Below are 72089 nucleotides of genomic sequence, written 5' to 3' on the forward strand. Positions count from 1 at the left end.
CACACACTCACCTGTACACACACACACAACCTGTACACACACCTGTACACACACACCTGTACACTCACCTGTACACACACACTCACCTGTACACACACACACACTCACCTGTACACACACCTGTACACACACACACACCTGTACACACACAACCTGTACACACTCACCTGTACACACACACACACTCACCTGTACACACACACACACTCACCTGTACACACACGTGAGCAATAGAAAGCCGCCTTTAATAATACTAAGTGCGTGTAGAAAAGAATGACTGGTGTATTATAGTGACTGAACCACGAGTACCGTATATACAGCAATAAATTACGCACTGCTCCTCCGACTTTCGCGAACATTCGGCACGCGCGCGCCTTTTACTCGGTGAAATAGCGCATTGTTAGCAATTGATAACAACACACACACACACAATTATATTAATAATAACCACGTTAAAACTAATAATACAGTGATAATTATAGCAACGATGGTACTAAATAATAGGACAACGAATATAAGACACACGGTACGAAAACAAATGTCATTGTAATAAAAAAATAATTTATGCAATAAATACTGAAATTCTCTCTTTTGTTTGATTTAAATTGTGTTTTTTTGTTTTCTGTATAACATTCCATCTCCTGGCGCAGTCAACAGAGCTGTTGAAATTGTACACATTATGGTAATAATAATATTTGTATTCATTTAATAATAATTCATGATACAGTAAAACTCCTGTAATCCGCGATTGTGGGCTGGACGTGTCGCGGATTCAGAGATACTGGCTGGTTTGACAGGAGGAGGTGAAATCGAACAGCGGATAAGAGAAAGAGTCCTCAAAGAATAAAGTTTGCGGGGATTTAAGTGTGCGGGCGGGGGGGGGAATACATACAGTGTACGACTGTTGAGGCAGAGTGGTGATGGTGGTGGATGAGGTTTCTGTATTAGATTCTCAAGAAGTGGAGTCGAAGGCGGTATGTTCACTTCTCTGGCCCACACAATGTCCAACACAGCGCGGTCATCTCATCACGTGTGGTACATCCTTACCTGTCAAACCCTTATCAGTGCCCTTGCCTTATAGCGGACCAATTCAGACCGTATTGGGTCACCCCGTGTCCCCTTTAGAGCTCAACGTTGATTCTACAAAGTCCCATCACAAAAGGGAAACTCAAATAGACCTTATACTAATAGGGGGTTTTCCCCTTTTTATCTGGCAACAAAACTGACACCTTTTGCAAGGAATCATGTTTACATGAACCACAATACTTGCAGTCAAATGCAAACAAAAAACAATACTCTGATGTTTTTTGTTTGCATTTGACTGCAAGTATTGTGGTTAATGTAAGCATGTTTCCTTGCAAAAGGTGTCGGCTTTGTTGCCAGAAAAAAGGGGAAAACCCTATTAGTATATTGTGGTACTGGCAAAGGAGGTCCCATGATCAAATAGACCTTGTTATTTTGTACTAATTTTCCGTGTACAAGAATACGGGGTGAACCGTATGGGTTGACAGGTATGTGCATGTGTGTAGACACGTGTACGGAGATGGACACTCACACTGTGTACACACAAACGTGTGTGCGCAGGCAGACCTGTCAATCAATGCTCGACATAGCTTCTTCAGGAGAGTGCTAACTTTGTTTTGATTTGAATGTAACACGCATGGTGCAAGTGGATATGCTGTGTGCGTCTAGGCACATGCGTAATGTGTATATTTAGTGTGTGTGTGTATACATGGATGTCCTTTTTATACGTGTGTTCAAGTATATGATTCTGACTTAAAGCTTTCGTGACTGCAGGGTTCTTTGAACCTATCTACGTGACTTTACCGAAAGACCCAAAGAACATATGATTCTGTAATATGCACGCACATCGACGTGCAATCATGTAACTCTACACTCGTACACGTGTGTGTACACGTGTGTGTGTGTACACGTGTGTGTGTACACGTGTGTACACGTGTGTGTACACGTGTGTGTACACGTGTGTGTGTGTACACGTGTGTGTACACGTGTACACACACGTGTACACACACACGTGTGTGTACACGTGTGTGTGTGTACACGTGTGTGTACACGTGTGTGTACACGTGTGTGCGTCTGCGCGGTCAACGCCACGAACCCGGCCACCCGAGTTCGATCCCCGCTCACGGCCAACACTCAGTGGTGACGATTATCTGAACCGGTCCTGGGCCTCCCCTAGGTCCACTCGGCCTCAAGTAAGTACCTGTCCTTCATAGGTGCTCTCGTTAACAGCACTTGTCCAAAAACCGAATGTTAAGGCAATACCGGGTGGATCTTTGTCTTGTATTCATGCACCTGTACACATACATGTGCACGTGTGTACACACGTGTGTATAATACATGGGTACGCGTGTGCGTGTGTACAACGTCCACACCCTGGCTGCACGCGTGGTGGGTGAGTGGGGTTCGTGCTCGTCATGCTGGAGGAGGGTTTGGTGGTGGTGGTTGTGGTGGTGGTTGTGTGAGTGGTGGCTATGGTGGTTTGCAGCGGGGGTAACCTACGTTGAAGATTGGCCGACAAGAGTAAAAGCATGGTACGCAACGGAAGAGTTATTGTAAGGTACGCTTAGGTTCAGTAAGGCAAGACAGGATGAGTTGGGTAAAGTACAGGAGGTAAACAAGTTTGGGTAGGTATGTAGTGTAGGGTTGTGGTTGTGTAGTCATGGGCATGGTAAGCCATGGTTAAGGCAGGGTAGGGTAGCCTCAGTGATGGTAAGCTGGGGTTAGTCATGGTTAAGGCAGGGTAGGGTAGCCTCAGTGATGGTAAGGTGGGGTTAGTCATGGTTAAGGCAGGGTAGGGTAGCCTAGGTGATGGTAAGCTGGGGTTAGTCATGGTTAAGGCAGGGTAGGGTAGCCTAGGTGATGGTAAGGTGGGGTTAGTCATGGTTAAGGCATGGTAGGGTAGCCTAGGTGATGGTAAGGTGGGGTAAGTCATGGTTAAGGCAGGGTAGGGTAGCCTAGGTGATGGTAAGCTGGGGTTAGCCATGGTTAAGGCAGGGTAGGGTAGCCTAGGTGATGGTAAGGTGGGGTAAGTCATGGTTAAGGCAGGGTAGGGTAAAGGCTTGGCAAGCTAACGGTAGAGAGAGCGAGGGAAGACGTGGTAGTGCGAGTGGTAAGGGGTTGCGCGACAATGAGTCTAGGACACGGCTGACCCTCCGCGCCTGGCGGAGCGTGTGTCCGCGGAGAGGCCGGCAGGGAGCGAGACGGGGTCAAGGCAGCGTGGGGTCAACAAAGCCACTTGCACCACCACCACCACCACCACACGCGAGACGACGCAGCGCACGAACGCACATCTTCACAGCTCCACATCATCGCAAACTTTGGCGCGGTTTGAACGATCCTGGGGTTGCTGGGACGCGAGGAGAGCTGAGAGACGCGGGGGGGGGGGTGGGTCGAGGTGGGGTTGGTGGAACAGAGGAGGAGCTGAGAGGGAGGTTCTGGGTAGGGGAGTTCACGCGGAATTCCCGCAGCGGCACTCTCTCCACGCGGTGTCCCCTGCGGCCACCTACACAGCCACTTAGCCATGATGTTCTTGTTTTTACAAAGGTCAGAGGCCTTGGTTCAATCGACACTCTCGCCAGCCAGCAGATGGCGCTCGCCCAAGAACGACTGCTCCGTATCCGTCGCGGATTATATTTGACTTTTCTCTCTCTCCCGATTACGTGCACGCTGTGTGTGTCGGTGTGTCGGTGTGGTTCAAGTGGAGAAACACACCGGGGCGCAGGCGACACGCTCAACTCGGCCTGGCTCTCTGGATGGTGTCCTGAGGATGCTCAACGCAGTCGCGAGCGAACCGTGAAAGATAATAATGTGTATAACAAGAACTGGCGCGCAGCTAAACACTTGCTCACGTCACACTTTCATTTGCTTGGTTATGTCGCCTGGTTGAGGGTCTTACAACATTCATTTTAGGCAGGATAATTTCGTGGCCTTAACCCTCCAACAAAAATCGATCGCAAATTCTCTCAGCAGCGGAAACCCACCAGCCACGTGTCAAGACCCGCATCAGAGAGCAGTGCACCACCCTGTGTTGTTGCACCGCAATCCTCTGGTTTGGGAGGTCGCTTGGCCCGCCGCTCTTTGTCTTTTTGCGCTTGGGTGCGCACCTGGCCTGGCACGAGCGCCGTGGGGACGTCGCCGCGTGTTCTTTTTCCCCGTGCTTGCGTGGATTTTTCTCCGGGTTCTCTGGTTTCCCCCCCCCCGCCCCCCCCCCTCCTCCTCCACATTTTGAATCAACATCACGCATTCAGGGGACTTGGCTGCTATACATTTCCACATCATAAGCCACTTGGTTGAGATATAATTTGTGGCCAGGTCACATCTGCAAGACAGCTATATCGCTCAGTGGTGCCTGACCTGGCAAAATAAAATAAAAAATTTAGATTTAAAGCTTTCGTGACTGCAGGGATTCATCTTCTTGGTTCTTTCGGTAAAGTCACGTAGAAGGGAAATAATAAAATAATAAAAATACAACATTATAAAATAATTCTCATGACGTTTCGGCCACAACGCAAGCAGCCGTCCTCAGGTGAGAATTATTTTATGTTTTATTTTTATTATTTTATTATTTCCCTTCTACGTGACTTCACCGAAAGAACCAAGAAGAAAAAGAAAAAATCTTCAGTTTACTTTTAGATTAGTGGCGAATGGCAGCTGTTGTTTCAATTACCGACAATTATCGGTGTCTGGGACGAGACCAGCGCTCCGTCTAATCACCGCGATCGTAAACCCAGGATCTTGGCATTGCCAGCTTGTTAAGTGTCCCCGACACGGCCATTCTGAACTTCCTGAGCACGGTCTCGCGTCTTGGACGACCCATCAACACGTTGCAGCCTCCGTTATAGCGAGCCACTGGGGGGGGGGGGGGGGGAGAGGTGATTCAATTGAGAACCACGACCAAAGAGGAATGGCCTGCCTCCCTTGTCCATGCTATGAACTCCACGAACAATCAATGAACTTCATATTCATCCCGTAAATCCGCCGTTCAATCAACTCACTCCATAATCAATCAACAACCTCCATCATCATCCCATCACCTCCTTTCTCAATTGATTAACTCCGCAATCAACCATCTCCATAATCAATTCATGACCTCCTTGCTCTAGGAACTCCCTCTAAGCTCTGCTCTGTGAACTCCGTTTCAAAGGACTTCCCTGCCAAATATTACCATCTGAAGACTTTCACATCCTCTGTTGCCACAAACCCTCAACAGACATATCTTAAACCTTCAACCGGATACAACACCTGGGTCATCTCAAGCCAACACACGATGCAGGTGTACACTGTGTGCATACTGTGTGCATATAGTGCGTGTGTGCGTGGCCTTCATAGGTACTGCTCACTAACAGCACTTGCCCCAACAGTCCGTTAAGGCTATACGGGGGATCTTTGTCTTTGTATACAGGCCACACGACTGAAAAACCGACAAATCTGCAGCGTTGGCCTCCCTGCGGGAATTCGTGATTCTTGCTTTTGGGCAATGAAGGCGACGACGCGACTTAAACAAAACAAGAAACTAACGAGCCGAGAAACGAGGTTTAACGAATCTGCACCCACCCACCCAGCCAAACCAGCCTTCGACAAGTGCGCTCCGCTGCGAGCATCTCGCCCGACACAAACACAACACCAAGATACGTGGCACAGGGATAAGTGACACCAGGATAAGTGACACTGAGATGACACCAGGATAAGTGACACCAGGATAAGTGACACCAGAATACGTGACACTGAGATGACACCAAGATAAGTGACACCAGGATAAGTGACATCAGGATAAGTGACACTGAGATGACACCAAGATACGTGGCACAGGGATAAGTGACACCAGGATGATACCAGGATAAGTGACACCAGGATAAGTGACATCAGGATAAGTGACACTGAGATGACACCAGGATAAGTGACACCAGGATGACACCAGGATGACACCAGGATAAGTGACACCAGGATAAGTGACACCAGGATAAGTGACATCAGGATAAGTGACACTGAGATGACACCAGGATAAGTGACACCAGGATGACACCAGGATAAGTGACACCAGGTTAAGTGACACCAGGATAAGTGACATCAGGATAAGTGACATCAGGATAAGTGACACTGAGATGACACCAAGATACGTGGCACAGGGATAAGTGACACCAGGATGACACCAGGATAAGTGACACCAGGATAAGTGACATCAGGATAAGTGACACTGAGATGACACCAAGATACGTGGCACAGGGATAAGTGACACCAGGATGACACCAGGATAAGTGACACCAGGATAAGTGACATCAGGATAAGTGACACTGAGATGACACCAGGATAAGTGACACCAGGATGACACCAGGATGACACCAGGATAAGTGACACCAGGATGACACCAGGATGACACCAGGATAAGTGACACCAGGATAAGTGACACCAGGATAAGTGACATCAGGATAAGTGACATCAGGATAAGTGACACTGAGATGACACCAAGATACGTGGCACAGGGATAAGTGACATCAGGATAAGTGACACTGAGATGACACCAGGAAAAGTGACACCAGGATAAGTGACACCAGGATGACACCAGGATGACACCAGGATAAGTGACATCAAGATAAGTGACACTGAGATGACACCAAGATAAGTGACACCAGGATGACACCAGGATGACACCAGGATGACACCAGGATAAGTGACATCAAGATAAGTGACACTGAGATGACACCAAGATAAGTGACACCAGGATGACACCAGGATGACACCGGTGTGTCCACCCCACAGTTCCACCACCCCTCCTGCTCTCGACTCCTCGGTTTGTAACGGGATTTTGCGTTCATTTTTGTAGTTTTTCATTAATTTAAATAATTAAAATATTCTACTAAATCCACGCACACACACACACATATATATACGCACACACACGGACACGTACACGCACACAAAAATACAACTTTGTTTCACTATCCATGTAATAGCTATATAAAATTAACGAGATCGTCATCTATAATATATATTATATAAAAATACCCTAACTTTTCTCTTTCTGTCTGATGCATGAAAGTTGTTGGGGGTGGGGGGACGATTAAATCTTGCGACAAAGATAAAAGGGGGGGGGCACGGAGCGGGGTTGTGGAGGGGTACGTGGGAAGTGCGTTACGCAGGGGGGGGGGGGGGGAGGGGAGGGGGGTGCGATATTAAAACATCACGACACAAAATCACGGACGACGACGTAAATAAAAATAAACTTTTTCATCCATCGACCCGACAGCGTCGTCTAAGTGCTTGGCGTCAGCGACCGCCGCAATCGTTGAAATGTTTTGCATTTTTAAAGTTTTGCGCGGTTTTCGGAGCCGTTCCATCTCTTCCTTTCCTCCTTAACGGTTTTCTTGTTGTTTTTTTTGTGGGTTGTTTTTTTCTTCTTCGTCCTTTCGAACAAATTCTGACGGTGAAGGTCAGGTCAGCCGCCCCGCCCCACCCCCACCCCCCCCCCCCCCCAGGCGTCGGTGACAACCTGTCCCGCGCGGTGAGATCTGAACCGCTGCCGGACGTGTCGCCGCTCCCGTCGTCCGCCACGTGCTGTCGTGCGTTTTCTTCCCTTTCTTGCGCTACATGGGCGATTGGCCGAGTCGGGGCAGTGCGGTGGGAGAGAGAGGGGCGGTGGCAGGGGGGCGAGAGGTGGCAGAGAGAGGAGGATGGGGAGGGGGGGGTCGAGTCCAGAGTGGAGATCCCGTAAACACCAGCACGCACGCTGCCTGGGTTTGCGCATGGAAGCGAGTTTCTTCCCCTTTCCGAGCCACTCTTCAGCTGCCGCTGCTGCGCTAAAGTGCTGCAAATTTCACCGCATTTGTTTTGCAATCGCGGAAACAGAATGCATCTCCTTCCGGAAACACCGCTCATCGTTTTGAAATTCGGGTTCAATTTGCTGGCCGGTGACCGCTACTCGATTGGTTGCCGCCTGCAGACACGTCATTGGATTCGGCACACGCCTCGAGTTTTACTTAACAGGATTTGATTAATGAGCGAGAGGAAACTGTGGCGTCGCGAGGCCGTGAAGGCTTGAGGCCTTCATCCAGCAATGGACAGACCATGGGTGGTGATGATTAACGGACCGCATCTTAATTAGCGCTACGGGACGGTAGAGTACAAGGGATACTCGCTACCAGACGCATCGTGCCTAGCGGTGTTCACCAGCTCCTCACTCACTTTTCCCTTACCACCCCTCACCACCGCCTCTCATCACCGGTAGAGACGCTGACACGCCCGGGCCGGGCAAAATCCGCTCGACTTGGCCTTACGAGTACGAATAAATAAACGCGTATAAAAACTAAAACTTACAAAAACAATAATTAAATAATATAATGAACACACACACACACTCGTATAAAAACCCTTTAAAATACCGCGGAGGTATCGGTCACGTGTACAAGTGCTGGACTGTTTGCTGATGCGTTTTCAGTTTTTGTCATGTTGTCGCTAAATCGAGACAATTTTAGCAGAATTTGTTTTTTAAATTTCCGCGATCGCACACGGCTAAAGCGACTCTGCCGCTCGCCGCGAACCGGCGAATTCGGCGGTCAAGGTGTGGTGACGCAAAATAAAAAAAAACGCGGGCGAAACAAAGAAGGGCGATAAATAATAATAAAAATACGAATCAAGATTTTTTGTTTTGTTTAAATATCGACATCTCCCACCGGCGGCTCCAAGTTCCGCTTCTGCACCCCGGCCATGGGGGGGGGGGGGGGGGGCCTGCGTCGTGAGGGCAGTTGTGGAATGTTCACACCGATGACCATCAAGGAGCACTTGTATCTCCGTTCCTGGGCCCCCTTGAGGAACCCTTGGTACCTCATTCCACCCAGAGCTCCCCCCACACCCACCCATCCCCGCCGCCGCCAGGGCCCACAGCCTTTAGTTCCTCCTCTCAGGCCCACCACCCTTTTGCATTCCTTTACGGCGTCATCAGTTACCCCTCCGCGGCTCCATCGCGCAGGAACCCCCCCCCCCACGCACCGCCCCCACCCACACCCCCTTCTGCTTGTGCCCCAGTCTGGGACCCAATTCAGACCTTCTCTGTGGCTCCTTCGAGAACTCGTTGAGATCCATCGCAGACCCTCTCAGGGCCAGCTCAACGACCTCCCCGTGCAGACCACTTCTCGAACCCTCGTCACCCATCTGTTTCAGCCCCTCTTCTCATCATCGTCGTCGTCGTCGTCACCATCACACAAAACCAGTAGCAACAGCAGCAGCAGCAGCAGCCGCCGCCGTTCACCACGATGCGGGAGCAACACGCCACCCGCACCAGGCTAGGTGCACCTTGAGGCCACGTGAGAGCGGCGAAGGCTCGCCAGCCAGCAGGAGGTCACGGGACAGACCCGGGTGTCACAGGGTCAACCGAGAAGCTCATCATCACCACCATCATCATCACCACCTCCATCATCACCACCACCACCACCCTGCTCTCCACGCCAGCGTCTTTCAGTCTCCTCCACCCCTCCGTCCCCAGCGCTCACGCCGCCACAGCCGGTCCCCGCCGCTCCCCGCCGGGGCCTAGAAGCGAGGCCCGTGTCCGCCCGGCCCCGTGGGGTGGGCCGCGTGCAGCTGGCTCGCCGTGGCGGCGGTGGCGGCCGCGTGCGCCGGCGGCATCACCACGCCGACCGACGACCCCCCGCCTCCTCCTCCTCCGCCTCCTCCGCCGCCTCCGCCGCCGCCACCTCCCGCCAACACCCCTAACGCCGCCGCCACCACCGCGTTGTTGTTGTTGTTGTTGCCGCCGCCGCCGCCGATTCCCATGCCGCTGTTGCTGATGACGCCGATGACGCTGTTGCTGTTGTTGCCGCCGCCGCCGCTGTTCTCCGACTTGACGATGGTGATGACGCTGGTGGCCGCCACCTTGGCGGGCGCAATGGGCTCGCGGGCGACGGTGCGCGCGAACGCCTGCAGCGCCTCGTACTTGGCGCGCAGCGCTCCGAGCTCGAGACGCATGCTCTCATTCTCGCGCGCCAGTTTCTCCACCTCCAGCTGCAGGTCGCCCTTCTGCCGCTCGAGCTCCTCCTTCTGGGTGACGCGCTTGACGCGGCAGCTGGCGGCGTAGCCGCGGTTCTTGAGCGTGCGCCGGCGCTGCTTGAGCCGCGCTATGTCGTCCTTGGAGAGGCCTCGCAGGTGCTGGTTCAGCTCGCGCACCGACATGGACACCAGCTCATTGTCGCTCAGCGGGCCGCTGCTGCCACCGCCGCCGCCGCCACCGCAGCTGGTGTCCGTGTCGCCGCCGCCGCCGCCCCCGCAGCCCCCCCCCCCGGTGAGTGCGGCGCCGTCAGGTGACGCCACGCTGCCGGCGTTCGGCAAAATCTCGTTCGGCTCGCGCTTCACCTGCGGGGGAGGAGGGGGGGAAGGAGACGGTTGTGAGAGGGGGATGCGATGAGGACGTGGGGTGGACACGGCGGGGGGGAGCAGTCCTAAAGAAATTAGTTTTCAGTTTAGATGATTTAAAATTGCGTAGCTCCCAGTAATATCGGAAGGAAGAGCGCGCCAGACGGCCACGGCACGATGAGACGGAACACGAGAGGATGTGGCGAGGACAAACGGAACGCGGACGCACACGAGGGGAAGTGAGGGGACGGCAGACACACCATGAGGGCAGGATGGAGCACAAGAGGACACAACCAGAAGCCAGCGATGGTACACAACGTATAGACACGGAGAACACGAGCCGGGACCGGGGTCATCCTGGGGCCCCGGGCGAAGCAGAATGCTCTCCGGTTTGTTCACATGACCAGATGTGGAAATGCGCGGCGGCCGTTCGGCCGAAACCATGGCGAGGAACAACGCTAAGCCACATTTGTTCTTCCCTTCAAACTCTGAACTCAAAACACGAAGAGGGCAGCAAGCCCACCAAATATCAGCACGGCGAACATTTCCGGACGCGGCTTAAGAAGTGACCTCGGGCAAAGCTTAAAGGTCAGACCTGGCTCATCATCAACACCGCTGGTCCCCCAGTGCTTTCCGGTCTGAATGAGCCATCACCGAACTCTGTTTGGGTGTAAATTACTCAAGTTAGCGCGAGTGACCAACGGACTGACCAACGGATGACGTCACCGCAATTAGGACCGAACTCAGGGCAACAGGACGCAGAGAGACGCAGAGAGACAGGGTGGGGGACACAATGGCTTACTCCTGGGAACAACGCGACATGGAAAGGTCTCCGACAGCCCGAAAATCGAGAACTAGACGGAGCGCTTCGACAGCTCGCGGCGACGGCGATTCAAGTCAGGATTGGCGGATCACTCGGTGAGCCTCTCCCCGCCCCCCCTGACCTGTCCGGGGTGTGGGTGGGTGGCAGTGTAGCAAGTAGGCTCCCGCCGCGTGGGTATTCCCTGGGCATTAATTCTAGATTTGAAGCTTTCTTGACTGCAAGGATTCATATTTTTAGGTTTTTTCTGTAAAGTCACGTAGGTAAAAAATTAATTAAAATTAATAAAAGTAAAATAAAATAAAAATAAAATAAAAATCACGACGTTTCGGAGGCAACACAAGCTTCCGTCTTCAGGTGGAACCGTCACAGCACGCTTGCTGTATCAAGTAAAAAATAAAAATAAATAAAAATAAAATAAAAATCACGACGTTTCGGAGGCAACACAAGCTTCCGTCTTCAGGTGGAACCGTCACAGCACGATTGCTGTGTCATTTACTTGATACAGCAAGCGCTTCTATCTACCCATTTACTTGATACAGCAAGCGTGCTGTGACGGTTCCACCTGAAGACGGAAGCTTGTGTTGCCTCCGAAACGTCGTAATTTTTTATTTTATTTTTATTAATTTTAATTTTTTTACCTACGTGACTTTACCGAAAAAACCTAAGAATATTCCCTGGGCACTTCCGCTCTCCTCCTCCTCCTCCTCCCACACACACGAACTTATCGAGATAAACAACGCCTCTCTCCCTGCCACTGGACAAAGTGGAACTTCCACCAGCGGCTCGGACCGCACGGCGGGTGAAGAGAAATCTGAGCGCGGTCCGGACCTCAAGCGAGAGTTGGCCACGCGCTGAGCTGACAGCAGCAGCGCACGGGTCCGACGCTCACTCCTGCTTGCGGCCCCCAGAGCCGGCTGTGGAAATTCCACTTTCCAAATGCGCGGGGGGTGGGGGGGTGGGGGGGTGGGGGGGTGGGGGGGTGGGGGGGTGGGGGGGTGGGGCCAGTACGTCCACAGCACAAAATGTGATTGCTCACTTATGGACTCGAGAGGGATGATGATGATGATGAATTAAAAGTACTTTTATTTTTATTTTTGCAGGTAAGGATTACTAAGCTAATTAAGCTCTTGTTCAGAAACGACCTGGCTATCACAAATGAAAGCTCAACTCAATTGCTAATCGTGTAGAAATGTATTGCAGCCAAATGCTCTAAACGCAGCTGATCACGATGTAGGCTGATGAAGACTGCCATATGATAGTGACGATGTGTTGACAATGATGATGATGTTGATGATGATGCTGGCCGCAATGACAATGATGGAGACAACAACGATGCTAATGATGGGGCCAAGAACGACCCATGACTGCGACGTGGAGTGGTGGTGCCGTGGTTAGCACACGGTCCTCTCAACTGGGCCAAGTGCTATCTCAACAACAGGTCCTGGACCACATCTCCTGACCAGCTCGGTGAAGTATAGTCAAACCGCCTGTACGAGCGACACTCCACGGGGGGGTAGAGGCCTTCATCCAGCAAGCAGCGGATTGACACGGCGCCCTAAATCCTAAACTACCGTTATTGAACAGGACTGACCACTGCTACTTCGGGAACAGCAATGGCTCTGTGAGCACGACAGGAAGCAGGGGAGGGGGTGTGGGGGGCGGCTGTAGCGGCGGGAATCAAACCGTAGCCCCGGGGCTCTTCCGTCACTAGCGAGGGCGTTGTGCGCCAGCCACTAGCGGCCTCGGTGAGGGCGAGGTCCAAGCTCAACATTGACGGTTGGGGGGGGGGATGTGAGAGTGTTTGGCGGTGAATCCTGGGAGGGGTGGGACGTGGTGGAGGGGGGGGGTCTGCGTGCCGATGACGACACTCGGAAGGTATTTGTGTACGAGTGCAGCGGAACTGGGCAGCGTGCACGTGCTTGTGCAGCGCCGCAAGCACGCGAGCGTGCTCGCCCCTCGCGAGCGTGCTCGCCCTCGCAAGCGTGCTCGCCCCTCGCGAGCGTGCTCGCCCTCGCGAGCGTGCTCGCCCTCGCGAGCGTGCTCGCCCCTCGCGAGCGTGCTCGCCCCTCGCGAGCGTGCTCGCCCTCGCGAGCGTGCTCGCCCCTCGCGAGCGTGCTCGCCCTCGCGAGCGTGCTCGCCCCTCGCGAGCGTGCTCGCCCCTCGCGAGCGTGCTCGCCCCTCGCGAGCGTGCTCGCCCCTCGCGAGCGTGCTCGCCCCTCGCAAGCGTGCTCGCCCCTCGCAAGCGAGCGTGCTCGCCCCTCGCAAGCAAGCGAGCTCGCCCCTCGCAAGCGTGCTCGCCCCTCGCAAGCAAGCGAGCTCGCCCCTCGCAAGCGTGCTCGCCCCTCGCAAGCAAGCGAGCTCGCCCCTCGCAAGCAAGCGAGCTCGCCCCTCGCAAGCGTGCTCGCCCCTCGCAAGCAAGCGAGCTCGCCCCTCGCAAGCGTGCTCGCCCCTCGCAAGCGTGCTCGCCCCTCGCAAGCAAGCGTGCTCGCCCCTCGCAAGCGTGCTCGCCCCTCGCAAGCAAGCGTGCTCGCCCCTCGCAAGCAAGCGTGCTCGCCCCTCGCAAGCAAGCGTGCTCGCCCCTCGCAAGCAAGCGTGCTCGCCCCTCGCAAGCAAGCGTGCTCGCCCCTCGCAAGCGAGCGTGCTCGCCCCTCGCAAGCGAGCTCGCCCCTCGCAAGCAAGCGAGCTCGCCCCTCGCAAGCAAGCGAGCTCGCCCCTCGCAAGCGTGCTCGCCCCTCGCAAGCGAGCTCGCCCCTCGCAAGCGTGCTCGCCCCTCGCAAGCGTGCTCGCCCCTCGCAAGCAAGCGAGCTCGCCCCTCGCAAGCAAGCGTGCTCGCCCCTCGCAAGCAAGCGTGCTCGCCCCTCGCAAGCGTGCTCGCCCCTCGCAAGCAAGCGAGCTCGCCCCTCGCAAGCAAGCGTGCTCGCCCCTCGCAAGCAAGCGTGCTCGCCCCTCGCAAGCAAGCGTGCTCGCCCCTCGCAAGCAAGCGTGCTCGCCCCTCGCAAGCAAGCGTGCTCGCCCCTCGCAAGCAAGCGTGCTCGCCCCTCGCAAGCAAGCGTGCTCGCCCCTCGCAAGCGTGCTCGCCCCTCGCAAGCAAGCGTGCTCGCCCCTCGCAAGCGTGCTCGCCCCTCGCAAGCAAGCGTGCTCGCCCCTCGCAAGCAAGCGTGCTCGCCCCTCGCAAGCAAGCGTGCTCGCCCCTCGCGAGCGTGCTCGCCCCTCGCAAGCAAGCGTGCTCGCCCCTCGCAAGCAAGCGTGCTCGCCCCTCGCAAGCAAGCGTGCTCGCCCCTCGCAAGCAAGCGTGCTCGCCCCTCGCAAGCAAGCGTGCTCGCCCCTCGCAAGCAAGCGTGCTCGCCCCTCGCAAGCAAGCGTGCTCGCCCCTCGCAAGCGTGCTCGCCCCTCGCGAGCAAGCGTGCTCGCCCCTCGCAAGCAAGCGTGCTCGCCCCTCGCAAGCAAGCGTGCTCGCCCCTCGCAAGCGTGCTCGCCCCTCGCGAGCAAGCGTGCTCGCCCCTCGCAAGCAAGCGTGCTCGCCCCTCGCAAGCGTGCTCGCCCCTCGCAAGCAAGCGTGCTCGCCCCTCGCAAGCAAGCGTGCTCGCCCCTCGCGAGCGTGCTCGCCCCTCGCAAGCAAGCGTGCTCGCCCCTCGCAAGCAAGCGTGCTCGCCCCTCGCAAGCGTGCTCGCCCCTCGCAAGCAAGCGTGCTCGCCCCTCGCAAGCAAGCGTGCTCGCCCCTCGCAAGCGTGCTCGCCCCTCGCAAGCGTGCTCGCCCCTCGCAAGCGTGCTCGCCCCTCGCAAGCGTGCTCGCCCCTAGCAAGCGTGCTCGCCCCTCGAAATCGTGCTCGCCAAGTAACGCGCGGAGTCGCACGTTCGCTCGCTCGCTCACTTGCTCACATTTAGTTTCACGCATTCGCTCGCTCACTCACGTGCTCAACGAGTCACGCACGCGTTCACACATCGCTCGCTCGCTCATTCACTCACATGCTCAACCAGTCACACACGACGTTCACACACTCGCTCACTCACTCGCTCACACACTCGCTCACTCACTCGCTCACACACTCGCTCACTCGCTCACACACTCGCTCACTCGCTCACACACTCGCTCACTCCCTCACACACTCGCTCGCTCACTCCCTCACACACTCGCTCGCTCACACACTCACTCACTCTATCGCTCACACACTCGCTCACTCTATCGCTCACACACTCGCTCACTCTATCGCTCACACACTCACTCACTCTATCGCTCACACACTCGCTCACTCTATCGCTCACACACTCGCTCACTCTATCGCTCACACACTCACTCACTCTATCGCTCACACACTCGCTCACTCTATCGCTCACACACTCACTCACTCTATCGCTCACACACTCGCTCACTCTATCGCTCACACACTCGCTCACTCTATCGCTCACACACTCACTCACTCACTCTATCGCTCACACACTCACTCACTCTATCGCTCACACACTCACTCACTCTATCGCTCACACACTCACTCACTCTATCGCTCACACACTCACTCACTCTATCGCTCACACACTCACTCACTCTATCGCTCACACACTCGCTCACTATCGCTCACACACTCACTCACTCTATCGCTCACACACTCGCTCACTCTATCGCTCACACACTCACTCTATCGCTCACACACTCACTCGCTCGCTCACACTTGTACTCACTCGGATACTCGCCCAGTCACACATCTTCATGCAAACTCCCGCGCTCATTCGCTCACACGGACACTTGCTCATTAATGCGCTCGCTATTACATGCCTTACTCGTGTGTTAACACACACGTCCGCCCTTATATGCTCACCCCAACACACACCGTGAAACACTCTCACATACTCAAAACCATAACATTCCTAAGTACACACACGTAGAGACATTTTTCACATAGTCCCGCAAACGTACCCAAACATGCTCTGGCACACTCGCTTGCACATTCCCTCGCACCATAACACACACACACAGCACTCACAAAATATACACTTATACACGTACACACACTCTTACACGTGACTCACAATCACAACACAATACAAAACCCCCAATAAAAACACCTCTTACAAACACACACCAACATCACACACACACACAATCATAATAGCACACCACCGACTTACGGCTCACACAAACCCTCACGATAATAATTATACGACTCGGTGACTCACGAAACGCACGTACACACACGCGTGTGCGCGATCACAAGAATAACATTCACTGACTCACGCGTGTACACGAACCAACTCCCACCACATCAACACAGTCATTACACTCGCACACACGAGCACACACACCTTGGCCTGTGAATGGAATTTTCCAAACGCCAAGCCACCTCAGCCCAAATTCTCCCCTCCTCGCTAGCTCTCACCCCTCCCCTCTCCACAATCCCTCTCGCCAATCCCTCTCCCTCTCACGCAGCCTGTGATCTCAGGCTGCAGCATGCAGGCTAAATGTGGTGCGGTCGTCCCACGCACGCACGCGCAGACAGACAGACAAACGCACGGCGCACGCACGGGCGCACGTGCACACGCGCACACAGCCACGGGCGCGCAGAGCCACGCACGCGCGCAAACGCACGCGCAGCCACACGGCCACGCACGCGCGCACGCACGTGCACACGCGCGCACACACACGCGCGCACACCCGGCACAATCCGCAAACTCATAACGAGAGGCCGCAACATTGGAGGCGGCCTTGACCGCTTAAAACACAGACCACACACACGCGCGCGCGCGTAGACACGGTCTCGCACGCACGGACACGTTCACACACCCTCACCGGCTTCCTTCACGTCGGTATGCGGAATCACGCGCGCGCACACACAGGCAGTTCCACAAATTAGGCAACCAGCACAAAGTTTCACAATCACCCGAATATACACCCACGGGGGGGTGGGGGGGGTGTTACTGTTAAGGTAATAATTATGTATAGTCTTGGAATATATGGCTTACTTTGTGAAATTAGCCGATGCGTTTACACACACACACCTGCGCGCATAACTGAACGCCCCATCCGTGTCCGTGGTATTTCACGAGATGGCTTCTTCCCCGATCGAAAAAATTCGGACAAATTATTTCCGTCCGAATTATACTCGTAATCAGTCGACGTGCTATGCCCAATTAATAAAGAAAAAGCCACTTCACGATTCTCCTGAGGATGAACCCCGGCGTTTCCAAAGTGTCTGAAAAGCACGTTGTTTAAACCGGGATTGTTTGATTATTATTTGATTTTGATTTAAAGCTTTCGTGACTGCTGGGATTCATATTCTTGGTTCTTTCGGTAAAGCCACGTAGAAGGGAAATAACAAAATAATAAAATCTATATAATAAAATAATAGCATATGCTTTTTTTTCTACGTGACTTTACCGAAAGAACCAAGAATATTATTTGATTGTTATTATCATCGCCGCGATTACTCTACGACGCCGTGTCGCATTACGAGATACTTTTCCTTTCAAGCGCCGTGGCGTTATTGACACCCAACGTGTTCAGTTTCCCCGCCCCCCCAACCAGTGGTGGGTGGGCAACCTACGACCCGCGTGCCGCATGCATCCCTTGGCGTCTCGATGTTGCGCGTACGCACGTTTAACTCCTTTCGCGCACCGCACGTAGCCAACCATGCTAACCGGAGGTGCGGGGCTGTAGGTGAGGCCGTAGCTCAGTGGTGGGCAACCTGCATCCCCCCCCACGGGCCTCACGTGTCCCGTGGAGGCCCCTCGCGATGTCCCGGTCGAAAAGGGCGTCTCTAGGGCGGCACGTGGGGTCACGATTAGCGCACGAGCACGGTGTCAAGCCTGCGGCCCATCGAGGTGAAAGAGGGCCGCTCATGTGGTCCACCGATTAAAGTCTGGGGTTGCCCATCACTCTTTGGTTCTTTCGGTAAAGTGACGTATAAAGATAAAATAATAAATTAAATACTAGCATACGACGTTTCGATTGCAACACAAGCAATCATCATCAGGTATAAATGAAATAGAAACACAAATCTAGTATACTTAGAATGTAATGTAATACAACAGAGAGTCGGATAACATAACAGTCAACACAGAGACATGTCTGTCTATACGTCTCTGGTTCTGTGTTTTCTCTCTCTCTCAAATTTAGCATTCTCAGGAAGAACGTAATCAACCAGGTAGGGTGTTGACTGTTATGTTATCCAACTCTCTGTTGTATTACGTAACATTTCTAAGTATACTAGATTTGTGTTTCTATTTCATTTATAGCTGATGATGATTGCTTGTGTTGCAATCGAAACGTCGTATGCTAGTATTTCATTTATTATTTTCTCTTTATACGTGACTTTACCGAAAGAACCAAAGAGTAATTCCTGCAGTCACAAAAGCTACAAATTAAGTTTGCCCATCACTGCCGGTTTAGACCATGGAACTAGTTAGACCATGGAACTAGTTAGACCATGGAACTAGTACCATCACGCAGCTGCGGCTTTTGGTTGGCCATCAAACGAAGACGGTCACCGCGTCACCCGGCGCTTTCAGATGCGCTTCTGCGGCCGTCTGGAACGCTCTTCCTTCTGAGGTTAGGAAGCCACCGGAGCCATGCACTTTTGAATCATCTAGTTTGAAAAACTATTTATTTTGATTTCGATTTAAAGCTTTCGTGACTGCAGCGATTCATCTTCTTGGTTCTTTCGGTAAAGTCACGTAGAATGGAAATAATAAAATAATAAAATAAAACATAATAAAATAAACGTCGTGAGAATGATTTTATTATGTTTTATTATTTTATCATTTTATTATTTCTATTTATTTTGACCCGATGTTTGTGTTTAGTTTGTTGTCCTTCCTCCGCACCTCCGATTAACACGGTTAGCTATGTACGGTGGTGTGAAAGAAGTTCAACATACATACATACATGCATGCAGGCTTCTCGCCTATAATTCTGAACGAAGAGGCGCACGGAAATCAATTAATCTACAGCCACGCGCGCACGCACGCATGCGCGCACGCACGTACATTTACGTGCCGGAGAAAATTCACACGGACAAATTCACAACACAAACTCGGTGCCACTCAACTAGGTGGCAACAAATAATGATGAGGACTATTATTATTATTATTCGTAAATTTACGTATAAAACACTTTGACAAACAGCTACGTCTACAGTAGAATTCACAGCCGTTGAAATTTAACACAGCTACAACATTTATTGACAATTCTTGAATTTACCTCAGAGTAAATCAATTAAATCAATTCAGAACTGGTATGCAGGATGGCCCAAAAAAGCCAGGACAGATAGGGTTGCATAATGACAACCCTATGTGTTTCGATTTAAAGCTTTCGTGACTGCAGGGATTCATCTTCTTGGTTCTTTCGGTAAAGTCACGTAGAAGGAAAATAATGGAGAACAGGTCTGTCGAGAAGGCAGAGTCTTCTCGACAGACCTGTTCTCCACCTGAAGACGGCTGCTTGCGTTGTGGCCAAAACGTCGTGAGAATTATTTTATTATGTTTTATTTTTATTATTTTATTATTTTCCTTCTACGTGACTTTACCAAAAGAACCAAGAAGATGAACCCTATGTGTGCTGATCTGTGGGCCAATTTGTACAATAATAACCCTGTGTCCTGACTTTGGCCACCCTCTATGTGTCCTTACTTTTGGCCATCCTGCACAATAATACTAATTACCCAATGCATCCTGACTTTTCAGCCACCCTCTATGTATTTGCTAGACCACCGATTAGCATCTCCGATCAGCACGGTTGACTACGTATTGTGCGAAAGAAGGCCCAAAACATCAAGTGGCCAGCAACAGACTACAGTAGAACCTTGGGTTGCGAGTAACTTGGTCTGCGAGTGTTTTGCAAGACGAGCACATTTTTCAAGTAAATATTAATTTGATAAACGAGCGAGGTCTTGCAATACGAGTAGTACGTGTATACGCTTCGTCTGCCGAGCGTCACGTGATCACAACTGATGTACGAGTGCTTTGATATACGAGTGCTCTGGATTACAAACACGTGTTCCGGAACGAATTATGCTCGCAATCCAAGGTTTTACTGTATTATCAAAAATAGGGATAGGGTTTTTACCCTTCCAAGCAATAAGAAGGGAGGTGTTAGGATGATCAAACACCACATAGATACATTTTGCAAGGCATCAAGTCTGCATTGACCACAAATACTCGTGGCAAAAAACATGCAAAAAACATGCAAAAACATGCAAAAAAGCATGCAAAAAACATGCAAAAAACATGCAAAAAACATGCAAAAACATGCAAAAAACATGCAAAAAAACATGCAAAAAAACATGCAAAAAACATGCAAAAAAACATGCAAAAAACATGCAAAAAACATGCAAAAAACATGCAAAAAACATGCTCCGATAACACACGCATTGCCTTTGGAACAGATTGTCCTACACCAGAGACAGTCTTCTTCATGGCCGCCTTGTCTCACCAGTGTGAGACCAGAGAGAGAACGCCAAAAGGCGAACAGCACAAAGGCAATGGTTCATGCAGACTTGATGCCTTGCAAACGGTGTCTCTCTGGTGTTGGGACATCTTGACACCCGATTTATTGTCAGCAAGGGTAAAAACACATTCTCATTTCCCCCCCCCCCCATCATTTTTGATGATGGCAAAAAGGTCCCGCACACTAGCACGATTGCGTCGAAGGCGGTAAGCAAAAGTGACGTCGGGAGGAGGGAATTATCGAATTAGTAGAGCAGTGCGAGGGAAGAAAAAGCGTGAGGAGTGGTGACCTGCAGTGTGGTGGATGAACAAAGACAAAGATCCCCCGTGTAGCCTTAACAAACTTTTGGGGCAAGTGCTGCGAGTGAGTAGCGCCTATGAAGGCCGGCACGGTGCACGAGGAGGTTGTGTGGATAACACCACGGCCAAACGGCATTTGCCTCTCCAGTGACGATGTTGACACACACCGCATCAGGTACTCATTTGAGGCTAAGTAGACCTAGGGGAGCCCCAGGACCTGTTCCGATAATTGTCACTGCTGTTGTTGGCCGCGAGCTGGAATCAAACTCGGGTCGCCGTGTTTGTAGCGCAGCCTCGCAGACACACACACACACACACGTACGTACACTCAAATCCATACGCGGCAATTGCATCAGGCACACATTCTAACTCGCACACAAGGGCACGTACAAATTCCCAAACATTGATATTTGCGCACACAAAGTCATTGACGGAAGGCACGTTTAGTTCCAAATTCACACACGCACGCACAGCAACAACCATAACAACAGCCGCCGTTCGTCCACTCGGTGACGCTTGGCCTACTTGGAATACCCAGGTGCTATAGGCTCTGGCTGCGCGGTGGCCAGGAGATGTTGTACTCGAGCAAAGGATCATTGCGTCCACCTGTGCCGAGCTTTAGTTGTTACGCTCCCGTACGAGAGTGGCGGGGTTGTTACTCAATTGGGGATGATTGAACACCCCCAATTGAGTAGCAGGACCCTCTTTAAAACAAGCCTGGAGACTCAGCGTGCCTTTTCCTGGGTGATTACATCCACCCATGCGCCGGCATGCATGGTAATCTCCGCCCTAGTAACGGTCTCCGTCGGCAACCGTCGTCCCAGCGACGGTTGCTATGGTAACCCGCATCACAGCAACGGCTGCCACGGGTAGCGCCAAAGACTGGCCCACCCGGTTACCGGCGCCGCCGACAGGAATGCGACAGTTGCTACAGCAACCGACGCCAAGGGTTAACGGCGATGGCAAACAGGTTGCCACGGCGCGGCTGGCATTTGCCGCGGGTATCGGTCGCCGTGGGCGACGGTCGTCAGGGGAGACAGCCGACATTGCAAATTTCGCTGCATCAGCTGTTGCCTGGCGACAGATGCAAGCCCAGAGGTCAGGGCCTAAATATAGAGAAATAGCATCACAGGCTGCGGCATCACAGACCAGCCCACACACACCGCACGGTGCAGCTTGCCTATTGAAACAGAAATTATATGGATGTACTGCCCCTGACCATGGTAATGTGGAATTGCAAACCGTTGGCTCAGGGTCACCAACATACGTGCACTTGATCACAACACACGAACGCACAACCGTGGTCAGAAACAAAGACAAAGATCCCCACGTGTAGCCTTTACAGACTGTTGGGGCAAGTGCTGTTTGGCGAGCACCTCTGACAGCCAGCAATGGCACACGAGGGGGTAGGAAGCCAGCACCGCACCCGGCTGCCTTTGTCTCCCTCGTGGCGATGTTTACAGACAGCACTAGGTACTAGTTTAAGGCTGAGTCGACCTAGACACACACGCGTACAAGCGCACGCGTACAAGCGCACGTACACACAGCTCTCATCTGATGCGGACCATGCATGTGTACACACACATTATTCATAAACGTATTCACACACGCGCACAAACACACGCATAAACACCGACAGCGATATGCATGTACGGGCACCCATCACCACAGGCATTGGTGGTGATGATGGTGAGAGCTGTGATGGTCGTGATGGTGATGGTAGTAATTAGTTGTGGCGGTGAAGATGGCAGTGAAGGCTGTGATGGTGGTGATGGCGATGATGGTTGCGATAGCTGTAATGATGATCCTGGTGGTGATGGCTGCTGTGATGATGGTGGTGGTGATGTTAGTGATGGTGATGATGGTAGGGTTACGGTGATGGTGGTAATGATGGTGATAGTGGTGATGGCAGTGATGGTAGTGATGGTAGTGGTGATGGCAGTGTAGGAAACAGTTGCGATGGTGATGATGGTGATGATGGTGATGATGGTGATGATGGTGGTGGCGTTGACGGTAACAGCTGCGATGGTATTGGTGATGGCGGTGATGGTAACAACTGAGATGGTCGTGGTGACGGCTGTGATGGTATTGGTGATGGCGGTAACGGTAACAATTGAGATGGTCGTGGTGATGGTAGTGGTGACGGTAGTGGTGATGGCGGTGGTGATGGCGGTGACGGCAATAGCTGCAATGGTCACGGTGATGGCTGTAATGGTAGTGGTGATGGCAGTGACGGTAACAATTGAGATGGTCGTGGTGATGGTAGTGGTGGTGGTAGTTGGTGATGGTAGTGGTGATGGTAGTGGTGACGGTAGTGGTGACGACGGTGGTGATGGCGGTGACGGCAATAGCTGCAATGGTCACGGTGATGGCTGTAATGGTAGTGGTGATGGCAGTGACGGTAACAGCTGCGATAGTAGCGGTGATGTTCGTTGTGATGTTGAGAGGAGAATTGTGCTGATGGGGCGAGTGCTGTGGGATCTTGCTGGCTCAGCATGGCCGGGAGTGCTGACTCCAGCAGACTCACGCGAGAGGGAGAGATCTGAACACACACTCACACACGTGCACACACACAAAGTTAAATATCCCCCGCATAGCCTTAGCAGACTGTTTGAGCAAGTGCTGTTAGCGAGCACCTATGAAGGCCGGCACGGCACACAGGGGGGGTGGGTGGCCAACTCCAAGCACGACCACCTTTGTCTCCCCATGGACAATATTTACACACCGAAGTAGGTACTCATTTGAGGCTGAGTCGACCTAGGGGAGGCCCAGGACCAGTTCAGATAATCGTCACTGGTGTTGGCCGCGAGCTGGTTACATGCTCATAACTCGGACAGATGCATATACACACAACAACAACAACCGCCATTCGCCACTAAGTGGCGGTGACGTCACCACGACGCTTGTGCCAGGCCAAGTGCACCTTGAGGCCACGTGAAGTGTCGAACGCCCGCTGGCAGGAGGTCACGGGGCAGACCCAGCAGGTGCCACGGGTCGACTGACCGAGATGACCGAGATGACTGGCTGATGCTCCACCTGTGCCCCCTACTGTACCAACTTGCTGTGCTTTAGCCACCCGGCGCTCCACTCGTTGTTGTGAGCGTCACATACACACAAGCACACACAATTACAAGGTGCACATGTACCACATCCACACAGACACACACACATGCACACATGCAGGCACACGTGTACCACATCCACACACACACACATGCAGGCGCACGTGTACCACATCCACACAGACACACACACACACACATGCAGGCACACGTGTACCACATACACACACATGCAGGTGCACGTCTACCACATACACATACACACACATGCAGGCACACGTGTACCACATCCACACAGACACACACACATAGTACACATGCAGGCACACGTGTACCACATCCACACAGACACACACACACACATAGTACACATGCAGGCACACGTGTACCACATCCACACAGACACACACACATAGTACACATGCAGGCAGGGCATGAGGAACGGACAGCATCCATCGCAGCCCTACTGACATCTGTAGTTGTGCTTCACAAGCAATATTTACGGCTCTCTTGCCCACCCTCTCCCTCAGCTCCCTCGCTCGCTCTCACTTGCTCGCTCACTCTCTCTCTCGTGTTGACAAAGCAAATGCTGATGCAGCACCTCTCGCACGATTATAAATACTGTATGAGAACACACAGACACGCAGATTTACACGTGCGCACACAGACACAAACATCCCCTGTGTAGCCTTTACCAGACTGTTGGGGCAAGTGCTGTTAGCGAGCACCTACGAACGCCGGCACGGTGCACGTGTGGGGTGGTGTGGCCGGTACCACGCCCCACCGCCAGTGCTGATGTACTTCATTCAAGGCTGAGTCGACCGAGGGGTAAGACTGCCCAGCACCGGTTCAGATATTCGCCACTGGTGTTGGCCACGAGCAGGAATTGAACTCAGGTTGCCGTGTTCCTGGCGCAGCGCGCTAACCGCCGCTCTGCCACTCCACAACACGTACAAAGACAAAGACCCCCCCCCTCCATAGCCTTAACAGGCTGTTAGGGCAAGTGCTGTTAGCGAGCACCTATGAAGGCCGGCATTGCACACACACCTACATACACAACACATACACGCGCGTACACACACACACACATCCCAACGTACGTTTGATTGCCACCATGAGTGCCGGCCATAGATGAACCAACATTCGTGGTCAATACGAGCGTCAGGGTTAATGGATCACACAACGATGGAACCGTCTGTGTACCCCCCCCACCCCGTCCACCCACTGGTAAATTAGATAACTCCTCCATAACGCAGCGCGGCAAGTAGGTGACACACAGGTGCAACGCAGTTGGCTGATTACAGACTCCCAAAGTGGTTTCGTCAAACCCGTTTTGTGCGGATATTCGTGTATTGCGAACCTCTTGTACTCAAAGTTGGTTTTCTCCGGGTTCTCCAGTTTCCTACCACACTCAGCCCAACTTTCATTTTACAAGCAGTGGGCCAACGGATGTAATAAAATGCGATTTGCTTTTCTTTCGCACCGGACGTAGCCAACCATGATACAATCGGAGGTGCGGGGGAAGGACAACCAAACACAAAAAGCGGTTCCAAAGAAATGACCTTTCAATCGAGATGACGACGATTTAACAGCGCTTAGCTCCAGTGGCTCCCTAACATCGGAAGGAAGAGCGCGTTCCAGACGATGGCCAGACAAAAAGCCATCGCCGCTGCGAGGATGACCGGAGTCCGCTCGATGGTTTATATCAAACATCGACAATGCAACAGGACCACTCCCGTGGATTCAGCAAGCCTTTCTCTAGGTTAATAACACTGGTCAACACACTTTTTCTGGCATAAGGTATTCCAACGGTGTTAAGGTAATTTTGGGGTGCCGATTCCAAATCTAGCATCAGTTTTTGTCTATCTATACATCAGGTTTTTGAGATATCAAATATTGCATTTTCAATAAAAACTGCAGAAGAAAAATATTAAATAAATATGGATATCTACATAAAATGATATTATAAACACACTATCCTAAAAATACAGCACCATATTTTAACACTAAAGCAGTCACTGACTCGCAACAACTTGTAATCATAAGTGACAGAGTCAATTTCGGGTAAAATCAATGAAAATGGGGTATGCCGATAGCATAAAATGAGATGTGATAGAGCAAATATGAGATCAGGTTTGGAATCGGCACCCTGAAATTAGTCTAAAACAGCTGCAAAAGTCCAGGCAGAAAAAAAGTTTTTTTTTTGTTGACCAGTGTAATGCACTTCGTTACGTTGGCAGAGTCTGAATGCCCGTCACCCCCGCGTCGCACGGGTTTTCCTCCAGGCACTTCATTTTCCTCTCGGTACGCAACACAGCGGCGAGACGTTAACTACCTCGCCTGGTATTCAGGTCGTGGGTTCGGTCCCGATCCTGACGTCTGTATAATTGGAGCAAGCGTCTCTCTCCCCGTGGTCGCGTGGATTTTTCTCTCTGGGTCCCCCGGTTTTCTCTCCACATTTAGAAACATGTGCTTACGAGTATCTGGCTGCTATACATTTACACTTGATAAGCCACTTCGTTGAGCGATCAATTGTGGCCAGTTCGCTTCTGAAAAAGAGCTACTACATAGCTCAGTGGGCATTACCTGGTAAAGCCAAAAATAGTTTATAGTTTTAGTAAACAAGCATTAGTAGGCGTATTGGCCAGACATTCGAAACCAGGACCCTTCTGAATAAGGGTCACGAGACTCGGTCTGGCTCAGGGGTTGGCAACCTGTGGCTCTTTAAGGAACCGCTTCGTGATGTCATTTATCAAGGACCCACTGTCTCGTATTCACCACCTGGCATTGCGGCTCTTGAAATACAGGTAGTCCCCGAGTTACGATGGTCCGACTGACGATATTTCGATCTTACGATGGCGATACGACAAAATGGCCATCAACAACCCAACATCGTTCACGTGTGCAGACGACGGACAGAATCTTGGCGAGTACAGTACAATATGATACGTTACGATACGTTCAGTGCATGTGTGATACGTAGCTTTAGCGATTTCATTTTAAGGTTACCACGATAAGATACGTTCAATGCATGTTAAACGTTTTTGTAGCAGATAGGATTGTTTCCTGAAAAAACTTTCTATTAAATTGCAGTTCATATAGGTAGGCTAAGAATTTACCTTGTTTTTTTACTTTACATTTTACTGTGCAATACAGTAGTCATTAATACATACATACAGTATATAGTTTATACAGTACGGTACTGTAAATTGCTCTGTTTTGCTAAATTATCACCATTCTTTAAGACTCCTGGGTAGGCGAGGCCATCTTCGACTTGCGATATTTTCGACTTACGATGGGGTCGTCTTAACGCATCTCCATCGTAAGTTGAGGACTGCCTGTATAGAGGTTTTTTTTCTTCCGAATTAAAAAAAAATGTCTCTTCTTGTTGTTGTGGTTGCCGACCCCCTGGTTTCGCTTTCCCAGGCAAAGTCATTTAATCGTGATTGTGAACAACAAATAAACAAAACAAACAATCACATTTTCGAAGCAAGACTGAATTCTTTTGTTGTTGTTGTTTGAGCCTTTTGCTTTGGTGCCATTTCTTTGTTTCGTTTAATTCATTCGCTCGGTAGCTGCGAATATATTTCGCACCTCTAACTAGCACAGTTGGCTACGTACGGTGAGAAAGAAATTCAACGTACATACACTCACACAGCAGAGGCCAATAAACTCACTACACAGAGACCCATAGACTCACGAAGAGACCCATAGTGTATTGTCCTTCCTCTGCAACTCCGATTAGCATGGTTGGCTATGTAAACATATAGTCATCGTACAGCGCCGTGGGATGCAATTAGCATGAACGATGCTCTACAAAATGGAATTATCGCGCTCTGTTAAGCGTGACCGTCGGTGAAGAATACGGAAACAACGACCGAAGAAGAGTGCGCCAAGAAGCGTGGGGAGCGGCAAGCTTGCGATTGCACCGAGAGATGTAAAGAGGAACACAGGTCCGTGACCTCATCAAACTGAAAGTGGGCTTGGACAGCGGGTGAGGTCCAACGGTCAAAAAAGAGTAAAAGAGTGGCAGCCGAGGAACGGACCGCGCACCGAGGAGGAGATGGAGCGACAGAATGAGTTCGCGTGCAGCAAGTGCCAGGTGGATTACACTGGTCAACACACTTTTTCTGGCATAAGGTATTCCAACGGTTTTAAGGTATCCTTCGATTTAAAGCTTTCGTGACTGCAGGGATTCATCTTCTTGGTTCTTTCGGTAAAGTCACGTAGAATGGAAATAATAAAATAATAATAAAACATAATAAAATAATTCTCACGACGTTTCGGCCACAACGCAAGCAGCCGTCCTCAGGTGGAGAACAGGTCTGTCGAGGAGACAGAGTCATTCAGGCCGAAACGTCGTGAGAATTATTTTATTATGTTTTATTTTTATTATTTTATTATTTCCATTCTACGTGACTTTACCGAAAGAACCAAGAAGAGGGGTTTTAAGGTAATTTTGGGGTGCTGATTCCAAATCTGGCATCAGATTTGGAATCTATCACATCAGGTTTTTGAGATATCAAATATTGCATTTTCAATAAAAACTGCAGAAGAAAAATATTAAATAAATGTGGATATCTACATAAAATTATATAATAAACACACTATCCTAAAAATACAGCACCATATTTTAACACTAAAACAGTCACTGACTCGCAACAACTTGCAATCATAAGTTAATTTTGGGTAAAATCAATGGAAATGGGGTATGCCGATAGCATAAAAATGAGATGTGATAGAGCAAATCTGAGATCAGATTTGGAATCAGCACCCTGAAATTAGTCTAAAACAGCTGCAAAAGTTCGGGCCAGAATTGTTTTTTTTTGTTGACCAGTGTAATCACAAGCGGTGATGGCGGTGGTGACGGCCTGGGGGAGGCCTTCATCCAAGAAGTAGATTGCCCACGGCCAATGATGATTTACGACGAATGTCACGTGAATTGTCTGAGCAAATGCGATGGCTTGCTGACATTGTGCTTCAGCCCTGGTCGCTCTCGTGCGAGCGTCGCCGCGCTTGTACGGAGCTGCACAAAGCGCGAGGGAACAAACGGAAAACAACGCAAACGAGACAAAGCTAAGTCGAACGCCGAATCAAAGTGTGACCCCAAAATCGTGGAAATTTTCCAATTGGTGGAGGAATTGACCATTCCAGAAAGACACACGTTTATCAAAATAAACACATGGACCCATAGAGACTGTTGGCGGAAGTGCTGTTAGCGAGGACCAATTGGTGGCCGGCACGTTGCACAAGAGCACGCGACGTAGCCACCACACCCAACCACCCAGTCGCCTGTCTCCCCAATACTGACGTCTACACACCTCACCAGGTACTCATTTGAGGCCAAGTCAGCCTAGGGGAGACCCGGGACAGCTTCCGAAACTCGTCACCAATGTTGGCCGTGAGTTGGAATCGAACGAGGGTGGCCGGGCTCGCAGAGCAGTGCAATAACTACCTCGGTACCACCCGCTCATCCACCGTAACGTACACACACACACACGCACACACAAAAAAGACAAAGAGCCCCCATATCGCCCTAACAGACTGTTGGGGCAAGTGCTGTGCTCTTGCCCAGGACCGGCTCAGATATCTGTCACCGAAGTTGGCCACGAGCGAGAATCCAACTCAGGTCACCGGGTTTGTAGCGCAGCGTGCCAACTCCTGCCCCTACCGCTTCCCCACTATTTGAATAACAATCGCACACACACACACAGATGTCTATAAACACACGCGCGTATATATACACACAAACACGTGACATCACTTTATTGGGGAAAAAGCAGCGTGCTCTTCTTTGGCATTGCGGGTCGATATGTCACATCCAGAAATAGCATCACAGCCACAGTTTCCTGGGCAGAGGTCTCCCTCCCCTCCTCTCACTCCCTCCTCCCTCCATCCCTCCAGCACGCACACAACGACAAAGATCCCCCGTATAACCATAAAAGACCGTTGGGGCAAGTGTTGTTAGCGAACAGCACCTATGAAGGCTGACACGGCACACGATGGGGTGGGGTGGCCAGCACCACGCCCGGCCGCCTTTGTCTCCCCGGTGGCGATGTTGACACACCGCACCAGGTACTCATTTGAGGCCGAGTCGATCTAGGGGAGGGCCCAGGACCGGTTCAGATAATCGTCACTGGTGTTTGACTACGAGCGTGAATCGAACTCGGGTCACCGGGTTTTGTAGCAAGGCGCACTAACCATCACGCACGCAGACACGCACACACACGTGTTTGGCAGGAGCACGAGCAAAACACTCGCACGAGGGGGGGGGGTGGCGGCAAAGCACGTGCGGCGGAGACGTAAACACGGGCGCACACGCGCGCGGCGCACGGGAGAAGAGCGCGTGGCACGCCGTAGGGGAGCAACCGCAAGCAACAACCGCGAGCAACCTCAAGGAAATAAGAATAGTGAGCGACGCGTTGAGAAGCTGCCGGGCAATCGCGTGCGTCCGTCAATGGCCAAGGAGGGGAAACTACGAGCGACCTCAAAAGGACGGTGGGGGGGGGGGACAATCGCGACGGACGTTTTTAAGGGAGCGGTCACGATTACGAAGCGACCGCGAGAGGTCATCGACAACGCGCTCGTGGGAAGCCCAGAAGTGACCTAGCCCCGACCGCGAGCAACTTCACGCAACCCATCGCTCGCGGCAACAGCTACGGGCGACCTCGTGCGAAATAAAACCCCGCACGCGAGCCAGCGGCGGAGGACAACCGTCGTGCGGGCAGCCACGAGCAACAAGTCCCGCGCCGCAGGAGCGAAGCAACTCCCGAGAACATTTGCCCAGGGTTAGTCTTGACGGCCGAACGCACAACCCCGGGCCAAACCTCGACGCAACCGGCCTCGTACGTGGAGACGTGAGGGAGCAGACGCCCGCACTCCCACACTTCTCTCGCACTCTTTCCCTCGCACTCCCACTGTCGCTCACACTCCCACACACTTCTCTCGCACTCTTTCCCTCGCACTCCCACTGTCTCTCACACTCCCACACACTTCTCTCGCACTCTTTCTCTCGCACTCCCACTGTCTCTCACACTCCCCCACACTTCTCTCGCACTCTTTCCCTCGCACTCCCACTGTCGCTCACACTCCCACACACTTCTCTCGCACTCTTTCCCTCGCACTCCCACTGTCTCTCACACTCCCACACACTTCTCTCGCACTCTTTCTCTCGCACTCCCACTGTCTCTCACACTCCCCCACACTTCTCTCGCACTCTTTCCCTCGCACTCCCACTGTTTCTCACACTCCCACACACTTCTCTCACACTCTTTCCCTCGCACTCCCACACACTTCTCTCGCACTCTTTCCCTCACACTCCCAGTCACTCGCACTCCCACTGTCGCTCGCACTCCCACACACTTCTCTCGCACTCTTTCCCTCGCACTACCACTGTCGCTCACACTCCCCCACACTTCTCTCGCACTCTTTCCCTCGCACTCCCACTGTCGCTCACACTCCCCCACACTTCTCTCGCACTCTTTCCCTCGCACTCCCACTGTCGCTCGCACTCCCACACACTTCTCTTGCACTCTTTCCCTCGCACTCCCACTGTCGCTCACACTCCCACACACTTCTCTTGCACTCTTTCCCTCGCACTCCCACTGTCGCTCACACTCCCACACACTTCTCTTGCACTCTTTCCCTCGCACTCCCACTGTCGCTCACACTCCCACACACTTCTCTCGCACTCTTTCCCTCGCACTCCCTCTGTCGCTCGCACTCCCACACACTTCTCTCGCACTCTTTCACTCGCACTCCCACTGTCGCTCGCACTCCCACACACTTCCCTCGCACTCCCACTCGCACTCCCACACACTTCTCTCGCACTCTTTCCCTCGCACTCCCTCTGTCGCTCACACTCCCACACACTTCTCTCGCACTCTTTCACTCGCACTCCCACACACTTCTCTCGCACTCTTTCCCTCGCACTCCCACTCCCTCTCTCACTCGCACACATACACAGCCTTGCACACCCTTCACGCACACTCGCCCCGCACACTCGCCCCGCACACTCGAACCCGCTGGCTGGCTCACCTTGAGAGCCTTGTTCACCTTGCTGCTACTGCTGTTTGTCGTCATGCCACGCAGAATGGCAGTGCAGAGAAGGCCTCACTGCGGGTCGAGGAGAGACAGAAGGGTTGGGGTGGGGCGGGAGGACAAGGGGAGAGGGACCGGCGGTCAAACGCGTTTTCTCTTTCCAATGCTGCATGCTGCAAATGATCCGCTCGTGCAGCATCAGCGCAAATGAGTCTCCGTTTGTGTTCCACACGAAAGATGACGGACGGTCAACACGATGTGCACACATTTGTTAATGCCGCATGCTGCAATTGATTCCCGTGTGTTGCACGCTGGAAATTGATACTCGATTTCTGTTCGATACAAGCAGGGAGAACCAATTGGTAAATACTGCTATGCACACATCCATTGCTGCTGCATTGATTTCCCAATGCCAAATGCTGGAAATTATTCTCGACTTCTGGTCGACACAAGCGGAGAGGGACAAACGGTGAACACAGATGCACTCATTTGCCGCCGCCGCCGCCGCTGCTGCATGCTGCAAGCAATTCCCCAGCGCTGTGCGCTGCAAGTGATTCTCCTGCGTGGAAAGCTTCCCCATTACACAGCAGCAGCAGCAACATCAGGAAGGCACGCTTCCTGCCGCAAACGCTTGTCGCTGGGTCTCGGCGGAAATGCCCGAGGCTCAGAGAAGCAGACCAAGGCCTTCGGACGGGAGAAGACGACACAACAACACGTGTCACACACGCGCAGATGCACACGTACAAACAAAAGCAAAGATCCCCCGTGCAGCCTGCACAGGCGGCAGGGACAAGTTCCATAAGCGAGCGCCGATTAAGGCCGGCACGGCACACGAGGGAGTGGGTGGCCAGCACCACGCCCCGGCTGCATTTGTCTCGTCAGTGCCGATGTTTAAACATGGCACCAGGTACCCATTTATGGCCGAGTCCACCCAAGGGTGGCCCATTACCGATTCCGACATTAGTTACCGATATGGGGCAGTGGGAGAGAGTCGAACTCGGGTCGCTTGGTTTGTAACGCAGCGTGCTAACCACCACACTAGTGCTCCCCACTGCACACACACGCACGCACAGGTGCACACACGTGCGCACGCACAGGTGCACACACGTGCGCACGCACAGGTGTGCACGCACCTCAATGGCCGGAGCTGAAGCTGATGGGGAATTTTCTGAGCGACGTTCGCAAAGGCGAAATCAAAACTGCAAAACCACTTCCGTGAGGTTTTTGCTGGAAAGCTGGAGAGAGCAGCAGCAGCACTGCTTTTACCAAGCTCCACACGCGAGAACGAGTTCCAAAAACCGTAGCAATTCGCGAGCTAACACCAACTCAAGCCCAAACATTAAGGCTTGATTTAGCCCTCACCTTAACAGCTGACCCCATGGCTCTCGTACTAATTCGAGCCATAACCCTAACACTAGTCCTCACACTCCAAGCTCTTCGCACGAACTCTAGCCCTAACCCCCACACTTGCTCAGACCCTCACACTAGCCAGAACCACCAACAACATTAATAATAATATTCTTAGGTTTTTTCGGTAAAGTCACGTAGGTAAAAAATTTTAATTAATAAAAGTAAAATAAAAATAAAAAATCACGACGTTTCGGAGGCAACGTCGTGATTTTTTTTATTTTCATTTTACTTTTATTAATTTTTATTTTTTACCTACGTGACTTCATCTAAAAAACCTAAGAATATGAATCCTTGCAGTCACGAAAGCTTCAAATCTAGAATTAATAATAATAATACCGACAGAGCGACGCGCACGTACACACGTGTGTATGTTGAAATTCTTTCGCATTGTACGTAACCAACCGTGCTAATCGGAGGTGCGGGGGGGGGGAAGGACAACAAACTAAACATGTTAGCGACATGACTGACAGCGCGGCCACTTCTTCACGTGAAACTGTGGAATATTGACGCACGGAACCCCAGCAACCCATCACTGCTGTGGTACACACACAAAAAAACAAAGATCCCCCAGAAAGACTTAACAGACTGTAGGGGCAAGTGCTGTTAGCGAGCACCTATGAAGGGGGTGGGTGGCCAGCACCACGCCCCACCGCCTTTGTCTCCCCAGTGCCGATGTTTACACACCGCACCAGGTACTCATTTAAGGCTGAGTCGACCTAGGGGAGGCCCAGGACCGGTTCAGATAATCGTCACTGGTGTTGGCCGTGAGAGGGAATCGAAGTCAGGTGGCCAGGTTCATAGCGCAGCACGCTAACCGCTACACTACCGCTCCCCACAAATGTGGTACACGCACACACAGACACACACGACCCAGCACAAAGATCCCCCGTGTAGCCATAACAGACTGTTGAGGCAAGTGCTGTTAGCGAGCACCTACGATGTACCGTAATCCTCTAGCACATACACACACACATGACCCAGAACCTTTGTGAGGGAAACTAACCTCTAACCCTCTAGCACACAGACACACACGACCCAGTGAGAACCACGATGACACGTGGGATAGACGCTGTTGTGATGAATGAATAAACAGCCCCTTCCTACCTCCCTTCCCTCCACACGCAGCAATGGGACGGCGGGGGTTGAAGGTCAAGTGCTGGACATTGGGGCCAGAGCAACGGCCACAACAGGGAAAATAAATACACAACGATTTGCCTCTGTGCTGATAAGAGGAACTCCCACCGAACTCCCCGTTCAGTTTGCCTGCCGCCCACCTACCCGCCCGCCTGCCCATCTGCCTACGAACCCACCTACCCACCGACCCACCCACCCACCCACCTACCCACCCACCCACCTACCCACCCACCCACCCACCTACCCACTCACCTACCCACCCACCCACCTACCCACCCACCCACCCACCTACCCACTCACCTACCCACTCACCCACCCACCTACCCACTCGTCCGCCCGCCCGCCCGCCTTTGAGGAACTACATCCACAATGGCCAACCGACCTAGTACACCAGACCGCCACCGCCAGCCCACCACGTACTCGCAACACTCGCACCCAGAGACAAAGATCCCCCCATGGAGCCCAAGCGGATTGTTGGGGCCAGCGCTCTTACCGAGAACCCACGAAACCCACGAAGGCCACCGGCACGGCACACCTATGAGAGGGCGGTGTGACCAGCACCACGCCCGGGCCGGCCGCTTCCCGACTCCCCTGCGGTCAGATTTAACACACCGCACCGGGTACTCATTTAAGGCTGAGTCGAACTAGGGGAGGCCCGAGACCGGTTTAGATAATCGCCACTGGTGTTGGCCGTGAGTGGGAATCGAACTCAGGTGGCCAGGTTTCACAGCGTAGCGCGCTAACCGCTAGACTACTGCTTCCCACCATTCCGTGTACACACACACACGCTCGCACGCTCGCCAAAAGCACATGGCACTGGCAGACGAGACACAGACTGGCTAATGTTTTGGCGGTGGCGTTGGGAGCGAGTGGAGATTCTTATGGCTGTCAAGGGGTTTCCACTTTGGGAGGTTTTTTTTTTCTCGACTAAGTACCTAGCAAGTATCCCCGTGAAAAACGTGGCTCGGGAATTCGAAAAGACCGGCGACAAAATTTATACCGCAGCTTCTTTGAAGAGGTCATCCGATTTAAGTGCAAAACAGCTGGATGTGGAGTTTACACATCCCAATTTAATTCATTTTGGTTTCAATATTTAAGGCAGCAGCGAATGAGAAAGAGTTATGAAACGGCGCTCCGAAACCGACGAACCGAGTTCGACTCCCCGGCCCTCCGAGATTGACGCCGAGTGCCGAGTGGTGACTTGAACCGGTCCAAGGGCCGGCTGCCTTCACTCAAATCTTCGCACTGACCAACGCCGTGAAGTACGGCCGCACAACCTCCGTGACCGACACAACGGCGTGTTGTGCAGGGTCCTTTCATCCAGCAGTGGATTGACAACCTACTGTAAGATCTGTGCAAGAATGGTGACGCGGAGGAATATGTGTTTTGAATGCAAAGAAGTGGAGCAATTTCTCCTGCGGTACTTCCAATTGGAAAGTGAGCGAGGCAGCTGTAGCTGTGGTTAACACGGGGGGGGTGGCAAGGAGTGGTGTGATCAATGATGTTGAAATGACGATGTTGCTTCATCACACGGGAAGTGGAGATGGGAGGGATTGAGATGATGCTCAACTTCACAGTACTCAGTGTCACACCATCAGACGCTCGCTCGAAAACACCAACGCATCACAGCGGTGTGACTGAGTGTCGTGGTGTGAGAGTGAGTAGTATTGTCACTTTTTCTGTACTGCACTATCACATACTCACCCATGAACACCATAGCATAACATACGCAAAAACACACACACATTACTGTATATAGCTGTACAAGTGTACAACATTCCAGTATACGTGAACAAGACAAAGATCCCCGTATAGCCTACACAGACTGTAGGGGCAAGTGCTGTTAGTGAGCACCTATGAAGGCAGGCACAGCACACGAGAGGGTGGGTGGGTAGCAACACCACGCCCAGCCGCCTTTGTCTCCCAAGTGGCGATGTTGTACACACCGCACCAGGTACTCATTGAGGCTGAGCCGACCTAGGGGAGGCCCAGGACCGGTTCAGATAATCGTCACTGATGTTGGACGTGAGCGGGAATCAAACTCGGGTCGCCGGGTTCGTAGTCCAGCGCGCTAACCACTGCGCCACCACTCCTCATCTGTCCAACATTCATGCATACATGAACACACACACGTACCTATGCATGTGTGCATACGAAACGTTGAGTACGCTATGCATGCACGTGCATCATGTGACTGTGCATGTATGCTCAGCGCACGCAGTTTCACACACACACAGACAACATTGCGTCAGTGAAAAATGTGCGATCGTTTAAGGGCCAGAACAGAGAAACCAGGAGCACATGGGGTGTCACGTGACTCACAGCAACACTGCACCAAACTCACTAGCACGTGTACGTACTCGCCCACTCCGTCACATCGCCTTTGTGCCACAGGTAGAACTGCTTTTTGTGTGTTCATATCTTGTCCTTCCACCGCACTTCCGATCGGCAAAGGGTGGCTACGTACGACGGGAAAAGAATTTCAACGCACATACAGCAAGGATGTGACACCTGTGGTAAAAATACGATGTTACATAGCACGCACAGGTAGTCTCACAGCGCGGCAACTGAAACAATTTTTACTTTACTTTTATTAATTTTGATGTTTTACCTACGTGACTTTACCGAAAAAAACCTAAGAACATGAATCCTTGCAGTCACGAAAGCTTCAAATCTAGAATGAAACAAAATGGAGCTTTCTGAAATTCCAATCCTCCTCTTCCCACCACCATCATCACCTCTAACCAGGTCGGGTGTGGTAATGTATGTACCTTGACATCATTTCGCACCGTACGTAGCCAAGCGTGCTAATCGGAGGTGCCGGGGTAAGGACGATCAACTACAGACGAAAAGCAGTTGTTAAGAAATTAGTTTTCAATCTAAAGTGTGGGTAAGGCCCCCCCCCCTCCTCCAATACGCTTTGCTCAACGTGGAAGAGTAGGCCAAATACTCTCCAGAGCTCACTCTAGTGCAGGCCCCTTCCACCAGCAGTGGCATGAGCAGGCACGACAGCAGTACACAACAGCACTTTATATAGACAACTGGAAGAAAAAAATTACGATTATCGCGGATAAATCATAAATATCGTGACGATATCGTAGGATATCGTGACGATTTCGTACGATATCGTAGGATATCGTACAATATTGTGACAATATCGTACAATATCGTGTCTATATTGCAATATCGCACGATATCGTGACAATATCGCAATATCGTACGATATTGTACGATATCGTAACGATATCGTGACTATATCGCGATATCGCGGCGACCCCCCCCCGCCGCCCCTCACCTCGTGACGCCAAGCGATGAAGGTTTCACTCTCCACCACCACCGCCATCATCAATAACAACAAACCAAAACCGCTACAACAAAACACCTAAATACGGTGCCATTCCAATGTCTACAACAATAACAAACCCGCCCCACGTAAGATATGTTGTGTTTGTGAAGAGAAAAAAAATATTTAATAAAAACACCGAAATTCCCCTCAGCGACGTCGAGACGGCGGCGGCGGCAAAAAAAAGGCGGGAAACGAGAGGCCGCAACGCGTCGCCTGTAACTCGAAAACTAAAACAAATAAACAACAACGGATACAAACACACGAGCGGACATCAATAACAAACAAATAAAGACGTGGGGGGGGGGGTGTAGAGACAGTGACCGCACTGCGGTGGTGGTGGTTGTTGAGGCCGAGATGAGGGAGGAGGCGGCTGTTGCCCCTGATGACTCAGCAATGAACCACGCACTCATCACTATACTACTTATACACACTACACACTCATCACTATACTACTACTACACACTCTTACACACTACTACACACTACACACTAAACTACATACTACACACTCATCACTACATACTACTACTTATACACTATTACACTCTCACATACTACACACTAAACTACATACTACACTACACACTCATCACTACTACTACTCACACACTACTACACTCTTACACACTACATACTACACACTCAACACACTACCACATTCTCTTACTACACTACATACTCATCACAACTACTCCACTCTTATACACTACACACTCATCATAACTACTACACTACATACTACACACTCATCACACTACTACACACTTATACACTACACTACATACTACACACACTCTTACACACTACATACTACACACACTCTTACACACTACACACTCTTACTACACTCCCACACACTACACCCACACTCCGAGCTCACAGTTACTCATAACAACCCACGGTGTTTCACGATTACCAACAAACTCACCATTATTTATAAAAGCACCTCCGCCCAGTGCACTTAAGTTATGGTCTCGACACGACCTTCAAGGTTGTGAACAAGGCACTCATCCAGCAGTGGATTGAGCGGGCCGTGGTTGTAATGCCGTACATCACACACACACACACAAGACACACACGTGTTGTTACACACGTGTTGTTACACACGTGTTGTTACACACGTGTTGTTACACACCTTGCACACCTGTAACTCTCTTCAAGTAGCTCGTCTAACACACGAGCGCACGTAGTGGTGTTAAATCCCTTACGTATACAGGTAGTCTCCGACTTACGCTATTTCGATATTACGATATCGATACAGCAAAATTGTTAAATATTTTACATACGTAAATACATACAGTATATAGTTTATACAATACGGTATTGTAAATTGCTGTTTTGCTAAATTATCACCATTCTTAAAGACTCCTGGCTAGGCCATCTTCGACTTACGGCATTTTCGACTTACGATGAAGTAACGCATCTCCGTCGTAAGTCGGGGACTGCCTGTATTGTAACGCCTTTATTGCCGCATGTTTACACACCTCATTCATTATAACACTTTTACACACTTTATAAAGGAGCCCCCTCTAACGTACGATACCGTTCAACAACATCTTTGCACTCACAGACATCGTCACAAGATCGTAACACACCTTAACCACACACACCTTTACACAATGAACACTAATACACAACACACACCCCCCTAACACGCCTTCACTGCTGTAACACATTTACACACGTGTAACATCATGAGCATTGGTGAACACACACATTTTCAAAGCTACAACACACACCTGTAATGGTATTTACACCCCTTAACACAACATAGTTACACGCTTATAACACACTCAGAACAACACCCCTTACACGTGAACACACCTAACACTACAACCACACACTTAACACTACATATGAACACCCCTACACGTGAACACACCCTAACATTACACGTGAACACACCTAACACTACGCCACACACTTAACACTACACATGAACACCCCATACACGTGAACACACCCTAACATTACACGTGAACACCCCATACACGTGAACACTACACCACACACTTAACACTACACATGAACACCCCTACACGTTAACACACCCTAACACTACACTACACATGAACACCCCTACACGTTAACACACCCCTACACGTTAACACACCCTAACACTACACTACACATGAACACCCCTACACGTTAACACACCCTAACACTACACTACACATGAACACCCCTACACGTTAACACACCCTAACACTACACTACACATGAACACCCTTACACACGTGTTGCCCACCATCACCACTTGCCCCAACAGCCTCATTACAGGCCACACGGGGGTCTTCGTCTGTCGGCACAATCGTCGAGAAATCGCCAACAGTCGGAATCACACCCAAGACAAACAACGCTTGGCAAACAACAACAACAACAATCCCCACGCCGGTGTAGACTCATGTAATACAGTCTTACAGGCAAACACACTCAACACACACACACGTGTACACTAATACTAACACTCACCACCACACACACACACGTGTACACTAACACTCACCACCACAACACACACACACGTGTACACTAACAATCACCACAACACCACACACACGTGTACACTAACACTCACCACCACAACACACACACACGTGTACACTAACAATCACCACACACACACGTGTACACTAACAATCACCACCACAACACACACACGTGTACACTAACACTCACCACACACACACGTGTACAATAACACTCACCCCCACAACAAAGATAAAGATCCCCCGTATAGCCTTAACAGACTGTAGGGGCAAGTGCTATTAGCGAGCACCTATGAAGGCCGGAACGGTACACGAGGGGGTGGGTGGCCAGCACCACGCCCGACCGCCTTTGTCTCCCTAGTGGCAATGTTTACACACCGCACCAGGTACTCATTTGAGGCTGAGTCGACCTAGGGGAGGCCCGGGACCGGTTCAGATAATCGTCACTGGTGTTGGCCGTGGGCGGGAATCGAACTCGTGTCGCCGGGTTCATAGCGCAGCGCGCTAACCACTGCACTATCGCTCCCCACACACACACGTGTACACTAACACTCACCACACACACACGTGTACATTAACACTCACCACCACAACACCACACATACCACACACACACACGTGTACAATAACACTCACCACACACACACACGTGTACATTAACACTCACCACCACAACACCACACATACCACACACACACACACGTGTACACTAACAATCATCACCACAACACCACACACACACACGTGTACAATCACCACCACACACACAGAGTTAACAACAAGCTGCCTGACACGCTCACAAATGTACACACTCAGCAGAAACACCCGCACACACTCAGCAGAAATAAACCTCCTACACACACTCCACACACGTGTCTACGGCGTTGGTGAGGCTAATTTACTTTTAACCAAACCTGAGGTTTACACACCTGTTCACCTGTAAGGTTTACCACACATTTTCCTTATTTACATTCGGTGTTTGGGGCACACTCGGGCTAATAACCACCCAACACACACACATTTGTTTACACACACACAGACACACTTGTTTACAGACACACTTGTTAACACACACACTTGTTTACACACACAGACACACTTGTTTACACACAAAGACACACTTGTTTACAGACACACTTGTTAACACACACACTTGTTAACACACACACTTGTTTACACACACAGACACACTTGTTTACACACACAGACACACACTTTCTTACACACACAGCCACACTTGTTTACACACGCACAGAATACACCGGAAACCCACACAATACTATTATTACACATGTGTTTAAAGACGAACACGTGAACTCAATACTCACACTTGTTTACACACACACACAGATACACTTGTTTACACACTCACAACACAATTGTTTACACAAAGTATATATCCTGGAAACTCGCATAATACTGTTACACGTGTGTTTACACGCGAACACGTGGACTCACACACTTGTTTACACACACACACAATACTTGTTTACATACACATATAATACTTGTTTACACACACATAACACACCGAAAACTCACGCAATTATATTACACACGAACACGTGGGCTCAATACTCATACACGCACACACACGTGTTTACACACTAACACACGTGTTTACACACTAACACACGTGGTTACACACTCACACTAACACGTGTTTACACACTCACACACTGGCAATAAACTCAATAAATGTATTTGGAAACTCGCAGAATACACAGAGAATAACAACGCTATTACACACCAACACCTGTTGACTAACGCTTACACTACAACACACCAACACACTCACACGTATACACACATTTGTTTACACACACTAGTTTGTATATATATACACACACACTACTGTATACACGGCACATTGTACACTTAACACTTGTTGACTTACGTGCTGTTTTTGCCACACTTGTTGACACACACACACACGCGTACATTTGTGTACACACCAACACGCACAAGTCAAACACATTCAACACACCAATGTACTCACACTCCCGTCTCTTTATGTAACACACATTTGTAGAGTGGTGTTTACACACTCACCGCTAACAACACACGTGTGTATATTTAACATATATTTAACAGGTCCAGTACAAACACACACTTTCATTTACACACTGCACACACGACACACGGGTACTGTAGCAATGGATTTAGTATTTACACACGAATACACAGAGACTTGTACACACACACACACTGGTTTACACACACACCGCATTGCACTCACACCGTAGTATGTGTTTACACACTTGTTTAACACTCACATCCACACACTTGTTTACACACACACATCCACACACATCCACACACTTGTTTACACACAAGCCATATCACACACACATCCACACACTTGTTTACACACACACATCACACACTTGTTTACACACAAGCCACATCACACACACACATCCACACACTTGTTAACACTCACACACATCCACACACTTGTTTACACACACACACATCACACACTTGTTTACACACAAGCCACATCACACACACATCCACACACTTGTTAACACTCACACACATCCACACACTTGTTTACACACACACACATCACACACTTGTTTACACACACACACATCACACACTTGTTTACACACACACACACTTGTTAACACTCACACACATCCACACACTTGTTAACACACACACACACTTGTTTACACACAAGCCCAATCACACACACATCCACACACTTGGTTACACACACATACACACACACATCCACACACATCCACACACTTGTTTACACACACACATCCACACACTTGTTTACACACAAGCCACATCACACACACATCCACACACTTGTTAAAACTCACACACACGCGTACACTGCCGTCATGTATTTACACGCACTCACATGGTTACACACACACTTGTTTACAATCACTCCATAGTAATGTGTTTATACACACTTGTTAACACGCACACACACACACACACTCGTGTTTTACACACACGTACGTGGTTACACACAAGCCACATCACACACTTGTTTACACACATCACACACTTGTTTACACACATCACACACTTGTTTACACACACATCACACACACACTTGTTTACACACAAGCCACATCACACACTTGTTTACACACTCACACACTTGTTTACACTCACACATCCACACACACACTTGTTTACACACTCACACATCCACACACATCACACTCACACACTCAGTAACTCGCTCAAGAGAAACACTCCAAACTCACCCTTGTCCCCTCCCGTCTCCTCGTCTCCCCGTGTCTCTCTCCACGTGTCTCTCTCCGTGTCTCTCTCCACGTGTCTCTCTCCCTGGTCTTCCTGTTGTCTCTCTCCACGTCTCCCCCTCCTCTCTCTTGTCTCTCCCCACGTCTCTCCCCCCCCCCGTCTCTCCCCACGTGTCTCTCCTCTTGTCTCTCTCCACGTGTCTCCCTCTCGTGTCTCTCCACGTGTCTCCCTCTCGTGTCTCTCCACGTCTCCCCACGTCTTCCTCGTGTGTCTCTCTCTCCCCGATAATCGTGTCCCGTCTCTCTCCCCGTGTCTCCTCTCCTCCTCCCTTTCTCTCCTCCTCCTCCTCCCCCAAACTCCCTCCTCTTCCGTCAGCGAATTCGGGCAGGGGCGCCCGTGATGTTGATGATGTTGCTGTTGATGGTGGCGATGATGACGATGATGATGATGGCGATGATCCGATACAATAACGGCAGCAGCGGAATGACAACGACGACTGTTGATGGTGGTGATGATGATGATGTCAATGGTAGCTGGTGATGTTCGTGGTGATAATGTTGATGATGATGATGGTGGTTAGCAGTGGTGGTGATGTCAGTGATGTCCGGCGATGTCAATGGAAATGCTAATGATGGTGGTGGCGATGATGGTGGTGGTGATAATGATGGTGATGATGGTGGTGATGATGATGGTGATGATGATGGTGATGCCGACGATACGACACAAGCAGTCATCAAATGTCTGAAATGCTTTTTGATGACGAGGATCTTAAATTATGCTGATAACGATGCTGATTGTGATGCTGATGATTGTGATGCTGATGACAGTGACGACGACGATGATGATGATGTGACGCTGCCCCCCCCCCTCAGCAGACGAGGGGGCTGGCGATGAAGCAGCTGATGCTGTTGCCGACCCTGCTGCTGGTGTGGTCTCCTGTTGCTGCTGCTGCTACAGCCACTGCTGCTGCTCTTCCTGTTGCTGCTACAGCTGCTGCTCTTGCTGCTGCTACTGCTGCTACAACCACGGTCTCTCCTCCTCCTGCTGCTGCTACAGCCACGGTCTCTCCTCTTCCTACTGCTGCTACAGCCACGGTCTCTCCTGCTGCTACTGCTGCTACAGCCACGGTCTCTCCTGCTGCTACTGCCACGGTCTCTCCTCTTCCTGCTGCTGCTACAGCCACGGTCTCTCCTGCTGTTTCTCCTGCTGCTGCTACAGCCACTGTTGCTCTTTCTGCTGCTGCTTGCTGCTCGTATGCCCTTGCTAGTTGTGCTCTTGGTTTCGCTGCCGCCGATATCCCTGCTGCTGCTGCTGTGCAGCTGCTGCTGATATCCCTGTTGCTGCTGCTGCTGCTGTTGATGTGCAGCTGCTGCTGATATCCCTGTTGCTGCTGTTGATGTGCAGCTGCTGCTGATATCCCTGTTGCTGCTGTTGATGTGCAGCTGCTGCTGATATCCCTGTTGCTGCTGTTGATGTTTCCTCGACTGTAGACGCAGGTTCCCCTTCCCCCCCCCCCCCCGTGTGTTGCAGGTATTCCTCCTCCTGCTGCTGCTGTTCTTGTTGCTGCTGTTCCTCCTGCTGCTGTTTCTCCTGCTGCTGCTCCTCCTGTTGCTGCTCCTCCTGTTGCTGCTCCTCCTGTTGCTGTTTCTCCTGCTGCTGTTTCTCCTGCTGCTGCTCCTCCTGCTGCTGCTGTTCCTGCTGCTGTTCCTCCTGTTCCTCCTACTCTTGTTCCTGCTGTTGCTGCTCCTCCTCCTGCTGCTGCTGCTGCTGCTCCTCTTGTTCCTGCTGCTGTTGCTGCTGCTGTGTTAAGTCACGCGTCATGTGATGTTTGGTCACGAGGTTTCATTCATGAAATACAGTGACGTCACGGGCAACAGAGCCATGGCGGGAAGAGACCCGGTATGCGGGGGGCGGGGCTGGAGGAAGAGTGGGGGGGGGGGTGCAGGGGGGGGTGATGGTGGAGGGTGTGTGTGTAGGGTGTGTGTGTAGGGTGTGTGTGTAGGGTGTGTGTGTAGGGTGTGTAGGGTGTGTGTGTAGGGTGTGTGTGTAGGGTGTGTGTGTAGGGTGTGTGTGTAGGGTGTGTGTAGGGTGTGTGTGTAGGGTGTGTGTGTAGGGTGTGTGTGTAGTGTGTGTAGGGTGTGTGTGTAGGGTGTGTGTGTAGGGTGTGTGTGTAGGGTGTGTGTGTAGTGTGTGTAGGGTGTGTGTGTAGGGTGTGTGTGTAGGGTGTGTGTGTAGGGTGTGTGTAGGGTGTGTGTGTAGGGTGTGTAGGGTGTGTGTGTAGTGTGTGTGTAGGGTGTGTGTGCAGGGTGTGTGTGTAGGGTGTGTGTAGGGTGTGTGTGTAGGCTGTGTGGAGGGTGTGTGGAGGGTGTGTGTGTAGGGTGATGGTGGAGAGTGTGTGTAGGGTGTGTGTGTAGGGTGTGTAGGGTGTGTAGGGTGTGTGATGGTGGAGGGTGTGTGTAGGGTGATGGTGGAGGGTGTGTGTGTAGGGTGTGTGTATAGGGTGTGTGTGTAGGGTGTGTGTGTAGGGTGTGTGTGTAGGGTGGGTGATGGTGGTGGAGGGTGTGTGTAGGGTGTGTGATGGTGGAGTGTGATGGTGGAGGGTGATGGTGGAGGGAGGGTGATGGTGGAGTGTGATGATGCAGGGAGCGTGTGTAGGGTGTGTGTAGGGTGTGTACAGGGTGTGTGCAGGGAGGGTGATGGTGGAGGGAGGGTGTGTGCAGGGAGGGTGATGGTGGAGGGAGGGTGTGTGCAGGGAGGGTGATGGTGGAGGGAGGGTGTGTAGGGTGATGGAGTGTGTGTGCAGGGAGGGTGATGGTGTAGGGTGATACTGGAGGGAGTGTGCAGGGAGTGTGATAATGGAGGGTGTAGGGGAGGGTGTGTGTTATGATTTAGGGGTGTGTTCTACTGGATGTGTTGGGGGGGAAGGCTAGGGCAGTGTTATGATGATTGGGGATGTGTGGAGGGGATGTTACGGAGGGAGAGTGGGAGGCATCACGACGGAGTGTTATGATGGAGGGTTGCGAGGCGGTGTTTCTGTAGGCGTATTACGACACCACACAGGGTGTGTGTGTGGTGTGTGTGTGCATGGTACGGGAAGAGTTTAGGATGTGGGGAGGGGAGGGTGATGTTATGATGAAGGGGATGGACTTGGATACGGGGAGGGGTGTGGGAAGAGATGGTGGTGTATGGGGAAAAATAAGTGTGGGGGATGTTATGTGTGGAAGCATGCGAGAGGTGTGATGGGTGTTACAATCGAGGATGGTGGGTGGGTGTAGGTTCATGCTGTGGTGTGATGTGAGTTCTGGTGTGACTTGGGAGAGCTGTGTTATGATGGGGGGAGTGGTACGTGTTGATGATGTGTGGGTCATGGTATTGGGGGCGTTATGCGGGTAGGTATGTGGTGCTCAGACCCTTGGCCACACCTACGGAGTTGTGTGCCATTGCGGTAATGGGAAGAGGTGAATAGCAGAAGATTTGTAACTTTGATCCTTACCTTTCTATCGATAGTTCAATGTCAATGTTTTATTAAAGGACGAGACTGTGTCGTGTTATTTTGGTGTGGTCTGGGACTGGTTTTTTTTCCGCCTTGCCCAACCTTGATAAATCGGACTTATGTAATAATCGTACTTATTTAGATTTAGTGGCTTGATTACTTTTTTCTCTCTATTTTTGCACTATAAATTTTTTTTGGTATCGTTTGTTATTGTAACTTGGTGACCCGCCCCATACTTGGACATCTGTGAACAAAGAGATTCTTAGCTCATCGGATTCCTCCTCCAGACTAAATAAAGATTCCGATAAGAATGATTGCAGGTAGGGGGCGGGGTACAGGGACGAGGGATGGAGGTGTCATAGTGTGGTCCAGATGTCTTGGGACCCCCCATTTAATTCTCTAAAACGAATTTTTTTTTTAAGTAAAGTTGATTTAATACAGAAATTAAAAGGCAAAGGGGATACAATGTTATTGGTCAATTAATTGGTGGGGCGGGGGGGGGGCACAATACATCTGGACCACTCCGTATTGTGAGACAGGTATTGGGTGTCATTTAGATAATCAATGGCGTTGCTGTGAGCAAGGGTTGGGGGCGGGAGGTCATTAAGAGAAGGGGGGGGGATGGAGGCTGAACTAACATCTCTGGACTTTACCTACAAAACAAAGTTTAGTTCCACTTGTGTATATTTTCAAACGTGGTTTCTTTACCTTCCCAATATTTTGAACTCCTATCGTGTTTTTTTGTTAATTGTTTGCTGTTTTCACGTTCTGACCCTGTGCCCCCCCCCTTTACTGGACATGGCTCATCGGATTCCTCCAGTACTGTCGGATTCTGATGAGATCGTGGTGTGTAAGATTACACCGTGTGATGTGTAGGGTGTGATGTTGCTGTAAGATTACACCGTGTGATGTGTAAGATTACACCGTTTGTTGTGTAGGGTGTGATGTTGCTGTGTGTAAGATTACACCACGTGTGATGTGTAAGATTACACTGGGTGTGTTGTTGCTGTGTGTACATGACACCACCAACACATGTTGTTGTTGGTGTACATGACACCATCAACACATGTTGTTGTTGGTGTACATGACACCACTACCACCAACACGTGTTGTTGTTGCTGTGTATACATGACACCACCACTTGTTGTTGCTGTGTGTATATGACACCACCACCACGCGTGTTGTTGTTGTTGCTGTGTGTACATGACACCACCACCACCACCACGTGTTGTTGTTGTTGCTGTGTGTACATGACACCACCACCACATGTTGTTGCTGTGTGTACATGACACCACCACCACGTGTTGTTGTTGTTGCTGTGTGTACATGACACCACCACCACCACCACGTGTTGTTGTTGTTGCTGTGTGTACATGACACCACCACCACCACATGTTGTTGCTGTGTGTACATGACACCACCACCACGTGTTGTTGTTGTTGCTGTGTGTACATGACACCACCACCACCACCACGTGTTGTTGTTGTTGCTGTGTGTACATGACACCACCACCACCACTTGTTGTTGCTGTGTGTACATGACACTACCACTTGTTGTTGCTGTGTGTACATGACACCACCACCACCACTTGTTGTTGCTGTGTGTACATGACACCACCACCACCACTTGTTGTTGCTGTGTGTACATGACACCACCACTTGTTGTTGCTGTGTGTACATGACACCACCACCACCACTTGTTGTTGCTGTGTGTACATGACACCACCACCACCACTTGTTGTTGCTGTGTGTACATGACACCACCACTTGTTGTTGCTGTGTGTACATGACACCACCACCACCACTTGTTGTTGCTGTGTGTACATGACACCACCACCACCACTTGTTGTTGCTGTGTGTACATGACACTACCACTTGTTGTTGCTGTGTGTACATGACACCACCACCACCACTTGTTGTTGCTGTGTGTACATGACAACAACACGCGTGTTGTTGTTGTTTTCCCGTTAGGGAGGAGACGGTGGGAGGGGCTTAGATGTGGAAGCGGAAGTGACGTTCGCGACACTGGGGTCACGTACCGGAAATGCCCTCACTGGGTTGTTTTCGAGGCCACGTGACCGGATGTCCGTTGCGATGTTTTTTTTAAATCCACGATGGCATCGTGTACAGTGCGCGCACGTGCGTTTGTACAGTACCAAAAAACCGTACACCGGCCGTTCTATATACACACACAGTCGTGTATGTTTATGTAGACACATACATATACATGCCCCCGTTATAGCTTTACATAGAGTTAGTGGAGGCGAGTGGCTACTGTTGGCGATAATCTGTTGAGGTAGGCACGACGCACCGGGCTGTTTAGTGCGGTGAAGCGGCCATGCCCGGCCGCCTTTGTCTCTACTACAAAGTGCTTGATGTTTACACAAGCCGCGTGCGGGCACTCGTTTCACGCTGAGCCGTCCTAGGGGAGAGCCGCGGCCGCAGTCGATTGACAAACAGGGCTGTGACGTGCACACCAAGTGACGTTCACTCGCTACGAAATCGCCCGCACTTGACACCCTACAAACTCGGCCTGCGTGGGCTGTCGCGGCGAGTGTTGACCTTAACAGGGTCCATACGTATTCTTGGTTCTTTCGGTAAAGTCACGTAGAAGGGAAATAAAATAATATAAAACAATTTTTCACGACGTTTCGACTGCAACATAAGCAATCATCCTCAGGTGTGAAATCCACAGCAAGAAAATTCGAAACAATATTCTTGCTGTGGATTTCACACCTGATGATGATTGCTTGTGTTGCGCCCGAAACGTCGTGCTTTATTTTATTTTCTACCTACGTGACTTTACCGAAAGAACCAAAGAGTCTGGATTCCTGCAGTCACGAAAGCTTCAAATCGAGACTAAACAGGGGTAGCTATTTAGGTCAGCCCCCCCCCCTCCCCCCAACAACGAGAGTGGTGTGCCCGGCCGCCTTTGTCTCCCCAGGGCTGATGTTTTCTCCAGCGAACTCGGCACCCGCGTTCCCCCGTAAAATCTCAAACCCTGAATCGCGTGCGCAGCGAGCGCCTCACCGTGGAGACTCGTTTCAGAATTGCAATGGCAGCAAAAGCTAAACTCGTTATAATTGTCACAACCGTAGTTAAAGGTTTTTTTGGTTTTGTTAGCTCGCGTAAATATGAATGTGTCGTCGTCGTGAAACCCGCCACCCGACAGCCAATTGATCAAGTTTGTCGCTTGCCAATTCGTCATTACTACTTCAACACAACCGGTTGTGTGTTGGAGAGTAACCTCCACATTCACATTCTTAGGTGTTTTCGGTAAAGTCACGTAGGTAAAACATTAAAATTAATAAAAGTAAAATAAAAATCACGACGTTTCGGAGGCAACACAAGCTTCCGTCTTCAGGTGGAACCGTCACAGCCACGACAGCTTTATCAAGTGAATGAGAGATTGCAAGAGCTACCACTCCGTATATATAATGGTTGGAGAGGGGGGAAGGGCCAAGTACGGCACACTTTTTATTAATATGGTAAGGTGAGGCTTAAGAGGCTGAGCCTTTGTTATTTAAATGTTTTACCTACGTGACTTTACCGAAAAAACCTAATAATGTGAATCCTTGCAGTCACGAAAGCTTCAAATCTAGAATCCACATTCACATTTCGAGTAACTGTGGCGTTTCGTGGGGTGATTACAACAAGTAGCTTCATCAGGAGATTAGCCGGAATTGTGAGTAAGTCTTCCTGTTTCGGGCGGCGGCGGCGGGTTTAACGACACATTTATATTTACGCGATCCAACCCAAAAACAACCACATTTATGATGGGTAAAATTGGTCGAGAAAGCCGACTCACGTGTCAAACTGTGTTGATAACCGCCAGCCCCACTGACACTGATCTGAAACATGATCATCATCATCATCACCACCTTCACTGCTTCTGTTGTCTTTCATTCTTTGTTTTAAGACGTGTCCGTAAGATTATAGGATAACATAGGGTACAACAATATTGAATTATATTCTTGGTTCTTTCGGTAAAGTCACGTAGAAGGGAAATAATCAAATAATAAAAATCAAACAATAAAATTCTCACGACGTTTCGATTGCAACACAAGCAATCATCATCAGGTGTGAAACCCACAGCAAGAATTTTGGAAAACAATTTTTTATTTCAAATTTTCTTGCTGTGGTTTTCACACCTGATGATGATTGCTTGTGTTTCAATCGAAACGTCATGAGAACTTTATTGTTTTATTTTTATTATTTTATTATTTCCCTTCTACGTGACTTTACCGAAAGAACCAATAATATGAATCCCCGCAGTCACGAAAGCTTTAAATCGAAAAATATAGAATTACATTGAATTATTCTATCCTCTAATCGTGGTTACACACCGCTGGTTTAAGTATTCTTCATTGTGTATTCATGTGTTTGGGTGCGATATTCATCGCATAAACGCATCCTGTTCAAATGATTGATTTAAACAAACAAAAGTTTGTATACGTGTGCATAACGTGTTTTCTAGAGTATGCGTGATTGAGTGTGGGGAGCGGTGGCGTAGTGGTTAGCGCGCTTCACTTCGTACCCGGCGACCCGGGTTCGATTCCCGCTCACGGCCAACACCGGTGACGATTATCTGAACCGGTCCTGGGCCTCCTCCCCTAGGTCGACTCAGCCTCAAATGAGTACTTGATGCGATGGTGTCAACATCGCCACTAGGAAGACAAAGGCGGCCGGGTGTGGTGTTGGCCACCCACCCCCTCGTGTGCCGTGCCCGCACCTGAACAGGTGCTCGCTAACAGCAGCACTTGCCCCAACAGTCTGCTAAGGCTACACGGGGGAACTTTGTTTGGGTGCGGATGAGCGACGCAGTGGAGATCCCAGATTGTGCATCTGCCAGTCATCTGTCAGTCAACCCATGACACTTGGGTCTGTTCTGTGACCTCCTGTTAACGAGCCTTCGACACTTCACGTGGCCTCCTCCCAAGGGGGTGGCACAGTCGGGTTTTTTTTACAATCGGGTTTAATTGTCTTTTTATATTAAACCCGATCATCTGAGATTGGGAGAAATCCGGTTTAATCGGTTCTAATTGCAGAACCGCACTTCACCAACTTCTCAACGATGAGCTTCATCCATTCCAAGCGAAGGAACTCACTGGCGGTGCCCACGATTGTGGAGGAGAAGCTCCTCGTGTTCATCACGACCAACCTGCCCGCCGCATTCTACGACTACCCCGTGCCCGACGACCCCCCCGAGTACGATAGCAGCACCGACGAGGAAGCAGCCTAAGCCTTGGATCAGAGTTTCGTATTCATTGAACCAGGTTTTAATTCCACGAAATCGGGTTTAATTGTATTAAAGAAAAAACCTGATGCTTGCCGCTGGAAAAATCGGTTTTTTTTTCCACCCATGCTTCCTCCAATTAGCACGGTTTGCTACGCGAAAGACGTTCAGTGCACCTAGCCTGGCACTTCGTGGGCGAACGGCGGCTTAACGTTGGTCGAGCGTGTGTGGATTTGAGTGGAGGGATGTGGATGCGAGTGGATCTCTCTTTGTACACGTCTCGTTACGCGTTTGCTACGGGTCGATCCTGAGTCGTTCCACCTCAACGGATTTTCCAGGTGAAATATTTCTACGGATAAAATGGAGGAGGGAAAAAACGCCGATAATCTCTAATCCCAAGTCAGCCTAAGCTCTGATGTATGTACATATGTTGAACTTTTTTATTCTTGGTTCTTTCGGTAAAGTCACGTAGATGGGAGATAATAAAACAATAAAAATAAAACATAATAAAATAATATAATTCTCACGACGTTTCGGCCACAACGCAAGCAGCCGTCCTCAGGTGAAGAACAGGGCTGTCGGAAAGACAGCGACAGACCTGTTCTTCACCTGAGGACGGCTGCTTGCGTTGTGGCCGAAACGTCGTGAGAATTGTATTATTTTATGTTTTTTTATTTTATCTTCCTTCCACGTGACTTTACCGAAAGAACCAAGAAGATGAATCCCTGCAGTCACGAAAGCTTTCAATCGAAATTTAAATAATATTTTATTATGTTTCATTTTTATTATTTTATTATTTCCCTTCTACGTGACTTTACCGAAAGAACCAAGAAGATGAATCCCTGCAGTCACGAAAGCTTTCAATCGAAATGTAATGTTGAACTTTCTTACGTGCGACAGGTGGTACAATCTTTGGACGGTGGTGCCTCGAATTTGGCATAAATGTACGCACCCTCTGATGCCAGAGGTGGGACAAAGTCATTGTTATGCAAGTCCAAGTCGAGTCGCAAGTCATCAAATTCATGACTCGAGTCTGACTCGAGTCCAAGTCACATGACTCGAGTCCACATCTCATAGGTGGGACAAAGTCATTGTTATGCAAGTCCAAGTCGAGTCGCAAGTCATCAAATTCATGACTCGAGTCTGACTCGAGTCCAAGTCACATGACTCGAGTCCACACCTCTGTCTGATGCACAACGGATGTCAAACATCATTCGAAACGGGGTATAGGGCCAAAGTGTGGCCGTTTTACAAATTCTAGAAATTACCCGCAATCACTCAGCAACATCCCCGCACTATCAAAGTAGGTGCAAACCTCGATTTAAAGCTTTCGTGACTGCAGGGATTCATCTTCTTGGTTCTTTCGGTATAGTCACGTAGAAGGGAAATAATAAAATAATAAAAATACAACATTATAAAATAATTCTCACGACGTTTCGGCCACAACGCAAGCAGCCGTCCTCAGACGCTGTCTTTCCGACAGACCTGTTCTTCACCTGAGGACGGCTGCTTGCGTTGTGGCCGAAACGTCGTGACAATTATCTTATTGTTTTATTTTTATTATTTTACTATTTCCCTTCTACGTGACTTTACCGAAAGAACCAAGAAGATAGGTGCAAACCCTTACACGGAGTCGGTGCTTGCTCCTCGTAACGGACTCGGAAAGACCTGAATTACACGGGTGCCTTTTAATAACCTGGTTCCTTTAATAATAAACGCGGTCAAACACTAGCGCGATATTTACAGCAGCTGTAAAACGTCTCCCCCACGTCATCCGCCAACGGCGCGCGCGTACCGTGTGTGCGTTCATGCGCACTCATGGGCCCCCCCATTGGCGACATCCACAGGACCCACGAGAGAATGTCCACAGAACGTTTCACAACCTACATGCAACCCTCCACGGGACCCGGCGTCACCACCACCACCAACAACCGCCATTCGCCACTAAGTGGCGGTGGCGTCACCACGACGCTTGTGCCAGGCCAAGTGCACCTTGAGGCTACCACGTGAAGTGTCGAACGCTCGCTGGCAGGTCACGGGGCAGACCCAGCAGGTGCCACGGGTCGACTGACCGAGATGACTGGCTGATGCACCACCTGTGCCCCCTACTGTGCCAACTTGCTGCGCTTTAGCCACCCGGCGCTCCGCTCGTTGTTGAGCGTCACTCCTCCGCCCTCCGTTGTTGCTGGAGGGCGACTGCCTCCAACTGCCAAGTAGCGTCCTTCACGAGCCTCCTCCACAGAGGGCGATCTTGACACCGGGGTCACCACCACAGGACACACAAGCATGTCCATGGAACCCAGTAGAATGTTTGAAGCCTCGGGACGGATGCAAAACGAGGGCTTTGGGACCTCTGGAACAAAGCGATTGGTGCTGGACACACACACACACGGTGTAGCGATGTTAATACGCACACCACACACATACGTGCACCGTGCCTGCGTGCCGCACGTGCACCTGGTTTACTGCGTAGACTTTGAACGCATCGACCTTGTGTTTGTACGCGCAGAAAACATCCATAAGCCAGTGGAGGAAATTCCACGTTCATGCGACGGGGAGGCCAATCTCTGCACAGGGCAGCCACAAAATGGTTCTTGGTTTATCGACCCCTTTTTTTTTAATGATGAAGATGATGGGACAAGTGAAACCCTGAAGGGATTTGGAGAAAAAAAGAGAAAAGACCAATCGGTGTAGAGGTCACACACACACACACTCACGCGCATAAATTGCGTGCTATACAATGTTACCATGGTGACGCTTTCACCAACCTGCACTGACCAGCATGAAGTATGGTCACTTAACTCCCGTGATCCACATGGTGTGGGCAGGATGCCATCCAGCAGTGGACCGACGGGGTTGTTGGACACACATATCGTACACAAAGTAGCGCAGTGTGATTGGTCTCACACGTACACGTGGTCGCAATACTGGAGAGTTACATGTATGCTTCGTGTCATACATATATTAAACCTATTACATGTGCGAAGTGCATACATTGAACAATGCACATTCATGAATTCCATTGTGTTAAAATGTATAATTACGTTATGTAAATGGGCCGCTGTACAGAAACAGTCGTTCCTTGTTTCTCAGTCTGCTCGTCCTGGTGAGGGTCGCGGCGGCAGCGTTGTGAGTCGTGGTGGTCCAGACCTCCCTTTCCCTGGCGACAAGACTCTAGCTCTTCCCGAGGAATTCCCAGGCGTTCCCAGGCCAGCTGAGCGACATGGTCCCACCAGCGTGTCCTGGGCCGGCTCCTTCACCCAGTGGGACGTGCCCAGTTAAGTTCCAGGAGGAGTCTACCGGGGGACATCCTTACCAGGTGCCCAAACCACCTCAACTGGCTCCTCTTGATCCGGAGGAGCAGAGGGGCTCTACCGAAACTCTCCCAGATTACCGAGCTCCTCACCCGATCATGGAGATTGAGCCCGGCAACCCTGCGGAGAAACCTCATTTCGGGGCCCCTCGTACCCGCGATCTCATCCTTTCAGTCATCACCCAAAGCTCATGACCATAGGCGAGGGTGGGAATGCAGATCGACCTGTAAACCGAGAGCTTTGTTCGGAAAAAACTCCGCTCCCGCTGTACTACCACGGAACGGTGCAGTGCACGCAACACCGCGGACGCCGCAGCGATCCGTTGGCCGATCTCCCGCTGCCACTCGCGAGAGAGACCCCGAGGTACTTGAACTCCTCCACTCAGGGCAGCTGTCCTCACCTCACCTGGAGAGAACAATCCACCGTCTCCTAGGAGTGAACTGTGACCTCAGATTTGCAGGTGCTGATCCTGATCCCAGCCGCTTCACACTCGGCATCACACCGTTCAAGTGCCCGCTGGAGATCACAGATCGAGACAAAGAGGACAACGCCGTCTGAAAAAAGCAGCGATGCCACCTCCATGCCCCCGTACTGGATACTCTCCATACCTCGGCTGCGCCTTGATATCCTGTCCATGACAATCACAAACAGGAGTGGAGACGAAACGCACCCATGGCGTTGTCCAACACCCACGGTGAACGACTTTGATTTAACACCAAGCATACGGACACAGCTCTCACTCCGGGAATAGAGACACCGGATAATGCACAAAAGCGGCACCGGTACATCATACTGCCGCAGCACCTCCCACAAGACATTGCGGGGAACCCGGTCAATATGCTTTCTCAAAGTCTACAAATCGGAGGTAGACTGGAAAAGCGTACTTCCACGACTCCTCAAATATCTGTGAGAGGGAAAGAGCTGGTCCATTGTTCCACGACCACCGGGCAAGCCTCCTTCTCCAGCACTCTGGCATCAGCTTTAGCGGAGACGCTGAGGAGTGCGATTCCTCTGTAGTTGGAACACACCCTCTGGTCCACGTTTAAAAAAATGGGAACCATACCCCAGTTGGTCAATCCAGCGATACTGTAACCGCCTTCCATGCACCATTGAGGCGGCGTGTTAACCATGATAACTCTTACACTGTATTCCTTGTCTGTGCAAGATTTTCTGATTTTGGCATTTTTTTAACTATTCAGGAGTGGCTTTGTTTTGGACCGTTATTTGTCTGGAACTTCCCCCCAGACCTGTTCGCCAAGCGAGACCCTACCAGTAGTACCCTACCAGTAGTACAAGACTACAGGCGACGTAGCTCTGAGGGTTACTGGAACACGTAAACCCCACCACCGCGATAAGGTTACGATATATCGTTGTTCCAGTAGCAGAAACAACGTGAATATGTATGTTTTAGAGAGAAAGGGGAGCAGTGGTAGGTCTCTATGCGAGTCTATGGGTCTCTGGGTATGGGAGAAAGCGACAGGCAGTCAGTAGAAGAGGAAGGTCCCATGCCTGGATTTAAAGAGCTACAGGCAGTCGATAGCACATGTCTGAGAGAAAGGAGATTTTCGCCACCATAAAAATCCAATAGTATTGTAACATCCATGCCTATATTATGGACAGGGCATAGCTTGTACACACAAAAAGATGATGACAAAATACGGCAAGATGGACGTAGCTGGGTGCCAAAATAATTCCTGTAACAGCTTTCCAGATTGTTCCTGCTGAAACGACCCATGTGGTCGCGGTGATGGAAATGCTGGCAAATGATTGCAATGATGTTGATGAAGTTTGAGATCAATGTTGGCGGTGCTGGTGTTTGCGGTCATGTCTGCGTGCGAGTGTGTTGATTGCCTTTGTCTTTGTGTAGATAGTTGGCACAGCAGGGGCCACAGGTGATGCATCTGCCAGTCATCTCTAGTCAGTCAATCCATGGCCCACGGGTCTGTCCTGTGACCTCCTGCCAGCAGTGAGCGTTCGACACACTTCACGTGGCCTGAGAATGCACCTGGTCTGGCACAAGCGCCGTGGTGACTTCACCGCCACTTAGTAGCGAATGCTGTTGTTGTGTAGATTGTTATTCCAGTAGCTGCCATCCACTGTAGAGAAACCAACCTCTACCTTAGGAATGTGGAGTTATCACCATTGGCTCAGCAGAAAAAGAGCCGTGTCCCATTGCTTGTTTGAGCAGAGGGACGCACGCACCCCACTAAAATAACGCGGAGATAAATTATAGCAAAACATTGAGATTATTTTGACGCGCTAAGAGGAAGGACCCATTTGCTCGAAACGTCACCTACTCTATATTTCTTCCTTTTAAGGCAAAGGTATCGATGAACGTGTCGCCTGGTTTTTGTCGTGTTCATTTTGTGCTCCTTCCAATGCAGAAGCAGCAGCACCAAATAATCTGTTTCACTTTAATTCAAAGCCTCCACGCGTCTCCCACCAACCTCAATGTACTTGTTAAATATTTTAACGTCCTCCTCCTCCTCTGCAACGAATGTAATCAGCCGTTGAGAAGTGGGTCACTACAAATCGGTGGGGCATCTAGAATTGGATCGCCATGTATACACTGCATAATACGTACACTATATATACACATACTGTGTGTACACACACACACCATTGTGTATACGTGTGCGGACGTGCGCAAGGCACAGACGCTGCGTGTAACAACGGTTCACCCTGTGGGCGTACACACATCTGTATGTGAGCCGCACGCCAAATGCCAACGCAGCAGTTCGTACAGGAGCGTACACAGTCGTGTAACGTGGAAACACTATACAAGGACAAACATCCCCCCATTTAGTCTTATAGACCACGAAGGGCAAGTGCTGTTAGCGAGCACTTATTAAGGCCGGAAACAAAAATACAACACGTGATGATGTGGCCAGCACCACTTCTGCCCGGGCAATATCTCCCGAGCGCTGATGTTTGTATACACACCGTACAAGGTACTCGTTTAAGGCCGAGTCCACCTAGAGGGGGGAGGGAGGCCGGGTGGGGTTCCAGGACTGGTTCAGGTACCACTCGCCGCTCTATGTTCCAACATCATGGCTGGGAGTCGAACCCAGGTCCCCACGCACGCGTGCGCGCACACACGCTAACAGTATGCGTATACTGTATATGGGTCGTCTTGGCCAACACTGCGCCTACCGTATACAATAATGCTGTACACACAAGGCTCAATAATAATACAAACATCATGACAATACAAATATGATGATGATGATGATAATAATAATAATACGTAAGGTAATTCTGCTGGGCGATAGGAAATAACTTTAGCCCGCACAATAAATCAACACCGATATTTAAAATATTTACAATGGGGGTCACTTTGCCGAGCGTGTTGTTGTGACCCCCCCAAACCGGTGGGGCTGGGGGGGGGGTCAGGATCAGGGTCAGAGGGATCGAGGTCACGGTCCCGGAGGACGGACGAACGGCCACAGGGGGGGGTGTCACCCCGTACCCCTTCGTTGTGGGGGGGGGTCGAGGCAGGAACGGAGGAAGAGAGAGTGTTGCATTCGTGAACTTTAAAAGCGGTTAAAAATTTAACTGGAACGGGGCAAAAAACCACAGTTGTTTCGGCCTCGTGACCTCGCGGATTCGCCTGCAATGAGATCAGTACCCCAATCTGGGTACTGTCACCACCAGACCCCTCCTACGTCACTCTCGCCCTCTGGGTCACCGTGCCCTTCTTTCCATGCCTCTGCCCCAGTCAGGGTTAGCGATACCCTGGATTGGTGTATGCCTCACCCAAGACCTCCTTTAGATCACATCAGCATCTCTCTCTCCGCCGGGTCAGTTTACGGGCGTGTCTCCGTGTCTCTTACGAAAAGGTCAAGTGTAATCTCCGGGTGAGTCCCGTGGCATGGGATGGCATCATCTGACCGACCGCTCTCCCAACCCAAGTAACAGTCTGACCTCTGCCATTGGCCGGTTGCGTAAAATACGATAAGTGTTAAGTTGTTTTACACCTAGAAATAAGACATGGGTAATGATGATGCTAATTTACCCGACAAAAGTCTGAATGAGTCTCAAGATCATTTTCCTGGAGGGTCCTAAATTCCAATGCCTGGCCAATACCTTAAGGGGTGTCTTGTTACGCGCGCGTTCAGGAAACCGATATTCTCAGACAAACCCCCCCCCCCGCCACGCGTAGCAGGGGACATCGTTCAAAAGTCCGCACAGACAGGTTCACGAACTCGCTTAACGCGTGCGTGCTACTGGCGGCCCATCGCGCTCCAGTGGGTTTGATAGTTTCGCTAATTTAGCGATGCACCAACACCTCGTCCTCCAGAGTACCGGACCTCGCTCGGGCACGTGCGACGTCGCAAACTGTTCCTGCCGCTCTTAAAAACACCGCTGCTGCCAATCAGAAATTGTTTTTGAGATTCGTGGTGAGGGGGTGGGGGGGGTAGCCGTGAGCGGTGATGGAAGAGTCGGTAAGAAACCCGTGCCGTTCGTCCTGCAGTAAGTAGCCTACGATCAACTACTGCCATTTTCCCTCTTTGGGGAAGAAAATATAAAAATAACATTGTGGTCTAGGACTAGGAACCGTTATGAAAAGTGCTCGGGTGTGCACGATTGGTGTTCCGAGAAGCTCCGGCACGGTGTACCATTCTATACTTGTAGGAGAAGGGCACATTGATGACCGCAGCATAACCATATGAGTGGTGGGAGCGAGATGGCATGTTAAGCGTAGGTGCTTAACAACGCGTTGATGAACCCAACGCGTAGGTGGTTTTCGCGACCGATGCCATGATCCACTATTGATTCTTGGGTTAGGCGACGTGTAATGGATCCCATCCGGCCAAATGTTTCGTTTCAGAAGTCATTTCTGATTTTGGCTGGTTCCGAGACACCTGGAGATGCTCGACGCAAATTGAAGTGAAATGTCGTTTTTATAAAACCGCTAAATTCTGCCGCGGGAAAAACTTATCTTCAAACTACCGGCGAGTGCGCTCAAACGTAATCCATAATTGGCCCAACCCAAACGTCAATTGCAAATCATCTTATTGACATCTATTCTTACGCTCACTCCACACGGATTAAATCGTGCGCGCAACCATGGACTCTCCCTCCCAATATCGTGTCGTATTGTACGCAGGCGATTCACGCAGCCGCCACTATACGTTCGGCACGGCGTAGAAATAGGAATGACTGTCGAATTGGATGGCGATGCGGAATCGCGACGATCCATCGTACTGCACTACCATTGTGGGGGGGGGGGGGGGGGGGACGAATGGGGGGGTGGGGGTTTGCCGATTGGCTGCGGCGCTGTTGTTCGAGGCGCCGGTCTTTCGCGACGAAACCCCATGACGCCCAGCGGCGAACGAGTTCGGTCCCCGATTGTTTTGACGCAACCGACCACGGCTCGGCCCCCCAGCGTGACCTCGGCGTGACCTCGGCGTGACCTCCACGGCGTGACCCTCAGCGTGACCCCCACCTCCCCCCCCCCCCCGCTGTACGGTTCAGTCATAGCACCGCGCCCCCCACCACCACACCCCACACCCCCTTGCGGTTTGGCCACCAAGACTCCTCCTCACGCATATCGGTCGGCCCCCCCCCGCTCCTCCCTCCCACCCCCCCCCCCAAAAACCGAACGTTCAGTCACAGCGCTGCCCCCCGTGGGCCTGCGAAGAAGCCGACGCTGGAGCTGCTCTCCTTGACGGTGACCGTGAGCAGGTTCGCCGTCACGTCCGTCACCATGACGTGCTGCGCCAGGAAGGCCTTGGGCTTCCACTCGGGCGCCAGCGTCGCGGCGCTCCCCAGCCGCAGCGGGGGGCCCGCGCGGCCGCACAGCGCTCCGCCACCCCCTGCCGCCCCCCCCCGCCGCCGCCTGCTGCTGCTGCTGCTGCGTCGTCATGGCGCCCCCCGGCCGGGGCCCCGCCTCGTCCACCTCGCCCGCCTCCCTCCCGTCGGCGCAGCTGCTGTCCGCCTCGTCGTCCTCCTCCTCCTCGCAGTCGTCGTCGTCGCAGTCGTCCTCGTCGTCGTCGTCCTCCTCCTCAGACGAGGAGGAGGACGACGACGATTGCGAGGACGACGACGAGGACGAGGAGGACGACGAGGAGGAGGACGACGACGTCGAGCTGGACGAGGACGACGAGGTGGACGACGACGACGAGGTCGGGGGGGGACGGCGCCGCGGGCGCCACCGCCGCCGCCGCCGCCGCGGCCGGCGCCACCGCAGCCGGCGCCGGTGCGGCCGCCGCGACCGCCGCGCGGGCCGGAGCCTTCACCTCCTCGAGACGAGGGGAGCGGCGCTGCGAGGCCGGGCTGTAGAGGTCCTCCTCGTCGTCGTCGTCGTCGTCGTCCTCCCCGCGGCGCAGGACCATCCCCACGTCGGCGCCGACTCGCCGGCGCCTCCTGCTCCGCGCGCCGGGCACCGGCGCCGGCGCCAGCGGTTGCCGGCCGGGCCGAGCCCGGGGACGCTCGCGCCGCGCAAAGTACCCGGCGCCAGCCCCGCCGCCGACTCCGCCGCCTCCGCCGCCACCAGCAGCGGCAGCGGCGGCTCCGACTCCAACGGACGGCACTGCCGTAGTCCGGCCGCTGTGCATCCTGGGACCGGCGTCGCCCCGACCGCCCAACCCCATGGCCGGCAGCGACGACTGCGTCGCCGCCGCCGCCGGCGCCGGCCGTGGGTCCGGCTCCGCCGAGCTCGCCGTGACGGCGACTCCGCCCAGCGGCCGCAGCGCCGGAGAGCGGTGGTGGAGCTGCTGCTGCTGCTGCTGCAGACAGTGCGGCTGGTGCCTCTGTTGCTGCTGCTGCTGCCTGTGCTGATGCTGCTGCTGCAGGCGCTTGAGCTTGCGCCCCATCTTGCGTGTGGCGCCGTTGGCGATGGAGAACAGCTGCAGGGCGCGCACCTCGTTGCGCTGATGCTGCCGCTGCAGCTGCAGCTCGAGGTGCGAGCGCGACGCGGCGCTACCGCCGCCACCCCGCGGTGGCACCAGACGACGAACCTTTGTGGGGGGGGGGGGGGGGGGGGCGGCAGTGGCGATGAACGATGAAGGGTCGGGTCGTGACAAAGCCCAGCGCCGGCACGTCGCTTGTCGAGGAGGTTCCACGATTCTAATCCAGCAGGCCGCCCTGGCGAATGTACCGCGGGCCCATTAACGTTTCGTTCACTGCTGAACCTCGGAACGCGCGAGCGGTTCAGCGTTTACATTTATTCACAGAGGGCATAGTAGCACCGTTGTTTTTAGAACTGTTCAGAGAACCACAGCAACACGACCGCCGCTCTCTACGATAGCTGGCGCCAAACTGTGCCAAACGCCCTCCCGCATTCGCCTTTCACTTCCGATTCCGTTGCGGTGTATGTACGTGTACACGTCATTAGAACGGAATCAGAAGTTAACCAAACAAAATTTACACCCGCTAAAATAATCCCACGAGGGTCATTCAAAAAGTAACTAGGCCTCCGCTTCACGGTCCAGATTTTACCAAATGGACGTATTCGCAACACACTGGTACAGCATAACACACCGGTCCGAATTTTTTTTATCAGCAAATCTGTTTATCGCTCTTTAATTGACTCTCTCGCCAAGTCTGATGCGATTTGAAGGTTTATTCAGTCTACCGAGACTGCCAGAGAAGGTCAATATTGACCGTTGATTTGGGTCTGTCTAATCGAGGAACCGTCCAACCTTGTCTAGGTCGGGCACGAGTCAAATCTGCGTCTGGAACATGGAGCCAGGCCAATCGTTTTATACTTTTAGGTTTTTACGGTAAAGTCACGTAGATAAAAATATATATATATAATAAAATAAAATAATTAAAAATAAATAAATGAAATCACGACGTTTTGGAGGCAACACAAGTCTTCAGGTGGGACCGTCACAGCCAAATTTACTGTATCGTCGTGATTTAATTGAGTTATTTTTCATTTATTATCATTATTTTATTTTATCATTATTTTTACCTCCGTGACTTTACCGAAAAAACCTAAGAGTATGAATCCTTGCAGCCACGAAAGCTTCACATCTAGAATCGTCACCACGGCTGGCTGCTGCTTTTCGACAGCAGACTGCGAAGCTTTGCGTTCAGCCGCTCACAACGTTCCACTTCCTCCCGCTTCGACATCCCTTTGACACGCACCCCGCAAGATGTTCTGACCGCGGTTGCTAATCGCGGGGAAAATAAATAGAAAACCGCGCACCGCTGTACCGTTTGCTCAAATGGGATTGCACAGAGCCAACACTGCCGCCCCCCCCCCCTCCGTCAAACTATCGCAGGCCGCGTCTGCGGAACAGCGGACCGGCTCCTTTAGCGGTAGCCTTGCGCTTGTAGGAGCACATCGCGATTGCCAAGCGTGTGAACACTAGCACACGGTGCCAAGGCCGGCCGCTCGCTCCTTTCAAGACGTCCGTTGTCAGTGACCGCAAACGCTCTTGCGGGATAATTTGTTTTTGTGCAAATCAAATTGCGGGCACCCTCGTTCACTCACGGCTTGTGTTGCCTCCGAAACGTCGTGATTTTTATTTTATTTTTATTTTACTTTTATTAATTTAAATTTTTTACCCCACGTGACTTTACCGAAAAAACCTAAGAATATGAATCCTTGCAGTCACGAAAGCTTCAAATCTAGAACTATTAATTAAACTCCACAAATTCCCTTACACGAGACCTGCAGTACAGGCGGTCTCTGGTTTACGACGGTCCGATTCACAAACGGTCCACATTCGCGAGGTTTATGCAATGCCACGGCCATGGATCGATTTTACGACGCAGAAACTTGATTTAGCGACGCGTCTTCTGACACGACTCCGAACGCATTTGAGCAAAGTCGGTCTGGACTCTGGTGTGACTTGGCGTGTAGGTTTTGTTATTCGAGTTTTTCGTGGGTATTTAACCTATTAATCCTTGTTAAATACGACCGATAAAAGGAAAAACACATCGGAAAGTGACGGTTCTACCGTTTCTACCGTTTCTATGACAATGATTTATGACGACGGAATTTCCAGGAACGCATTGTGTTGCTGTAAAAGCAGGGACCGCTTGTATTTAGCATAACTTCATTCTATCAATGAAATTCCCCTACATTTACTTTCGCACAGATCTAGAACTCAATGGGACCTGCAGGCAATCTTCTAGAAATCGGTTCGTGAAAAATTAACCTTCGTTCACCGTTCATGGAATTCTCTAAATGAGAAATTCAATTAACTCCCACACGGACCTGCACGGCGTTAAACACACGCTCATTCACTCCCCGTAGAGACCAGCTCCGTTTGTCACTTCTATTCGCCACCGTCCACGATCTATTCATGGACGCGACGACTATTCACCCTCTCAACGGTCTGTTAGCGAGACCACTAATCACTTCAACGCACGTCTAGTAATTAAATTACGTACTTCTCTTCATCACCTATGGGACGTAAGGCTACAATGAGCTCTTTCTATATTTCCCTGTCTCTGGCTGCATGCTGCACCTCTCCCCATGAGAGGTTCTTCGCTACGTGGTTTTTGGCCTCCCCGGTTTTCTTTCGCGCGGAGGCGTCCATCTCGGGGCAATTTACGGGATGTGGTTCTGTTCCAGTCTTCATTGTTTCATCTCCGTTGTGATGTTCCGGCTCCGTGTCCTCAAGTACAATTCACGATTGTATATTTAGTTTGGCCAATATATACGGCAGATATTTCTCAGCAATCCATTGTGGAAGGCCTCACAACCTTTTCCATGTCTGCTTTTTCACGACCCTCCAGCATTCAGAGCCATAAAGCAGGATGGACTTGACGTTGCTGTTGTATATTAGGACTTTGGTGTTAAGATTGTACTGTTTGGACTTCCAAATGGTTCGCAGTTGACAGATGTGGCCCCCTAGCTTTTCACAGGGTTGCCTTTATGTCTTTACGGGCCCCGCGTTCCTTGCTGATGAGGCTGCCCAGGTAGGTGAAGTCATCCACAAACTCCAGTGGGTCACTGTTTATAACAACGGGGGTCACAGAGGTGGGATTGATACACATCAATTGGCATGGTTATCGAGCCCATCCATTGTTTTTCTGTAGGTTGGATTGATTGGTGGACAGGACAGCAAGGTCGTCGTCAAGGCCTAGGTCCTCCACCTGGTTGAACATGGTCCACTGGATGCCTCTGGGTTTGTCCGATATCACATTGCTCATGATCCAGTCCATGGCGAGGAGGCACAGGATGGGTGAGACGATGCCTCATTGCCTCAGTCCAGTACAGGGAACCACTTGGGACAGAGTGTTGCCCACCATTACACTGCATTCAAAGTGTTCATACAACTTTCCTATGATGGAATTCCATCGGAGCTCATTATCTTCCAAAGGGTATCCCCCCCTCCTCCCCCTATGGACACCGTCAAAGGCTTTCTTGAAATCCACAAAGTTAATGAACAAAGGTGCATTTCATTCTAAGCACTGCTCAATGATGTTTCGCAGTGCAAACGTCTGGTGTATACTTCCAAATCCGAATCCGGCTTGCTCCTTGCTCAAGCCTGGTGTCAATGGCTGTCTCCATTCTGTCGAGGAGAACTCTGCAGGAGACCTTTGCTAGGAATGGACAGCAAGGCGATTCCCTTGCCAGTTATTGCAGTTCTTTAGGTTGCCTTTCATTGATATTTTAACGGTGAGACACCTTTAGTCCACTCATCAGGGATGTTGTTAGACGCTACGGAAGAGGTCAGTTTTTTTTCGATCATTGTAATTTTTGTTAACTTTCAGTTTCTTTAGGGGGTGGCATTGTTCGCGCCACGCCCAACCCACAACCTGGAGGGCCAGTGCGCTGGCTTTCGTCCGGCCTCTCGCCTGAAACCAATCCAGTTTTGGTTAAACCTGCCAGATTTAAAAGTGCACAGAGGCCTTCTATCCTCATACTCTCTCATACTCTGGCGAGGTTGAGAGAGGGCCTCCCATTCGCTCGACTGAGATCGATTGAAGGGGGCCCCCCACTCAATGTTACATTAATTCAAGGGACCCCAATCCACACCCATACTGGCGTACAGTGTTGAAGGGACCCCTCACTCGCTGCCAGCGGCAAGTGGTAGTTAGTAGAGTGTTGGGGGCGGGGGGGGGGGGCGTGTCAGTGGGGTGGAGTCAGGGGTGCGGGGGGCACACACCTTGTACACTGGCTTGTGTCTGAAGGCATCAGGGTGGCGGGGGGGCCCGGCCCCCCCACCCGGGCCGTGGGGTGGAGGGGGGGCGGGCGACGCCGTGGGAAGGGCGGCCGAGTGAGCGGCTCGCAGGCGCCCGGAGAGACCCGCGGGGAACCCCTCCTGTGCGCGCACACAAAGACAAAGATCCCCCGCGTAGCCTTTAACAGATATGTTGGGGCAAGTGCTGTTAGCGAGTAGCACCCATGAAGGCCGGCATAACAAACTAGGCGGTGAGTCGCCACCACCACCACTCCCGGCAACCTTTGTTTCCCCAGTGGCAATGTTGACACATCACACCCGGTACTCGTTCGAGGCCAGGTCTACCTCGGGGAGTCCCAGGACCGGTTCAGATCATCTTCACTGGTATTGGCCGTGAGCCGGCATTGAACTCGTGTCACTGGGTTTGTCGCGCAGCGCGCTACACTGCCGCTCACACGCGCGTGCATACTTACACGTGGACGCTTGTGTGTACGCGCCGTGTCCCTATGGACAGTTGTACGTTTCTGCACGTGTGTGCACCATGTCCCTGTGCACACGCACGTGTGTGCACCATGTCCCTGTGCACACGCACGTGTGTGCACCATGTCCCTGTGCACACGCACGTGTGTGTGTGTGCGCATGTGTACTCCGTGCCCCTGCGTTTACCGGGTCCTTGCGCGGGCGTCCACGTCGCCTTCCACGTCTCCCCATGGCCGACTTCTCCTGCTGACTGTGGTGTGCACACACACACAAACACGTGCATTGTACAGTGTGTACAGTGTGTACAGTGTGTACACAGTGTACATGGCCCACCGCAGCCTTCCCGAGCACACGCACTGCACACACTGTACACGGGCCGCTGCAACCTGCAGCCGAGCACTGTACACACTGCGCACCGCTCACTGTAGTCGACCGCACACGTGCACTGTACACGCTGCACTACACACAGACCACCGTGCACACTGCACGCGGCCCAAGGTGGCTTGGTCGCTAGGGTGGGTGGCTTGCAATTGGAGGGTTGCGAGTTCAAATTCTGTTTGGGGGCAAGGGTTGATAGAAACGAGTACCAACTTTGTGGGGGAACCCAACCGTGGTTGTCCTATGGACATACTAAAGTCACGTCAAAGGAAAGTGGAATTTCCATCACTGGCTCGGGGCCGGAAACAGGAGCTGAGCACTCCCCTCAATGTGGCAGTCATTTGAGCAAAACATCTGTAGACTTCTGAACAGTACCTGCCTCCACAGCCCATGTTGTCTATACAGGGGGGTGGTCATTGTTTGTCTGCTTGTATGAAGGACGCTGCTGCTACTGGGCAGTTGGAGGCAGTCGCCCTCCCACAAAAGCGGAGGGCAGAGGAGCGACGCTCACAACAACGAGCGGAGCGCCGGGCGGATAAAACACAGCATGTTGGCACAGTAGGGGGCAGAGGTGGTGCCATCCTACTTTTAGGCAACCCATGGCACCTCGGTCTGTCCCGTGACATCGTATTAGCGAGCCTTCGACACTTCACGTGGCCTCGGAGTGTACCTAGCCTGGCACAAGGGCAGTGGTGACGTCACCGCAAATGACGGCTGTTGTTATTGTGTAGGCTCTACTCACATCCTCTCGAACGCCAGGAGAAGTCGTGGGTCCAACAGATTCTCCTCGGGCTCCCAGCTGTTGTGTCTGTGGTGTGGAAATTAAAACCAAGGTGTGTTTATGCACGCACTCGTGTGTGTGCGCATGGCAGTGTGGTTTTGTGTAGATGAGGAGCGGTAGTGTCGTCTGTGCCCTGCGTTACGAACCCGGCGACCCGAGTTCCAGTCCCGCTCACGGACAACATCGGTGACAAACATTTAAACCAGTCCTGGGCCTCCACTACGTCAACTCAGCCTTAAATGATTACCCGCTGTGGTGTGTAAACACCGTCATTGCGCCAAGCAGGCCTTCATAGGTGCTCGTTAACAGCACTTCCCCAAAGCCTTGTTGGCTATGTGGGGGACGGGGGTCCTTGTTTTGCACAGCAATACTAATGGTCATATGATAAATAAAATAAGCAGACCACACGTCTCCTTCACACATCTGTCTCCTTATATTAAAAACTAATTTTTTTTTAATGTTTACGTGATTCATCGACGCACAATGTCCCCTGCGAGCGAACAACCCCAGCGGCGTTCATTCAACACAAGCAAAATCTCGGGACCGGTTTCAAGAGCGTCCCATCGGCAGAATCGGGGACACGCGGCTAACCTTGCCAGACGTTCATTGGGCAAGAGACCTCCCTTGAAGTTACGGGTCCCCGCCGTTACGACAGCAAATAATATCTTGTCCAGGCCTCAGGACAAGCCTGGCCTCAAATGGAGCCATGAGTAGCTTACTCACTTGGAAGACCAGCCCTTCCATTTGACCAGGTACTCGGCCTTCCCCTGTGGAGTCACACGCACACACACACAATACACATGCCACACACACGATAAACATGACACACACACACACACGATAAACATGGCACACACACACACGATAAACATGGCACACACACACACGATAAACATGGCACACACACACGATAAACATGGCACACACACACACGATAAACATGCCACACACACGATAAACATGGCACACACACACGATAAACATGGCACACACACACACAATAAACATGGCACACACACGATAAACATGACACACACACACACACAATAAACATGTCACACACACGATAAACATGGCACACACACACAGTAAACATGTCACACACACACAATACACATGCCACACACACGATAAACATGGCACACACACACGATAAACATGGCACACACACACAATAAACATGTCACACACACACGATAAACATGGCACACACACACACGATAAACATGTCACACACACACAATAAACATGCCACACACACGATAAACATGGCACACACACAATAAACATGCCACACACACACACAATAAACATGCCACACACACGATAAACATGGCACACCCACACAATAAACATGTCACACACACACAATAAACATGTCACACACACGATAAACATGGCACACACACACAATAAACATGTCACACACACACACAATAAACATGCCACACACACGATAAACATGGCACACGCACACAATAAACATGTCACACACACACAATAAACATGCCACACACACACAATAAACATGCCACACACACGATAAACATGGCACACACACACAGTAAACATGTCACACACACACAATAAACATGTCACACACACACAATAAACATGGCACACACACACGATAAACATGGCACACACACACGATAAACATGGCACACACACACAATAAACATGCCACACACACACACAATAAACATGCCACACACACAATAAACATGCCACACACACACACACAATAAACATGTCACACACACAATAAACATGGCACACACACACACAATAAACATGCCACACACACAATAAACATGTCACACACACAATAAACATGCCACACACACAATAAACATGCCACACACACACACACAATAAACATGCCACACACACACACACAATAAACATGCCACACACACACAATAAACATGTCACACACACAATAAACATTCCACACACACACAATAAACATGTCACACACACGATAAACATGGCACACACACACACAATAAACATGTCACACACACACAATAAACATGCCACACACACAATAAACATGCCACACACACGATAAACATGGCACACACACACAATAAAGATGTCACACACACAATAAACATGCCACACACACACACAATAAACATGCCACACACACACAATAAACATGCCACACACACACAATAAACATGCCACACACACACAATAAACATGCCACACACACACAATAAACATGCCACACACACAGCCACACACACACAATAAACATGCCACACACAAACAATAAACATGCCACACACAAACAATAAACATGCCACACACAAACAATAAACATGCCACACACACAATAAACATGCCACATACACACAATAAACATGCCACATACACACAATAAACATGCCACACACACACAATAAACATGCCACACACAATAAACATGCCACACACACACATACAATAAACATGCCACACACAAACAGAACGCACACCGGTTTAGCATGTAGGCTTTCGCGACCAATATCATCCATTCTATAGGTTTTTAGTTCTGGTTAGATTGCGTAAATATTATAATGTGTCGTTAAACCCGCCACCACCCGACACAGCCAATGAGTAAGGTTTGTCACGTGAACAGAACGTGCCAATTCGTTACTAGAACAGCACACCAAGCCATAACATTAACAATCTGATTACGACGTTTTGACAGTAATTATAACCGGCATTAAATACAACGCGAAGAATCACCCAATGTAGCCTTCACCAGGATGTTCGTGAGCACACCACATCTCGTCCCCAATGCCACCCTGTTATCCGCAATTCCACCCTCTAATAGAAGCACTTTCTTACCCCTCGCCGAATGGACATGTGAAAACGAGCCTTCGAACTCGTCGGATTTCTCCAGGATAAATAAATGTTCCGATTATCCGCAATTTCACCCTCTTTTTAAATCTTTTATATTAAGTTCGCTTGCGTGCGTGCTTGTGTGCTTGCTTGCTTACGACCGTGCAATTCTTTCGGTCGTTTTTTAACCCACTTCCCGTGATCCAATCGAGCTGACATTTTGCACACAGACTCGTTGTGCGTGACAATTAATTTTCGTGAAAAAAACATTTCCAAAATTTTACACTGTTTAGGGAAATTTTTTTAAATATGTAATTACCAATTGCTTAATGGTGGCAGACAATCATCTGACCCATAGGTGGCAGCCATCTCAAGCCAGAGGACGAGAGGACTCTAGCCGCCACGCATATAAAGGATTTCTAGTGAAAAACTTTGTTTTTACGGGTTAATTTTTTACACAGTCTCGCACTCTTATCTCCAGTTTCACCCCCTTTTCCGAAATTTTGCACTCATCCCCAATTTCGCCCTCATATCCGCAGCTTCTCAACCTTGTCCACAATAGCAGTGCACTTCGAAGCCGAGATTGAAAACCCATTTCTTCAGAACTGCTTTTTGTGCTTGGTTTGTTGTCCGTCCCCGCACCTCCGATTAGCGCGATCGGCTACGTACGGTGCTAAAGAAGTTCAACATACAGCACGCGAAGTGGCGGTGAAGTCGCGACTGATTGCGCCAGGCTAGGTGCACTTTTGAGGCCACGTGATGTTGCTATCAGGTCAAACAGAATAGACACCCAGGTGGTTATGGGATCGTGGAGTGTGAGGTCACAGGCAGATGAATCACGTGTG

The 72089-nt window shown here is 51.0% G+C and overlaps 2 protein-coding genes across 2 annotated transcripts in view; both read right to left on the reverse strand.

The window, feature by feature from the left end:
• Nucleotides 1-9543: 9543 nt before the first annotated feature.
• On the reverse strand, nt 9544-43253 carry LOC144718585 (uncharacterized). Its single transcript, XM_078593959.1, has 3 exons — nt 38239-43253; nt 32020-32097; nt 9544-10362 (listed from the first exon to the last, which is right to left on the reverse strand). Exons 2-3 carry the CDS (start codon nt 32062-32064, stop codon nt 9544-9546), a joined length of 864 nt encoding a protein of 287 aa, XP_078450085.1. The 5' UTR covers nt 32065-32097; nt 38239-43253.
• Nucleotides 43254-61293: 18040 nt separating this feature from the next.
• The window catches only part of LOC144718586 (uncharacterized), a 13635-nt gene continuing 2839 nt past the window's right edge, over nt 61294-72089 (reverse strand). Inside the window, exons 2-7 of the mRNA XM_078593960.1 lie at nt 69133-69176; nt 68371-68436; nt 67437-67500; nt 66756-66911; nt 61822-62642; nt 61294-61447 (exon numbers count right to left, since the gene is read on the reverse strand). Of these exons, the coding sequence (XP_078450086.1) occupies nt 61294-61447; nt 61822-62642; nt 66756-66911; nt 67437-67500; nt 68371-68436; nt 69133-69176 (1305 nt within the window). The remainder of the gene's footprint in view (nt 61448-61821; nt 62643-66755; nt 66912-67436; nt 67501-68370; nt 68437-69132; nt 69177-72089) is intronic.

Source organism: Lampetra planeri, chromosome 5, assembly GCF_965212315.1.
Source record: "Lampetra planeri chromosome 5, kcLamPlan1.2.h2, whole genome shotgun sequence".
In the NCBI taxonomy this organism is placed as follows: Eukaryota; Metazoa; Chordata; class Hyperoartia; order Petromyzontiformes; family Petromyzontidae; genus Lampetra; species Lampetra planeri.

Bases quoted from the DNA above. Each gene is read 5' to 3' on its own strand.
- LOC144718585 (XM_078593959.1), bottom strand. From the start codon at position 32,064: ATGACGACAAACAGCAGTAGCAGCAAGGTGAACAAGGCTCTCAAG. The intron at 10,363-32,019 runs GTGAGCCAGCCA...CCTCCCCCGCAG, and splicing joins AGGTGAACAAGGCTCTCAAG to GTGAAGCGCGAGCCGAACGA.